Below are 72089 nucleotides of genomic sequence, written 5' to 3' on the forward strand. Positions count from 1 at the left end.
TCCCCCATGTGAAGTAATGTGCTGAGTGATTGCTCACACAGTGCATCGTGTGGTAGTTAATGTTAGAGAAATAGCTGTGGGAACATGGAGGTGCAATTGCTCCTGGTTTTTGCTGCCTGCAAAAATAGCAGGGTCTGAAATGTGATGATCCGGAAGCTGGGCAAAGATGGGACAATCTTCTCTTCCCTTTGAAGACGATGAGGAGGTGGATGGAATTTGACTGAGCTGAGGAGGTAGTCTTCCACATTACCTTGGATGGTGAGAGAAACTGTCAAGTGGCAAGAAACATATGGTATGAAGGTGCACAATATAACCAACCTTTGGGAAGCTAAGGGAGCCAGCATGGTGTAGTGGTTAAGAGTGGTGGTTTGGAGCGGTGGAATCTGGAGAGCCGGATTTGATTCCCCACTCCTCCACATGAGCGGCGGACTCTAATCTGGTGAACTGGGTTGGTTTCCCCACTCCTACAGATGAAGCCATTGAAATGCTGCCAGGAGGCAGCGCCTGCACCCAAGTCCCAAGCTGCGGCGTCCGGTACCGGCATGGATGCCACCTGTGATGGACTAAGTCATCATGGATTAAATGGCCACTTACGCTGGCGTGGGGTCATGCCCCTAAGGAGCTTCACCTCTTCCCTTCAGGATTGCAGCCTTAGTCCTACACCTTGCTTCCTGTTATTTAACCAATGTTTAAAACATGAGAGAACCCATCCACTTATCCTACAACTGCTAAGTTTACTCATTGCCAGCGAAAACAACCTGAGACCACAAAAACACTACTTGCCAAAAGATATTCATAAAAATGAATGCTTATTATGAGGTTTCCTGTCAAACAACATGCTGCCCACCTTAAAGGCTGAACCAAGCAATCATCCAAATCTACAGAAAGCTCATTGGAAAGGAACAAGGCCACTGTTGCAAAGGCTTAGAATAGAGTTGCCAGGTCCCTCTTGGGCGGGAAGTTTTTTGGATGGAGCCTGAGGAGGGTGGGGTTTGGGAAGGGGAAGGACTTCAATGCCATACAGTCCAATTGCCAAAGCAGCCATTTTCTTCAGCTGAACTGATCTCTGTCGGCTGGAGGTCACTTGTAATAGCAGGAGTTCTCCAGCTACTACCTGGAGGTTGGCAATCCTAGCTTGGGACCATGTCGCAGAGGAGCATGTCATTCTCATTTTGGCATATCTAACAAATTCCAGCATGAAGCGGGTGTGGGGACTCATAGAGGGAGAGGCAGCCTATATGAAGCAATTGGGAAAACTGCTTGCCCATGTATCTTAATAATCTAGGCAGTTGAAATTACAAAAAACTTAAGCTGGAAACTCGAGAGGTGCACGACATATTTTTAGGGTTGCCAACCTCCAGGCACCAGCTGGAGATCTCCTGCTATTACAACTGATCCCAGCTGATAGAAATCAGTTCACCTGGAGAAAATGACCGCTTTGGCAATTGAACTCTATGGCCTTGAAGTCCCTCCCCTCCCCAAACCCCGCCATCCTCAGGCTCCGCCCCAAAAACCTCCTGCCGGTGGCGAAGAGAGACCTGGCAACCCTACATATTTTAAAGGTAATTCACAGTGGGTCGCCGTGTTAGTCTGTCTGCAGTGGTAGAAAAGGGCCAGAGTCCAGTAGCACCTTCAAGACTAAGAAGAATATTTTCTGGTAGGGTATGAGCTTTCGTGAGCCACAGCTCACTTCTTCAGATACCATCTGATCTTCTGATACCAGGTATCTGAAGAAGTGAGCTGTGGCTCACGAAAGCTCATACCCTACCAGAAAATATTTGTGTTAGTCTTTAAGGTGCTACTGGACTCTTGCCCTTTTCTAATATTTTAAAGGGGCATTAACATGTACCCCATATGCCTATGTCCCCAGTAGCTACCACAACACTGGCATCCATGGTTTTTTTTTTTTAAATCACAATTTAAAATATTCTTAGGTTTTCTTTTCTCCCATGTGCTTCAGATCTCGCTACGCCTCCGAGGAGTCCCTCTCTGCAACCGTTAATTCCCAGTGGGTCGCCGTGTTGGTCTGTCTGCAGTAGTAGAAAAGGGCAAGAGTCCAGGAGCACCTTAAAGACTAACAAAGATATTTTCTCAGTGGGTCGCCGTGTTTGTCTGCAGTAGTAGAAAAGGGCAAGAGCCCAGTAGCACCTTGAAGACTAACAAAAACATTTTCTGGCAGGGTATGAGCTTTCTCATATCTGCATCTGAAGAAGTGAGCTGTGGCTCACGAAAGCTCATACCCTGCCAGAAAATATTCTTGTTAGTCTTTCAGGTGCTCCTGGACTCTGGCCCTTTTCTACTACTGCAACCGTTAAGTGATCCGAAGTAACGGGCAAGAGGATATCTGGCGGCTTCACCTCCTGATACTGCGCATGCCCACAAGAAACTTGCTGGGTAGTAACGAGCAAGTCCTGGAGGAGGCCATAAAGGGAATCGGGACACCGGGGGGGGGGGGGGCGTCTGGTAAAGAAAAGGACGAAGCCCAGCTACGGCCAATGTCCCCCTTTCCGCGCAAAAACTTACTTTGGCCGCCGGAACCGATCGTCTCCAGCTGCTAGGGAAGCCCGGACCGTTTGGGGGCCGGGATCGGCGACGCTCAGTCCGCAGAGGCCGCTTCCTTCCGTCGTCCCCGGCTCCTTCCTGCTGTCGCCTCGCCTCTGCCCTTCTTTCCCAGCGATGCAGCCCTACACGGTCAATATCAAGCTGTCGGCTCGGACGCTCACTGGGGCGCTCAACCCTCAGAACCGGGGAGCGGCGGACTGGTGAGTGGAGACAGGGCCGCGGGGGGCCGGAGGGCCGCCTACACCCCCCACCCCACCCCGTGGGCACGGGGGCGCGCTTAGGGGGCGAGCCTGCGCGGCAGGCTGGGAGGTGGGCCGGTGTTGTGTGTGTGTGTGTGTGTTGAGTGCCGTCAAGTCGCTTCCGACTCATGGCGACCCTATGAATGAAAGTCCTCCAAAGTGTCCTATCCTTGACAGCCCTGCTCAGATCCTGCAGACTGAAGGCTTCCTTTATTGAGTCAATCCATCTTTTGCTGGGTCTTCCTCTTTTCCTGCTGCCCTCAACTTTTCCTAGCATGACTGTCTTTTCCAGTGACTCTTGTTGCCTCATGACATGACCAAAATACGACAGCCTCAGTTTAGTCATTTTAGCTTCTAGGGTCAGTTCAGGCTTGATTTGATCTATAACCCACTGATTGGTTTTTTTGGCAGTCCACGGTATCCGTAACGGTCTCCTCCAACACCACATTTCAAAGGAATCTATTTTCTTCCTATCACCTTTCTTCACTGTCCAGCTTTCACACCCATACATAGTCATAGGGAATACGATGGCATGAATTAATCTAGTCTTGGTGGCCAGTGACACATCCTTACACTTCAAAATATTTTCTAGCTCCTTTATGTGGCTGCCCTTCCCAGTCTTAATCTCCTTCTGATTTCTTGTTGTGTTGTGTTTGGCGCCGTGCTAATGTGCTGAATGGGAGGTCGAAGGGGAGTGTGGTGTGCTTGACCCAGTGGTGAGGGGACTGTTGTTACACTCCTTGAGGGGGGGGATGTTGGGGAAAGGGGATTCAGCTTTCATTGGGGTGAGGGGAGCTGGCTGGAAGGTGCATTGAAGTGGATAGAAAGCGGGAGGGCAGAAGAAGAAGAGTTGGTTTTTGTACGCCGACTTTCTCTACCACTTAAAGAAGAAACAAACCGGATTACAATCACCTTCCCTTCCTCACAACAGACACCCTGTGAGGCAGGTGAGGCTGAGAGAGCTCTAAGAGAACTGTGACTAGCCCAAGGTCACCCAGCTGGCCTTATGTGTAGGAGTGGGGAATCAAACCCTGTTCTCCAGATTAGAGTGCACCCCTCCAAAGCACCACTCTTAACCGCTACACCGCATTGGCTCTTGTGAAAGAGGGAGGGAAAGAAGACAAGGAGAGTATGGAACATAAGCCATACAGACCAGTATGGGTCAGTCCATCTAGTCCATCGCCCATCTAGGTCAGTCTTGTATTTTGCAAAGTGCCCTGGAATACCCATTGTAGAAGTGTGAGGGCTCAGATCCGTCTATCCATTTTTATCCTGCCCTTACTCCAGGTGGCGCACATGGCCTCCCCATCTCTCGTGAGGTAGTTTAGGCTGAGGGAGTGTGGCTAACCTATTATCACCCATTGGCTTCATAGCAGAGTGGGGATTTGAAGCCATTACAACATACTGGCTTGGCCCAGCCTCTGCTTGATGCCCCTTGGCAGGTGGCATTGAAGTATACCACTTCTGAACATGGAGATATGCTACCTCTTAACTTTCAGCCACAATGGGTAATAGCCAAGAGTCTGTTTCATTCCCTTTAAAAACATCTAAATTAGGGCCATTGCTACATTCTGTGGCATTGAGTTCCACAAGTTAATTAAGCATTGGGTGAAGTACTTTCGTTTTGTCCATTCTGAATCAGTTTCACAAGATGATCTCCAGGTACTGCATTACAGGTGAGGGAGGAAAATTTCTCTTTATCTTCCTGTCTGATGAAGGGAGCTTTGACTCTTGAAAGCGTATACCCCCCAAATCTTGTTCGTCTCCAAGATGCTGCTGGAGACTCGAATCTTGCCGTTCTACTGCAGACTGACAAGGCTACCCCCTGAAACTCTTTTAATCCACTTTCTCCATACACAGACATAATTGTGTGAATGTCTATCATGTCTATCATGCATGCACTTGGGGGTGGGGGGAGTTATCCTCAAAGGGAAGGTGTTTCAACCCCTTAACTATTTTGTTGCCCTTGTTGTGTCTATAGACATGTCTATATTATCCTTTTTGAGGTGGAGCAACCAAAATAGTACATGGTGTTTCAAATGTTGCTGCACTATAGATCTATATAGATAATGCTAAAAAAAATTATGGATTTGAAGGGGTGGCCACCTGTCTGTCTCATCTTGCATAATGGGAATTGTGTGCCACCTCTGATCGTAATGATTTTAAGTTATGTAATTTTATTGTTGATTGTCTATTGATGCTGGTGCGATTATTGTATGGCTTTTAAGTGTTGTTCCCCACGCGGTGGCTGGGGAGGGAGGGCTAGAAATTTGAAAAATAAATAAAGGTACTAGAGGATCATGAAAAGCTATGGCTGGTTTTAAAGGAAATGGGTGTGCCACTACATCTGATCGTTTTGATGCGCAACCTGTACTCTGGACAAGAGGCCTCAGTTAGAACAGAATATGGAGAAACGGAATGGTTTCCAATTGGCAAAGGTGTCAGACAAGGATGTATTTTATCTCCCTATCTCTTCAATCTATATGCAGAACATATAATTAGGAAAGCTGGATTAGATTTAGATGAAGGTGGAGTGAAAATTGGAGGGAGGAACATTAATTTGAGATATGCTGATGACACTACATTATTGGCAGAAAATAGTGAAGATTTGAAACAAATATTGCTGAAAGTTAAAAGAGAAAGTGCCAAAGTAGGACTACAGCTGAACATCAAGAAAACAAAAGTAATGACTACAGGAGAATTACACAACTTTAAGGTTGACAATGAGGAAATTGAAATTGTTCAAGACTTTCCATTCCTTGGCTCCACCATCAACCAAAAGGGAGACTGCAGCCAAGAAATTAGAAGGAGATTGAGACTGGGAAGGACAGCCATGAAGGAGCTAGAAAAGATTTTGAAGTGTAAGGATGTGACTGGCCACCAAGACTAGATTAATTCATGCCATCATATTCCCTATTACTATGTATGGGTGTGAAAGCTGGACAGTGAAGAAAGCTGATAGGAAAAAAATAGATTCCTTTGAAATGTGGTGTTGGAGGAGAGTGTTACGGATTCCATGGACTGCCAAAAAAACAAATCAGTGGGTTATAGATCAAATCAAGCCTGAACTGACCCTAGAAGCTAAAATGACTAAACTGAGGCTGTCGTATTTTGGTCACGTCATGAGACGACAAGAGTCACTGGAAAAGACCGTCATGATAGGAAAAGTTGAGGGCAGCAGGAAAAGAGGAAGACCCAACAAGAGATGGATTGACTCAATAAAGGAAGCCACAGCCTTCAGTTTGCATGATCTGAGCAAGGCTGTCAAAGATAGGACATTTTGGAGGACTTTCATTCATAGGGTCGCCATGAGTCGGAAGCGACTTGACGGCACTTAACACACACACACACACACTAGAGGAGAGGCATATGTCAGTGGCCACATAGAACAAAAGTAGAAGGCTATCCTCACTAGAAGATTGGGGAGGGGACCCTCTTACTAATGGTAAATGTTTTAGTGGGATATTGGTATTAGCTACATAATAACCAAGACTGTGGATCATGATGTTTAATCCTACAATAGTTGTCTTTTTTTACATGGCTTTGTTTTCTTTGTGGATCCCAGCCGCAACAGTTCAGCTAAGTGTCAACTAATATGAAGTACACAATAAACAACAAGTAAAATTATCTTTCTTTTTAGGGGCTGGCAAGGCTTGATTGCATATGGATGCCATTCTCTTGTTCTAGTGATTGATTCCAAGACTGCTCAGACGCTACAGGTTTTGGAAAGACACAAAGCTATTGTTGTAAAGGTAATCATCTTTTTAAAATACCTTTAGGAGGATTGCAAAATCAATATTTTATCACTGAATAAGAAAAAAAATGTATAATCTAAAATGAACGAATGACTAAAGCTAAAATTCAAAACAGTCATTGGAATGGGGCTTCAGGGAGGAAGGATATGATGCAGTGCAGAGAGCTGTACCAAGAAGGGGGGGAATCAGCAGAAATCCCCCCCATACACACACAACACACGCTCCTGGGAGGGGGTCCAGGGGGATTGAAGAAGGGGGAGAGATCTGTGAGTTCATTCCATTTTGGTTCACAGATCTAACCCACGGCTTTACCCCCGGACTCGTCATTTGTAAGAAGATTCTGCGGCTTATTTTTTTAATCACATTCCATATATTTATGATGTTACATTTTTCTGTTTTATTTATATTATAAATCTGTCAATAGTGTAAACTAGCCCATTTCTTTAATGACTTTTTAATGATGTTGTTAGCCAAAAATTATCTAAACTACTAGTTGCTCCAGTTTATGTACACATAACTGTCATTTTATTTCATATCTTTAGGTTAAATGGGCTAAAGAAAATTATCACCACAATGTTGGGTCACCTTATTCTTTGCGCTTAGCCTCAGCTGATGCCTCTGGAAAGATCATTGTTTGGGATGTGGCTACAGGAGCTGCTCGCTGTGAAATCCAAGAGCACACAAAACCCATCCAGGGTAAGAGAACTGCTCTGTTTGCGTGCTGTAGTGGTTAGGAGAGGTGGACTGTAATCTGGAGAGCCGGTTTTCATTCCCTAATCCTCCACATGAGTGGCGGACTCTAATCTGGTGAACTGGGTTTGATTCCCCGCTCCTCCCTATGAAGCCTGCTGGGTGACCCTGGGCTAGTCACAGTTCTCTCAGAACTATCTCAGCCCCACCTGCCTCACAAGGTGTCTGTGGTGGGGAAGGGAAGGCAATTATAAGCCGGTTTGATTCTTCTTAAAAGGTAGAGAAATTCGGCGTATAAAAACCAACTCTTCTTGTTCATCATCTTCATCATTGTGGCAGAACAGTAAATGCACTTCCTACCGAAAAGAAAGAATGATGTCAAGGAATTACTGTTCTTAGGCAGACTCCAGATCTTTGTGTAATTGTCTTTCGTTTATCATATCTGTGCATTGCCGTTTGCTTTTAAGTAAATATTTGTATTCCTTGTGCAGGAGTACCTTACTTGGCATTTGTTTTGAAGTGTTTAGTTGCTGTGTTGTGAGGAGGGAGGGATGAAGAAAGAGAGAGATTTTAAGGACAATATAACATGTATTTCATGCTTGCTGTGGCGAATGAGGCTTTATTTTACGTCTGAAAATAGTTTTAGTCTTTTTGTGAATGTTATTGATGCTTGGAAAGTTTCTTTATGGCATATTTAAAAAAAACCTGAGTTTTTCTTTAAAAGAATTGTTTGATGATGGAAATGTGTATAGAAATAGGGCCTAGGGGTTGCTAAGTTCTTTCATAATAGCAGGACTTATCTTCTCTCCCCGCACTTTTTTTTTTGCTGCCTTTAAAAAAGTTACTTAAAAAAGAACATAAGAAAAGCCATGCTGGATCAGACCAAGGCCCATCAAGGCCAGCAGTCTATTCACACAGTGGCCAACCAGGTGCTTCCAGGAAGCCCACAAACTAGACAACTGCAGCAGCACCATCCTGCCTGTGTTCCATAGCACCTAATATAATAGGTGTGCTTCTCATAATGGAGACAATAGGTATGCATCATGACTAGTATTCATTTTGACTAGTAGCCATGGATAGCCCTCTCCTCCATGAATATGTCCACTCCCCTCTTAAAGCCTTCCAAGTTGGCAGTCATCACCGCATCACGGGGCAGAGAGTTCCACAATTTAGCTATGCGTTGTGTGAAGAAATACTTCCTTTTATCTATTTTGAATCTCTCGCCCTCCAGCTTCAGCATATGATCCCGCGTTCTGGTTTTATGAGAGAGGGAGAAAAGCTGCTCCCTGTCCACTCTCTCCATACCATGCATAATTTTATAGACCTCTATCATATCTCCCCTTAACCTCCTTCTTTCTAGGCTAAACAGCCCTAAGCATTTAAACCTCTCATGGCTTGGATGCTATGGTAAATGTCTACTAGTTGGGTATGTGTGGATTTTTAATGCCCCTCCCCCCAGGAGCAGTGTCTTAGCAATCATTTTAGGCAATAGCAGAAAGAGGGAGGCGAAGAAGTCCTGTTCTGCGGAATGAAATCTCTACTGTTGGTAGAGTTTTCCTACAGGATCCAAGCCCATGGCTCACGCCCACTGTGTCTCTTCAAAGAATCTCCCTGTCTACTGTTTCCTCCCTGGTTGACAATTACAAGTTCTCACAGGTGCCGTCCATAGCTTCGCCTCTTTTATTTTGTTTATATGCATGTTTACCTCCCTCTTCACACAGTCCTTTGTCCCATTTTGATACTACCTTGCCTCGGTCTCATTGCTGAGGCAGCATAAATAAATGTATGTTGCTCAGAGCTTAGTAGGTGCTATTACATCTTAATGAAAGTATTTAATTTAACTTGCCCTGATATTTCTATTTGACTGGATTAGTCCTTTGGGGAAAGGGCTATAGGGTCTGTGGAGCAGGGCCTATGCTTTTTAGTTCTTTTACACATGGCTAACTATATCCGCCCCCTAAGCATGTTAATGGTGAGTTCAAGAGGGGAGCCACTCAGTTGCTAGGTGACGGTTTCAGTTAGAATTACCTCCGTAGCTACTTGTCAGTAGATGGTGGTGCTTGTAAGCTAGCATGTAGTGTGAGAGAGGATTGCTTTGGTGTTACTGTAGCATTTAAGCCTGTACACTTGGTCTCGTTCCACATATGCATGTGTTTGTTTTTCTATTGTGGGGAAAAGAGATTTTTGGTCTTTCTCCTAGGTAGAAAGTTAATAGATATTCCCAAACAACCTTCTGTCTTCCCTTTTGTTCAGCTTTTTGAATGCTCTTTTTATCCGCATCAGTGGAGCATTAGAGGTACACTGAAACATGTACAGACTGACAGGCATGAGCCAGAACAAATAAAGTTGTGCTGGGTTCCCATGTACACAAGCATAGAATTGGATCCTGCCGCGTTTTCTATGGGCACAAGATGGAAAAGGAGTATATAAAAACCTGAAAATGTGGGGGGGGGGGGGCAGTGTGAACAGCGATGCTGCTCCACCAAAAAGGTAGTGCAGCAACATTGTTGCATTAGGGGGCATTCCAGGGCTGAAATGCCCCGGGAACACCTCCTGGGACGCTGGCACGGGAACTTGTGCCGGGAGGATGCCAGCAAGAGGCTGCGCAGGCGTCCGAGGTCTCCGCTGCCGCCGCAGTCCAAAGGGCCGGCGTAAGTGCCCCTACGCCGGCGTCCATGCCAGTTTGCACAGCGCAAGTGACATGAACACTGGAGTAGGGGTCACGCTATCTCCTAAGGCGATTCGGCCCCCAACCTCAGGAATGCACTGTTAGGATATGAAGGAAAAAGCTAAAACCACAGATTATTTAATACTTTAACGTGTCTTGTGTGTAAGACGAACATCCACAAAATTGACAGACTCCAGTTGAAATACAGTGTAAACATTGGCTTTAGGTCAAGTTTGCCAAGTCAGCAGGTCTCTGACTCCTTATTTAAAATATGCTGAAAAACAAGGATGTAAAACTAAGTAAGGTTTCTTGCTTCCTAATGAATGTTGCTTTTTAAAAATTTAAATTCCATGTATTAATTCTTAATTGTATCCCATAGTGGCCCCAAGATAGCCCTTCTAATGCAGTATGAGAGATTCTGTTGATCCTAACACAAAAAAACAGGCCATGGCTTGTTATTAGATAGGATTTCAAGGAGGACAGTTTCTGAGACAGCTTTGGGGCCCATTACTGAAGGGGGGTGAAGCTCCTTAGGAGCTGGTGTGACCCCATGCCGGCGTAGGTGCCACCTTATCACAGAAGGGAAAGCCCATGCTGGCATGGGGGGGCGTTCCTGGGGCATTCCCAGGTGGCCGTTTCGCCCCAAGAACGCCCCCTTGAGTGGTATCAGGGCTGTGTCACCTTTTTCGGTGATGCAGCTTCGCTTTTCACTATGGGGTATTTTCCTCCTTTTTAAAATGGTATACTTTTATATGGTATACTTTTAAAATGGTATACTTTCCCTCCGTGGATTCTCCCCCCTTCAGGAATGGGCTGTAAATGTTTGATCATACTGTGTGTGTTTATGTCAGATGCCGCTTAGGCCTGGGGTGTCAACCTCAATTGTTATGAGGGCCGGATATGACATAAATGTCACTTGGGCCAGATTGAGAAGGGGGGGGAGTTTGCCACGGCTGGCTCATGGGCTGGGTAAGAACTGTCAAGGGGCCGGATCCGGCACTTGGGCCTTATGTTTGACACCCCTGGCCTAGACATTACTTGTATTATTTCATAATATTTGAGTCCAGTGAATTAAATTGTTAAGAAATAAATTACCATAATTTGGTCACAGTTTGATAAACTTTCCATATACTGGCGTACTTTCCCATTGGGAGTAAAATGGTTTGCAGCCATCACAACATCCTGGGGCAAGGAGTTCCATAGTTTAAATATTCGCTGTGTGAAGAAATACATCCTTTTATCAGTTTTGAATATCTCCCTCTCCAGGTTCAGCAGATGACCCAGCATTCTAGTATTATGAAAGAGAGTGAGAAAAACTTCTCCCTATCCACTCTCTCCATACCATGCATAATTTTATAGACCTCTATCATGTCTTCCCTTAACCACCTTCTTTCTAAGCTAAACAGCCATAAGCATTTTAACTGCTCCTCATAGGGCAGTTAGTTGATTTAGCTCCTTCTCCTGTACCTTTAAACTCTCTTGTGGGTTTTTTTCTGAAGAAGCTGTATATCTCCTGCTGTTTTTAGTACTAACCACATCCTCATTAACATTACAGTTGTACATTGGTTTTATTCCTGAAGTAAAATTCACAGCATCTTGGAGAAATGAAATTTCCGACATGTGCTTTTACAAATAATTGATAGTTTGTTTTCAAAGCTGTCTCATAAAATTTTTCATGACCCAGTGTCACCGAAAGGTTTTTCCCCCCTTTCTCTGACTGTGTTGCCTGAAATATCACTGAAGTAATTTGAATTTTGTTTTGATTGCTTCTTATGATGAAGTGGGAGCAATATGGTAAAAGACTAATTTGTAGACACAGTAGTGAATAATATTGTGTAGGCTTAAGGAATGTGATTTTTTTTTTTTAGTCCGTGTATGAATTGCTGCTGGTGTCATTTCATTCAAGTTCTTCCCCGATAGTTTATTTGAATGTGTTGAATGTTTGGGTAGTCCACAATGAAGGTTATCTTGTGTTATCCAAAGTGTGGAAAGATCTAAAGAGTGCCATTTTATTTCTTCAACCTACTCCAAACTTGAAGTAGACATCTGAAGGCCATTATAATTTGAAAGTCTCATCCCCTCCAATAATTATTGCGGAGTTTTCTTTGACAATTAGTGTTAAGTGATAGGAAAACGAAGTGGTGAGGCAAAAGAGAACACCTTAAGTTTCAGGAAGTGGTATATGCTGCAATAAACCACAATTGTTCTCCATTGTTGGTAATCATTGGCTTGGAGCCTGTACAAGTGCCTTTGATGGGCTGTGGTGGAATAGTTTTCTGCAGAAGGGTTTGTAATCCTCCAACAGTTATTTTTTATTATTATTACCAAGTTTTGGGCTGTGTCGTGTTACAATGATTTCCCATGTGGTGGGATGTAACCCAGCAATTTTGATGTGAGAGTCTATTGGCCACTGGTAATGCCTCTTAGACTGCATAGCAGAAGAGCTGAGTGTTTCACTTAGAGATTTAAGAAATGCTGATGGTGTCTTGAGCTCTGAAAACTGCTTAGATCTATCTAGTACATTTTATTCATCCTTCCCCAAGAGCTCAGGCTAGTGTGCATAGCTTTCCTTTCCCTATTTTATCCTCACAATAACTTTGAGATTTAGAGAGAGTGACTAGTCCTTAGGTGACCTAGCAATCATTATGGCAGTATAGGGATTTGAACCCATGCCTCCCAGATCCTAGTTGAACACGTAAAATATTATACCATCCTGATACACCTGGAACCTCTCTGTGTGCTACTTTCATTGCTATGTGCTACTTTCATTGATTATTTACTCGTAAGCTTGTTAGATATACGTATAAATCAGTATGTATTAGAATTGAACGGCTTTATTTGTCTTGAAGTGCTGTCTTACTTCTCAGGAGTGTTTGCCAAGGATAGTTAACCGGATTGAGATCTGATCTAAAGGGCATTGGGGGAGAGCTCCAGGGGCATAAGGAGGCTTCCGAGGCCTTCCCTTTTAACCTCAGCTTCCGGCCCTGTCTGTTAATGTGCTGCTGATACCTGGTTTTTGGAATATTGCAAGAAGCCTCAGTACATATGTGAAAGTGCCTGGGCATGCTCAACAAGCTATTGGGAATCCATTTTATCTAAGTATTATGGCATTTTATGGACATCAGTTTTTTTTTATTTTCAAAATTACCTCACCTCAATACACTCACTGTGAACCAAGTGTGAATACAAATTACACATTTCTCAGCCAAACATGTGGACTTAGTACTTCCTAACTGCTTGCATATGGTGTAGGGTTGCTAACCTTCAGTTGACACCTAGAGATCTCCTTCTATTGCAATGGATCTCCAGCCGACCAAGATCAATTTCCCTGGAGAAAATGGCGGCTTTGGAAGTTGGGCTCTGTGGCATTATACCCTGCTGAGGTCCCTCCCCTCTCCAGACCCTGCCCTCCCCAGGCTCCACTCCCAAAATCTCCAGGTATTTCCCAACCTGGAGATGGCTGCCTAATATTGTGTGCGTGCCAGTTGTACATTACCAGTTGATTATTTACCATTTGTGTGTTGTCAGATATTTCATGAAACCAGGAATGCCACTGTGGTAAACAGCAACCTACCTTTTTATTTACCCACTTTTTCATTTGTTAGCAAGGAGCTGGTTGTCCCCTAGCCCTGCGGGAGTTAGGGCCACATCTAGAAACTTTATTTTCCACATTTTTATCCCATCTTTCCCCAAAGCGCTTGGGGTAGCATATATCATCTTTACCTTCTCCATTTTATCCTCACAACAACCCTGGAAGATGTTAAGCTGAGAGAGAGTGACTGGCCCAAGGTCACCCAGCAGACTTCAGGAGGAAGTGGGGATTTGAGCGTGGGTCTCCCGGATCCTATTCTGACACCCTAACTGCCACCAGCTCTAGAAGTCTCTGTTATTAGCCTCCTGTATGCAGTATGCAGACATACTGAATCAGTCAGTTGTCTTAAGTAAGCCGCAGACTTTAAAAACTGTTTTTTGTTGTTCCTTATTGTTTTGTTTTAATTCTATTTGATTTTCAGTTTTAAAAAACGGTCTAGTTTTTATATAGCCTCTGGTTTCTAGGAGAAAAGTAAAAGAAAGGAATTGCTTAGGAAATGTGGACACTTATTGAAACACTATCTAGCATTGATAAAAGTTGTATCAACGGGTTGGATCCTGTGGTGTATTTCTGCTAATGGAAAGTGGGTGATTTTGTCTGATTCCCCTACCTAATATTCCCCCATAACTAGTATAACCTCCACCCATAAGTAGCATTGCAGTCTGCACTGGAGGGGGAGAAATAAGCAAGCCCCATTCCACTGACAAATCTCATCTATTAGCAGAAATTACTGCTTCAGTGGAACTCGTTGGGTTAGTCTTTTGAAAAGTATTATCTTTCATATTAACTAATTTGTTATCATTTGCATTTGCCCCCAACATTTTGTGACCCTTTTCTTGTCAACACAATAAGCCATTTAAAAGTACTTGGCCAGTGTTTGACTATTCAGTTGACAAGTGGTTTTTTTTTTGTTTTTTGTTTTTACCAATCAAGTGGCCAGCTCTGTGTGGGTTCTCCATGCCCTGCCCAAGTAGCAAGTATCGCAGTGCCTCTCGACTTACAATGCTCCTTGGTAAAGTTTATGCCAGCTATGTTTTCAGCTAGGTTTAGCAGCAATAATGGAGCTGGGCTTTCATGAACTCCTCAGGCCATATATTTAGAGGAGGAAAAAGATGCTACCTGTGAGTTCAGGCAGGGTTTTTGGGGGACAATTGTGTCTCTAGAGAAGAAGTGGTAAAATAAAATATCAATGATTTTTCATATCCCGCAAACCTATTTACATACGATAGAGAATGTCTGTTCTATCCTTTTTTTCTCTTTCTTTCTTTCTTTTCTTTTTTTTTTTTTTGCTATTATTTAAGTCTCTCCCCCCCCCTTATAAATCATGAAATATTTAGCTTGGTGTTTCCAATATGTCACTTACTCTGGTTTTTGTCTTAGAAACCCAGCAGATGAAAGGCATAGTTGTTGCTGTTAGCTTCAAGTCTTGGTCCTTTTTTCTTTTGACAGACATGCAGTGGCTGTGGAGCCAGGATGCCTCTCGGGATCTGCTACTTGCTGTTCACCCTCCAAACTACATTGTGTTGTGGAATGCAGATACAGGCACCAAGCTTTGGAAAAAAAGCTACGCAGAAAACATCCTCTCTTTTTCATTCGATCCCTTTGATCCATCCAATTTAACGTGTAAGTACCATATGGAGAAATCTCACTCTTCTGTCCCACAGGAGCAAACATTAGAGTTGTACAAAAGGTCAGTGTGGTATTTGAACAATTGTTAAAGTCAGAGAATGCAGTGAGAAAAATGAGAGCAAGGACAGCCATTCGCTAACTGGGCTGCTGTGCGAGATTTCAAATATAGAAAAGAATTCAATAGAAAAGAATTAAATAAGACTTGGGGAAATGAGACTGCTGGTCCACATAGTGTGCCTTAAGTGAAGCCCAGTGTTTGAGAGGGCTCATTTGCGGTGCATGCTGCAGACTTTGCCCCACTTGCACAGGTAAGAAAACCTGGAGACTCTGAGAGGACAATGCTTAGAGCACTGTTTCCCTTGCACTGCCACTGCTTTTGGCTGTATTCTACCTCAGAGGAGTTATGGCTAGTTGAAACTCAATGTGATAAGCCAGCGTGAAAGGATAAACTGCTGGGCCAATAGCCTTGCGGCGTATTTAGGACTGGACTCAGCCAAAAAGCTCACCATAGGAGGGGGGAATCAGGCAACACTCCCTTAGATTCTATGGGCTGCTCGCACTGGTGGAGGAGGAGGCAATCTCATCACATTCTCCCATCTAACTGTAGCTTCTTCTTTTTTAATTTTTATTAAATTTAATATTAATACAAAAACAAAAGCTACCATCACAGCAGGAATTTACAAATAACTAGCAAGCAATTGTCATCTGTCTGGTTTTGTACAAACTACTGGGGTGTCTAAATCTTAAACTATGAAAAAAAAATGAATCAAAGAAAATGAAACAGAGAATCTTGTGGAAGAATGCTGGATTCCATTACTCCCCCCCCCCCCCCATGCAGAACAGCAATTATTTCCCAGGCACCCATCAGGTCTTTGGGTGAACTGGCAGACTGCCGGTGGCAGGATGAGGGAAAGGAAGGCTAAGGTCAGGGATATCATTAAATTTATACTAACACATGTAGGACTTAAAGTCAAGGTTTCATCAGAGAAAGAGAAGCCTTGGGGAACAACATGCAGAAAGAAAAAGCACTAAAACTAAAGCACTTGTTTACAGCTGGGAATTACCCATTCTTCAACACTTGTACCTCCTCCAGGCCTTACTGTAGCTTCTTGTATTGTAGTACATTTTGTTCATAAAGGGCACCAGGACCATCAGAGAGGATATGAGGGACAAAAAGGAAGGCTGATGGGAAAAGCAGAGACAGGGAAAAGTCCATTCTGCCAAATTCTGCAAACTTTCCTGCTAAATCCAATCCTTAGTTTTCCTTTTTTTAAATTACAGAATTAATTTTCAAAACATACTTCAGTGACCTGTACTGAATTATAATTATCCATCTGATCTTTTCCCTGAATAATACTTTCACAAGCTTGCTGCCTAGATCAGCATTCTTACCATTGTTGTCAGTTTTACTTCCAAGATTACATTAAAATGAAACCCTGTGATCTGCTTGTTTCTCCTATTTTGCTATAACAGCTTTTTTCTTCTTGTTACAGTGCTTACAAGTGAGGGAATAGTGTTTATATCGGACTTCTCTCCTTCAAAGGCCCCCGCAAGTTCAGGGAAAAAAGTTTACATTTCTAGCCCTCGTTCAAGTCCTGTTCATAACAAGCTGGTGTCTGCCGCAGGGGCTAAAAAGGCCCTGGACAAAGTAAAAATTCTCATCACTAAGGAAAAGCCAAGGTAACTATTAAGAGCATGTTTTCATAGGCCTTGTTGAATGGACATGTATAATTCCCATGTTCACGGAGGCAGGTTGGTGATCAAAATTACTAAGGGCAAAATTTCCTGGTAACTTCTCCTGTGCAAAATCCTTTTTAAAATGAAGAGGTCTTTCTCCCCCCCCTTTTCATTCTGAAGTATCTTTTCAATTTGCAAGTGATTGTGTGAACAAACTCATCAGACTGTATTGTGAATCAGTGCTTAACCCCAGATGTTGGTGCTGATAATTTAATAAGAGCTTTATATTTCAAACCAAAGGCTTGATGGCATCCCAGGTTGTAATCCGTTGCAAAAATGTGATATTTTTTAATGTTAAATGGCTTGAAAAGCCCTGTTTCTTTCTATTTACATTTCAGCGCAGAAACCCTCAAAATTGTCTGAAATGACACTTGCTATGATATCAATATGTGTGCCCCAGTCCCATGGAGTCTAAAAGAGCCCTTCTTACAAATATACTACAGTTCTGTAGCTGCGTTGCCATCTGTATAAGAGGAAAGGCCACAAAATGACCTTGGCTTCATTGTATCTGAACACTAAATGCTATGATGCAAGCAGGAAAAGCTTGTATCTTTGTTTTTTGGAAATGTGCTCAAAAGGGGATGCTTATGGTATATTCCAGTGCTGAATCCGTAACACTGAATGACTGCCTTCAGCTGTCCTACCTGCCTTCCAAAAGAAACTACATGTTGTTACTCTACCCAAGAGAAATATTGATTCTGGACCTGGAAGTAAACCAGACAGTAGGTGTGATAGCAGTCGAAAGAACAGGCGTGCCTTTTCTACAGGTAAGAAATCCATGTTGCAAATTGGTGGTATGTGGGTTTTTTTTAAATTACCTTTAAGTTTTTAATTTGATCTATATTTTTCCAGACATTTTAGAGGAGATTACAGCCTAAATCAAGTCAGTACTGATTAAGCTGGTTTTAGGCTAAAAGGCAAGGTGCTCGGTCGGCTTTCACAACTTGGCCCTTTTGCTCAGCTTCCTTATGGAATTCAGATGTTTCTGTTAATAGAGAGGATGTATACAACAGTTGAGCTTCGACAAAGAAACAGGAAATCAAAGTTTTTAGGCCAAAACATGTGCTCATAAAGAACCTGACCTTGAAGGAGCATTATAGCCAGACGATAGCTATAACCCTGCTAGCGTTTTGTCAAAATAATTTTTGACAATTTGATGTGTACAAGTTGTCGAGGGTCTGGAAATGGGGAATTACAGTTAACTCAGCAAAAGTAAATAGTAAAAACACATATAGTGGTTGCTTACCTTTTTTTTACTCTGTTTTTGGGATGGTTATATCTTTGTGGTTAACTTGAAGTACAAATCAATAAAGAATGTGGAGAAAATTAGACCCTGACATGTCAAACACTATTTAATCCAGCACTCTAAAGCCCGTTGCAAATTCCATCTTATTTTGTGGCATTATAAAAATTGCCAGAGTGGAAACAATCCTGTGGTGAAAGGAACTTTGATTTTATGGTTGTTTAGACTTTTCCTTCAACAATGACATGTGATTTTCTGAGCATCTGCCTCTGCTTGGTTAGGCAGCTAAGCCAAGCCTGAGGGCTTATCTGAGCTTATTTGATCTTATAGAATCATTAATTTTTGTAGTCTAGAGAAATATAAAGATGAACATTACAGCTATTGTAAATGTGTGAAAATAAAGCCTGTGTGCTCATGAGTGTGGATGGATAAACACGAGAACAAATTTATGACAGGAAAAACTGTGGCATTTTAAAAGGTATTAGTCAAAAACATTTTCTATCCATCAGTAAAATATCCTTCATATGGCTTCCCTCAGAAGTTTAAAGCATTAGAAAAATATTGAAACCTTAAATTATTCTGCATATATATTACCACTCTTGAAACTTGTTAATAAATAATCTTAAATAATCCCTGTAAATATTAATGACAGAAATTCATATTTTGAATTTTGTTCATCTCCAATGACATCTCCAATTGTATTCAGTGTAAAGTAACTGTGGGTAAATCCCCAATGGAGCTGCACCATGGTGACCAGAGTAATTTCAGCTTTTACTATCCCAGCCCTCTGTTTTCTTGTGCCATGATCTGTATCCCAGCCAGCAGAAAAGCAGTAGGCGCTATCCTGGTTAGAAAACAAACTCATTCGAGGATACTGTCTCAGAAAGCAGGGACTGTGCTTGGTTTTCTGCGATGATGACTGACATGCAGTGTTCTTAAGCACAACATTCTCACTGTGCACATGTGCCTAGAACTGGTTAGATTTCACCAACTTGAAATTGATTAATCACATATTACTATTGCTGTTCAAAATAAGTTTTTTTTTAAATTGGGGATTAAAAAGCTTTCACAGTAGAATAGTATCAATTATTCACTGTCTTCCTATTGACTATATATACCAAAAATATCTGCCCCCTCATGCTATTATGAGAGGTGTAGAGTGTTGGTTGCCTTTCTCTCTGTCCAGTCACCAGCTTGAGAGTATGAAGTATATAGGCTCCATCCCAACGTCCACGCAGACTATTGCTCAAGCTGCCCTGTGTCATGCTCATACATAATTGGAAAAGCAAAGTAGCAGCTTTGTTCTCCGAAAGCCTAACTCGCTTCTGCGTGACCTTCTTTTGCTTTAAGATGAACCTCCTCACACTCAATCTTTAATCAAGAGCCAAAACAGTTGTATTCAGAGCCGTTTTGAGACAGTTGTAACATTCCTCTGTGGCAGTTCTGAGGATAAGTATACCTGATGGAGGCAGATAGCCGAGGTTGTTGTTAATTTTTCCAAGAAGACATTCCCGACTAGATCACATAACTACAGTAGAAGAAGAAGAGCTGGTTTTTATATGCTGACTTTCCACTTAAAGAAGAATCAAACCAGCTTTCAATCACCTTCCCCTCCCCACAACAGGCACCCTGTGAGGTGGGTGGGGCTGAGAGAGTGTGACTAGCCCAAGGTCTCCCAGCTGGCTTCACGTGAAGGAGTGGGGAAACAAATCCAGTTCACCAGATTAGAATCCGCCACTCGTGAACCACTCGGTTCTTCAGATCAGAGTCCACCTCTCCAAACCACTGCTCTTAACCACAGTGCCACGCTGGCTGTAGTCCTCATTGGACATATGCTGGCAGGCATTTTCATTTAATCCAAAATACCACCATGGTAGCACCAACACTTTACAAAAATAAAGACATGGCTTATTCCCCCTCTTTAGAACCTTGGATAAATGTTCACTGAGATTACTTGTTTCAATATTTAGGTAATCCCATGTTTTCAGCGTGATGGATTGTTCTGCCTACATGAAAATGGTTGTATAACTTTGCGAGTTCGCAGATCAGCCAGTAATATAAGCACTACACCAAGTGAAGATCCAGGTGAGGAGTGCCAGCGTCTAGAAAAACAAACCTTTAATGCTATTTTCAAAATGGAAGTTAAAAATCCCTGTGTTTATGGTTGTTGAAATTTGACTTGTCAGTTTACCATATTGTTTGGGTTAAAGAGTTATGCCCTGCCTTTTGATCAATTGATCTCCAGAGTGGCTTTCAGTATATTAAAATAACAGAAGAAAGATGACTTCACGAGGAACGTGACTCCTGGCTCCGCTCTGAGCAGCACTTGACTGCTCTCCTTATGGGGACTGCAGTTAAAGTCAACATTATAGCATTACTCAATTTTAGAACCTTGACAGTTTGAGCTTATTTGACTGCAGTAAAGATAATCTCGTCACAATAAAATATCTTTAAACTAACTGGCTGGATATGGTAAATCTGATCTGCTAGCGGAGAAGCTTTCCTGTGGTGCAAAGAGCGTTCTGCTGGCAGAGCATGCCTCTTCTGCTGGCTCAAGTCTCCTCGCACCAAAGGAATACTTTGCCACTAGCAAAAAATATTCACAGGCTGTGGTTCCTTGTCAAAGAGATTAGCATGAATTGTTTACAGAAGTCTTGAAAAAGGCTTAATGGGCACAGGTTATAAATGTAATTCACTGATAAATGTGTGTGTGTATTTTTTCGTGAGTCTGTTCAGTTGTCATTTAGTTGCTGTACTGACTTTTATTATGTCTGTTCTTCAGTGCGTGGTGCAGTGTGGCCTAGGTTCCTCTATGTTAAAAAAGCCTACCCTTGCTAGCTCAGCATTATCTACAAATCGTAGCAGTTCATACCTTCTTGTAGTTGTTACAGTGAAAAACAGCAGAACTGGAAAAAGAACTTGGCAGTTTGTGGGTACTTGACGTCGGGTATTTTGATATTCACAGACCCTGATCCCATCCAAGAGCTCATCTATGACTTACGAAGTCAGTGTGATGCTATCAGGGTTACCAAGACTGTTCGCCCATTCAGTATGGTGTGTTGTCCAAGTAATGAAAATTCTGCAGCTCTTGTAGTCAGTGATGGCAGAGTAATGGTATGGGAGTTGAAGTCCGCCATTTCAGGCCGAAGTCTACGTGCTAGGTAACCTTATTAAGTTTACAGTATATTACTTTATGTATTGCTTGTACACAAAGGGAATCTATTTAGTATACCCATGAAAGTAATTGCATTACTGTACCAGGTAGCATTGATAACCAGTCATGGACCATTTGGCATGAACTATGCTACAGCTGTGGTGGCTGAACCTCAGCAAAAGTATTATAACTTAACTATGCTGTATATTAATGTGTATATATCGGGCTGCAACTTGGTTTTTTGTTGCTGCATGAGCCACAATTTGTGTACGACATCTCATTTTTCATAAATGGTGACTTGTATTGATAAGTCCTTTGTATCATCTTCAGGTTTAAGGCTCTCTTAACCCTCAGACAACACTATAATTGCATTTGGGTTATAATTTCCAACCCACCTCAGTGGATAAATGCATTGATTTCTAGGGTTGTTGTTTTTTTTTCTTAATTTGAAGTGCTTTTTGGTTTACAGAAAGAAAACTGTGTGTGGTAACTGGCTGTACTATGGAGACGTTGTTTTGCTAATGTATAGTGTCCTGAAAGGAAAAAAAGTTCTAGATCTACTTTTCCCCAAAAAGGACAACCGTGATAAGGAAATACTTCACAAGTGTTTCTTGTTTACCAAACTTCAGTTGCTAGGTTCTTCTGTGCCCTGGCTCAAGAAGATAGTAGGCTATAGCGATACTAAACCCTGCTGAAAATGCAGTAGAGAATTGATCCATCTTGCCGAGTTATTAAAAAGCTGATATGAGAAAAACCACTCGTTGCATAAATAGGCTGCATCTTATTTTCCTCCTTCAAGTACAACTGTCAACTGAAATAATATTTTGACACTAGCTAAATACCCATTGTTAAGTGCTGTGATGTGCACAGATGGAAAGAACCCTTGTGCATTACTCAGTACTTCTTTGTGCTCTGAACATGAAACAAAGTGAGCCCCCAAGGAATTTCTGTCGGTAGCGAGCGGACCCTCCAGTGTTAGGAGCTGATAGGTTTACCTTTTCTGCAACAGTGACCTCCAGCACAGTATTTTGCAATTCATGCCTAGCAGGAGAAAATATTCATAAATCTGCCCTTGGTCTCAATCAAGTCCTATGTTCTATTGCTTGGTCATGTTATAATGTGACAGAATGTTGTATGCTCAGATTCGATGGTTCTCTTTTTCAGCAATTCAAGTGCATCACCTTTGTATTCACCTGTCTCATTCTGTGGAATTCCTGTAGGACCATCGCAGAAAAAACTTCCAGATTTGTCACTAGATAATATGATAGGTAAGAGTATGTAGGCTAGATATTTACTTGCCACTGAACTGGAAAAAGCATGACTGAATAGCTGATAGATTGTTGGTTTAAAATTGGATGTTGGAAAAAGTTACATTTCCTGTGTACGTTCTGTTTTGCCTGGAGCTGTCCCAAAGTCTCAACCTTGTATTTGCTACCATGCCTAGGAGTCTTGAGGGGGATGCGTGTAGATTCTATTGTCACATTGTCATGGAAAGACCATTTCTTGGTAAGGTTTGAAATCAGGGAATTTCTCACCTCTACAGAATTGAAACAACTGTTTAGATCACTGGTTCCCAACCAGGAGTCCGTGGACCCCCAGGGGTCCGCGAGAACTAAATTATGGTTTGCGAAACAAAGTTATAAACCCATAATAAATTAATATTTTCAATTAAAAGTTCTCTATTATAAAAATATATATTCAAATATTATTCTAAGTTTAATGTTTAACTAACAGTTATGATTAAAGTTTATTTTCAAATTCTCTGAATTTTTATTTTGAACCTTGGGGTCCCTGCACCGAACAAAAAAGTCCTAGTGGTCCCTGGTCAAAAAAAGGTTGGGAACCACTGGTTTAGATTGATCTGCCCTTGGCAAATGACACTTCGAGCCACAGATGCCACTTGATCATCCAAAAATAAGATTGGGTCTAAAGGAAGCATTACATTATGAACCAGTTCCTTATACACTGAGGGTTACCGCACTTGTATTCCCACCAATGTATTAAGAGTTTGAAAACGTTATAAAAAATACTGTTCGCACTTTGTTTGGCCCCTTTAGCTGTGAAGACATCTTCCAACCATTTTTTAGCCGTGGTATCCAAAAACCCTTTTAAAGCGATGTTTTTTATAACATTTTCAAACTCTTAATACATTGCTGGGAATACAAAGTGCGGTCACCCCCACTGTCGAGAGCTGGTAGGAAACCACAGCCCTATTCTGCACCCCAGCAACAGTATTTCTCGCATTCACCGTCCGTTTCATCAACCCCATTACCAGCTGGAGGCACCTGTTCAACGTATCCACCACTGTGCCTGACTCTGTGAAAATGGGAAATACGACTGGGTGTTACTTATTGTGTCAAACATTTCAGGGATTTGAGCTCATTTAAATTCGTGAAGTGTTAAACTCAGGAAATGAGAACAAATGTTTTTGCTAGTCCTTTGAGATGCCATGAGATTCTTGATTGTGTTTGTTTCTTCCAACTAATCTGGTTTCCCCACTGGAATTAGTTACTAAGCAATCATATTACATTATTTCATATGGGATTCAATATCTAATTTCTCTCAATATTGTCTTTCCAAATAAAAAGCTGAGTTATTGCCATGAGATGGAAACTGAAATATTGTGTAAGCTCAGTATTAAATCAACAGGTAATAAAATTGTCTGTTGTGCTTTGTTTGTTTTCCTGAGTAAAAAAAACTATTTAAGCCTTCAGCTCATGCAAACAAATGACACAATCTACCAGTAGCATCTCCTGCACCCTTCCACTGAAGGGTGTGATTCCTCTGACATGTGCAGAATTGATGCTTGTTTAATGATGATAACTCTAGATGAGAAATGTGATGATGTTCCTAGTTTTTATAGTTCATAGTGTTTTGCATTTGGTTGTTATATATTGCCAAATAAAAACGGAGTTTTTTATGTGTCTCTTCTATTTGATAATAAAACAGGTCAAGGCACAGTTTCAAGTGAAGAACAACTGAAAGGTTACTGTCTGCAAGAAGTGCATCTGAAATTCCTGTTAACAGGGCTTCTTTCAGGACTTCCTTTACCTCCGTTTGCTATCCGCATGTGCCCACCACTCACCACAAAAAACATAAAGCAATACCAGCCTCTCCTTGCTGTCGGTAAGCATAACATGTAGTGGATTACCACCCTGCTAAGTACCTACTTAACTCTGGCTCCAAGTGCTAGCCACTGCTGCAAGATCAGACATTGTTTAAATGAGATGTATTCTTCAGCCATGTTCACTGTGTTCTTGCATCAGTCCAAAGTAATTAATGGCTTTAATGACCAATGATTGGCCTAATACATGCTAAGTATGACTTTCCATTTCCTTACTTTTTTTTTTGCTGTAACTTTGATAACAACACATACTGTCAGAGATTGCCAACTTAGGTTTTTTAAGAATCCAACAGGCTTCTTAAGGTTAAACTACTGTAAAGTTTTTAATCTGGATTTCTCATGGCTCAAATTGGATCCTTAGACTACTACCCTTTCTGATCTTATGGGCTATTTTAAAGAAGCACCCACATATGCAGCAATGTTACTAGTCTAATGAAGCATGCTGTTGAGTCAAAACCCTTCCTCTTTAGCTCCCTAATTTGCATTCCTCACATTGAAATTGTGAATGTTGATAATGAATGAATTGTTTTGGGGCTGGACATTGTAATCTCTAGTACTTTTCAAATCCTTGATTAAGTCTTTAAAATTTAAACATTTCAATTACTGCAAAGTTCTGCTGTACAAGCACCAGCCTAACTCTTATAAAATCACTGAGGTTTACCATCAAGTTTTTCCAATAGTGTGGGCTACCAGCTGTAAAATGTGGCTAGTGTCTGGTTCAGCACTGAACTATGTTTAATGCAGGAAAATCTGTCCATCAGATTCAATTAAGTTTGTTTCCCAAGTATGCATTTAAAATGTCATGAGATTCTGTGGATCTTATGAAAGTACTAAAAACTTTTTTGCAGGAACAAGCAATGGCTCTGTCTTGGTGTACAACCTTACCAGTGGGCTCCTACATAAAGAGTTAAGCATTCATTCCTGTGAAGTCAAGTGAGTCTCTTTTAATTGCTGGTGGTTCTTTGGGGAGAAGAAGTTTAAAGTGATTGATGTTCATAAGCAATGCAAGCATTCGGCATCATTGTAAATAGGAAGACTGTTCAGCAGGGTAATCTTCTCTAGCAAACAGAACTGCAGTTCTGTAAAAACAGTGATTCATTGTGAAAATTAGTTTAAACATTGTTTTGCATTATAAATATTTGAAGTAGTAACTAATGGGCCTGTTGATCAAGGTTGAGCAGTACAACCAATTCTTTCTCCAGAACACTGCAGTAGAAAAAGCTCTGCTTAAAGCAGATTACATTCATTTCAATGGGCTTAGACTGGAGTAGCTCCACTTAGGTATGCACTGCTACAGCCCACTCCTGAGTGGAAGGGCTGCGCCAGTGACAAAGGAGGTCCCCCCCCCCACTGAGGCCGAAACCTTCCCCTTCCCTGGAAAACCCATGCAACCACTCCATAGGATTGCACAGGGATACACCACCTCAAAGATGGCTACCTCAAAACGGATCACCACCTCAAAAGGGATATGCCACCTCAAAAGGTGGCGTATCTCCAGGACAGGAGGAGTTCCCAGGCCGAAAGGGCTTAGGAATCTCCTAAAGGAGGCTCCTATTTAAAGGTGACTCCTACCCTGGGCGACGTAAGTTGCACAGGCGCTGATGCAGGGAGCCCAAACACAGACGCAGCCCCTTCCTGGCCTCCTAAGGACTTTTGTCCTTTAGGATCAGGAATGGGCTGCCAGTTATGGTTTTATGACCAAAGAGCACGCAACAAGCCTTTTTTGTGATTCTTCTGCCTAATACTTTTCTTTTAAATGGAAAGCAGCATTGGGATGCTAAAATCAAGCGCCTGGGCTGCTGCGTTCTTTCTTTTCTGCCATTTTGCTTACCCACAAAAAAGTGACAGGGAACCCATCAGTGCTATCCTAAGCAGAGTCCAACATTTCGAATCCCACTGTCTTTACTGAATTCAGCGGAGTGTAACTCTGCTCAGGATGGCATTGCACATCTCCTTTTGCCTCCACAAGTGGGGAAACAGCTTGACAGGGATGCGTAGACCAAGCCAGCCCCTTGGCGTCCTTTCAGCTAGCAAGTGGATAACGGGAACAGGTATATCTTGCAATTTTTTCAAAACACGGTTGTCAGATTTTAATGACATTATGTCCAAGGCTGCAGTTGACAGCTTTCCTTTCAACAGAACGACTAGATGCCACACTTTGTTATTCTTTCAGTCTCGAAACACGGGAAGAGTTCACATCACCAAGAATCCTTTCCCTCCTACCCAGGCATCATGAAAGTCTGAAAGTGGCACATGTGATAGAAGAGAATAAACTGTTATCTGTGCTGTGTGGCAGACCAAATTGGAGGCTGACATCTAATTATGCTAAATACTCCAAAATACTCCTTGTCAAAGATTGGCATACAAATTTATAGTGTTTTTAGCTTACTTCTTGTAATGGCCTTTGGCCCCATACAATACTTGAACCTTACCAAAATACCGTATTTTCCAGCGTATAAGATGACTTTTTAACCCCGGAAAATCTTCTCAAAAGTCGGGGGCCGTCTTATACGCCGGGTGTCGTCTTTCCTCCCCTGCCTCCGCTTCAGCTTCTGCCTTTTTGGGCTTCCCTCCCCTCTAAACCCTCCTATAGCCCCGCCCTCCGCGGGCCGCCGGCTCAGTCCTCCCCTCGCCTTTAGCTGCGTCCTTCTCGAGGGCCTTTACTCTCGCCCCCGTCCCCCTCTTCTTCCTCACTCCCTTCTCCCCTCGCCAACTCCCCCCGAGAGCCACGTCCCGCTGCTTCGGGCTCCCGCCAGAGCCTGGGGCTGGCGTCTCTGGCTGCGGGGCTCCCGCTGCCCAGGGAGGCTCCCTCCCTGCCTCGCCTCCAGGGTTTGGGCCGGCTGGGCCGGCACGCACTCCTCCATGCTGGGAGGTTGGCCCCCGGCCTCCTCCCGTTCCTCCCGCCGGCCCCAAATCTCCAGGAGTTTCCCAACCTGGATCAGGCCGCCCTACCCCCTCATCCCCAGCCGGTGGCCAAGAGGGAACCTGGCAACCCTACACCCCCGTCCTCCTCCGGGGTGGGGGGCTCCCCTACCTGGCTGCGCTGCCCCCCCCCACACGTTTGGGAGTCTGGAGGACTCCCGAGGACACCACCGGTCCCGCGCCCACAGTCCTGCCTCTGCGGCACTGCTTGGCTTCCGGGGAGGGGGGCTCCTGTCCTTGCCCGGCAAGCACCCTCCTCTCCCCTCTCACCTGCCGCAAGAAGCCCCCGTCCGGCTCAGCGGCTGCCCTTCAGGGCACCCCCCACCCCCCTGCATTGCAGGGCACGCCGGCGCCCCCTCTCCCCAGCCGGGATCCAGCCCTCCCCGTCCGGGCTCAGCCCCTCCGGCCACCTTCCCCGCGCGCCAGGCCGGCTACCTGGCGTCTGCTGCTCTCCCGGCACGCTGCCAGCTCGTCCGGCCGCCCCGCCCCTCTTTCTTTCGCCCCGGTAAGTGGGGTTGTTTCCCCGGGGGTTGAGCAGCCCCAGGAGGACCGGGGGTGGCCGCGGGGTTGGGGCGCAGTCCCGAGGGCCGGCCTCAGGCCGCGGACTCGGGACAATCCCAAACTCTATATTTTAACTTTAAAAATGGGGGGTCGTCTTATACGCCCAGTCGTCTTGTACACCGGAAAATACGGTACTAGCAACCACTAATGAGGGTTAGGTAGTCTCGAAAGTCCTGCCGTTGGCTAGATCATATAGAGGAGTTGTATTGAATTAGGGAAAGCATACTGACTTTGTACAATTTCTTTTTCTGTTTTAACTACTACTAGTAGGACTGTAATTATAGTTTGTTGTTCAGCCTTTGTTGTGTTCATATGAACATCAAAACGCATTAAAGTTAAATACTAGTGGTAATATTTTACAAATGTAAATTTAAGAACCTTTTAAAATTCTTTAGCTCATTTAAGTTCAACCAGCACATTTAGTTCTATATGCAAAGCTTTAAACGTGGCTACACTTTCATCTTTTTCCCCTGCTTAATAATTGATACTGTGGCTTCAGCTTGTTCTAGTCTTAAATTCTGTGGCATCCAAGTATTAAGAACATTTGAAGGTTTTCAGTTTTAAATTAAGTTAAATTGGAATCTCCGTGTAACTCTGATCTGTTGGGAGTACCTCAATAGAATATGAACTCACAAAAATATTTTTAAGGAAAGGAAGAAGAATGAGAAAACGAAGGTCTGTATTTCTTAGCTACAAATAATGTAAAAAATGTTTCTAATTTTCTTAATTTCTCTATGCATGAAGTAAATGAAATACATTATATTGGGAGAAACATCCATATGAGTCTTCATACAGTTTTGGAAATTATGGATACTTGGTCAGTTTTTACCTCTTCCATCGTACATGTAGTCAGTTCACCTAAGAGAGCAAGCCTCTGCCTCAACACAGTCTCTCTTGGATACAGAATCAAATGGAGAGAGAAACATGTGGTACATGGGTATAATCAGCAACTATTTTCATTAGCTTACATGGCTTTAAAAGAGTAGATGTATTTCTGGGCAGTAGGTCTGTCAGCCTTAAGTGGCCATGATAGTTTAATGGATTGTTCATGTTCAGAGGAAGTAGACTTATGTATACCAGGTGCTGGATGCAAACAAAGGAAAGCGCTTTAGCTTCAGAGAAATGCTGAAGCAGGTCGAGGAGGCATCTGTTTGGCCACTGTTGGAAATAAGATTGTGGACTAGGTAGACCTTAGTCTGTTGGTCAGTGGAGAAGCTGCTTGGGGGGCTGTGGAGCCAACCTGTCCTGGAGTGGGTTGCACTTCCCCCTGAAGGAGCTTGGATGTGCTACTAGATCTTGGCCGAAGGTTGGAGGTTCAGGACTTGTCTGTGGCACATAACAACTTTTATCAGCTCCAGCTGGTTCACCAGCTACGACCATTCCTTGAAAAGCATGATCTGGCCACACTGATCCATGCTCTGATCACATCTATTAAATTACTGTAATGTGTTCTACATGGGACTTGCCTTTGAAAATTGTTCAGAAGTATCAGTTGGTCCAAAATACCGTGGCCAGGCTACTGCCAGGGCATGGTTAGAGGGATCCTATCACCCATGTGCTGAAAGATCTGCACTGGTCTATTTCCTGGTGCAATTCAAAGTGCTCTTTCTTACCTTTGAGGCCCTAAACAACTTGGGGAGGGGCTGTAGCTCAGTGGAAGAGCCTCTGCTTGGCATGCAGAAGGTCCCAGGTTCAATCCCCGGGACCTCCAGTTAGAAGGACCAGAAAGAGGCGATGTGAAAGACCTCTGCCTGAGATCCTGTAGAGCTGCTGCCAGTCTGAGTAGACAATACTGACCTTGATGGACCAAGGGTCTGGTTCAACATGAGGCAGCTTCATGTGGGGCCAGGGTACCTCAAGGACTGTCTCCTCCCGTAGTATCCTACCCACCAGTTAAGATCTGCTTCTCAAGCCCTGCTCTCTGTGCCTCCACCTTCAGAGGTGAAGTAGGTGGCAACTAGAGACAGGGTATTTTCTGTGGTGGCATCTTGCCTGTGAAACACCCTTCCCCTTGAGGCTCTCCTAGTGCCTGCTTTGCTTTCTTTTAGGTGCCAAGTTAAAACACACCTTTGTACCCAGGCTTTTAATTAGGGGTTTTATCTTATTGGCTTTTTAATTGTCCGGTTCTGTTTTATGGGTAGTTTGTAGGCTAATTATGTCTAATAGTTTTTTTAATGGCTTGTTTTTTATACTGTGGTTTTTAATTGTAAACTGCCTCAAGCAGGACTCTGAAAAGGCAGCATAGAACTATTCTAAATAAATAAACAAATGGTCTAGTACAGATAAGTTCTTATTTGAGGGAAATTTTGTGTCCACCGCAGCATTTCCACACTTAAACACACTGATTATTATTCTTCTCATGCAAGAGAATGGGAAAGCCTGTGGGCACAACCTCAAAACCATTGACTCTCTTACTCTCCAGGGTAAGATTACTTGTCTCCAGAAACAATATGCTTCCATGCTCTTAATGCCTCATTTCCAAATACCACAGGTAGGATTTGCATTCTGAAAGTCCAGTTGGGGCATTCTTTGCATTAAAGCTGGAATTCAGAAGTTCAGAGTTCCGAGACTTCAGATCTCTTTATTCCATAGCTTCATTAAAGGGGGCTATTGTGCGTAAAAATCCATGAGCCTTCCATTTTTAAAGAATAGATTCAGTCTATAAAACTAGTGTAGTGTAACTCTTAATTGTACCCAGTGTATGGTAGCTAGTTTTTATGGCAACGCTTATGAGGAACTGAAATCTTCCATCAGGAGTGCATGCTGTTGAATTCCCGTAAAGCACTCTGATTTAGTGCACTGAAGTAATGCATCCAACCTCTTACTCAATAGCAAAAGGAACGCTTCAGCAGTGCAAGCATTTTTAATAGAAGCATGCCCGTCTATTTAGTTAAGTGACTTACATTCCTAGTGTGTATGTTCAATAAAATACAGGAGGATGGCCTAGAAGTCTTCTTCCTAGGACTTGCTGATGTATTACGTGGCCAACTCGCAAATGGGTGGTAGGCGTCTGAAACGGTTTCCCTGTGTGTTTGGGCATATAAAAACCAATTCTTCTTCTTCTTGTTCTTCTATTACATTGTATGTTCAGTTATAGTGGAAAATAAGTGTCTGTACACCAAACATACTTTGGGATACAAAGCGACTGCCACTTTCACTAGCCTTTTCTCTCTAATGCTGCTATCATGTACTTAGAAAAATATGTAGGCAGAAAATGGTAGCTATTTCACAAAGTACAGATATACTTTCATCAATATGTACTGAATCTCTTTCGGTCCAGTTATGTTGATATTTAAGGGTAATGGATTTACAAAAAAACTAGGAATAGGTTTATGCATTCAATGTTTTTAAAATCACCAAAAGCTATATAGGTCTGTACTTGTATATTCTAGGATTGTTACATTAAAAAATTATGTAAAACTAGCAGTGTTTCTATAAATGACAGTGACGTCATTTTATCCACATATAGGACACACAGCTTTTTGCCTTTTCCCATATAGGTTGTATTTCATCTATGTAGTTGGCTTTTGGACAACATTGAATATAATGGAATATTGTCAATATAATCTATTATATTGTTATAATAATCATCTTTTAACTGTGATTTCCCCTGATGTCTTGTGCTATTGTGGAATCGTTGTGAGGGTCTGTACGCCTTTGCCTTGGGTAAGGCCTTTGCCTTGTATGTTTCCCCCCCCCCCCCCTCCCTGGACTCGTAAAAGCAGTCCAGGCCTCTTGCCTTTCCTTGGTTCAGGCGCGGCGTCTGACAGGCCCCAGGTTGGAATGTCTCTTCCCTCTTCCCACGTCCCTCCCTTGCTCTCACTGACTCCCTTCCACCAGCTATGGCCTTGGTGGGTAGATAGTACTACAAGCTCCCTGAGTTCTTTGATGTTTTGTACCATGCACAATTATCTCGTAGATTCCCATAACATATGTTTGACATCTGCTTCCCTGTAGGGGTTATAATTCTGTCTTTGTGAAACTGTAAGCACTTGCAACTTTACCAGTGTAAGGCCTGTACTACCTGAAGCTTCCAATAAAGTTCCTTGTTTCTGCATGACAGTCTGAGCAAGTGATTTTATGGAGTTTGCACAGGGAGGTTGGGAACCCTCACAATCGTTTACTGCTGGCAGTGCTGTAGACAACTTCAAGTAAATACCCAGAAATTAGTTTCCTTTGACTTAGTAGCACCTCGCATGTCTGAGTTCTGTGCTCTCTTCCTCCCTTTTGGTTTCTTCTCGGCGCCTCAAAGGAAGGTGTTTCAGCTGTTTTCCTCTTAACCACTACATTCTTCCTTAAGAAGAAGAAGAAGAGTTGGTTTTTATATGCTGACTTTCTCTACCACTTAAGGCAGAATCAAATCAGCTTACAATCACCTTCCCTTCCCCTTCCCACATCAGACACCCAGTGAGGTAGATGGGGCTGAGAGAGCTGTGACTAGCCCAAGGTCACCCAGCTGGCTTTGTGTGTAGAAGTGGGGAAACAAATCCAGTTCACCAGATTAGCCTTCGCCTCTCATGTGGAGGAGTGGGGAATCAAACCTGGTTCTCCAAATTAGAGTCCACTGCTCCAAACCACTGCTGTTAACCACTACGTCACATTGGCTTTTAAGTGGTAGAGAAAGTCAGCATATAAAAAAATCAACTCCTCTTCTCTCTTCTTAGCTGATGAAATGTAAAAACTTGGTATACGTTGGTGTTTTGTACTGCTGTCATTATGTTCCTGTGTAGTGCCTTTGTAAAGGGGGTGATCTATATGTGTAGCCCCATACAGGGGAAGAGCCTCAAAGTAGGCGCCTCCCACCCAGTACAGTGCAAATTGAACCATAATACTTTTTCTCACCCTATTAACCTGCAACATTCCCTACAAACTTTAATATCTCACGTAATGTATGTCTATTCTTCTCTGACAGAGGCATTGAGTGGACAAGCCTGAGTGGCTTCCTTTCTTTTGCCACATCAACGCCTAATAATCTGGGGCTAGTAAGAAATGAACTGCAGCTGGTTGATCTCCCTACCGGTAACTATATTATGAAATGTGCCTATTGGCGACCAGATAGATATAAAGTGACATCTGTGAAATATTGCATGCAGAATACTATCTGTTGACTGTTTCCCCTTCAAATGGCAAAATTTGAATAACTGCACAGAGTGCCTCGTATTGCTTTTTAAAAATTGGAATTAAAAACATTCTAGGCAATCATCTCTGCAAACTGACTGAAGAGTCACTTCATGAATAATCTTTCAAGCATAAATGAGAAGAAATTACTATTGTTAGCAAAAGACTGATCACTACTAAAATGTTTACATTTCAACTTTGTCTGAGACATCAAATATACTTGGCACTGGTTTTAAAATTCAGTTAATGGAAGAGTTTCTCAGGCCTTAAGAAATCTTGCCTTCATCCTAAACATTGTAAATTTTACACATCTCATCCCTGTCACTGTGGGATATCCATCTAGCTCCTGCTGCCCCTCTGCCACCCCCTCACTGCTTCCTGCCTGCCCACCTCTGTCTACACACACCATTCCTTCCCATCTGTCACATTTAGAGGGGTGTACAGGGTTCTCCCCCTCCCATTTTATTTTTGCAGCAACCCTTAGAAGTAGCCCAAAGTTACCCACTGAATGGCTGAGTGAAAATTTGAACCTGTCTGGAACCTTAAATTGTTTTTGTCAGATACTCCTCTAATGCGCATAATAAGTTCCCAGGAAAGAGGAACCTGCAGCTTCTCTCTGTCTCTCTGTGTCTCTTTGTGTATATATGTCTCTCTCTTTCTCTCTGTGTGTCTCTGTCTCTTTGATGAATTTGACAATATTCTTCAAAACTAGTAGCAATAGGAAGCTTCCAGTGTAGTGACAAACATGTAGACTTACCAGGAAGGTATTGGATCCACTTATGCCTTCAGAAAATCAGTCTGTTTCTCTGCGGTCAGTTTCCTAGGACTTTCCTAGGAATAGCTTGCATGATCAAGGCACGTTAGAGATTTTCAGTCATGAGTACTTCTTGTTCAGCTGTAGTCATCCTAAACAGCTTGAGTTAGCACGGCAATGGAGAAACTTTCTTTTTAATGAAAAGGGTGCTTGAAAATTCCAGTAAAATGCAATGGGACATTGGAGGTGATGTCCTTGTGGGAGTTTGAGTTGGGCGGGCTGAAGCAGAGCCAAAATGCTAGTAATGCCTAACATTGGGCACTGGATTCTAAATTTACAGGCTAGAATAGAGAAGATGGAAATGTGGTGTTACCAGTATCATTTAAGAAGCAGAGTATTGTACATGTCAGTTACAGCGGCTTTGCTTGTGTGGGTTACGCCTTTTGTGTCTCCCTTGTGCATTAGGGAGAAGCATAGCATTCCGTGGAGATCGAGGCACTGATGAACCAGCCATTGAAATGATAAAAGTCTCTCACTTGAAGTAAGTCGATTATCCTGGAGAAAGTTGAATTATGTTAACAGCTTTGAGGCAGATAAGAATAATCCAGCACACAGAGAACAGAATCAAGAGAGTGGAATAAACGTTATTGAAAGTGTTGGTTTGGCATTCAGGTATTCTGTGAAGGCAGCACTTATGCATAAGGACAAGAGTTATCCCAATAATACTGCGTCCCATCTTCCTTCTCTTCTTTTACTCCTGGGGGTAGTATTGCTTCAGAAATTACCTTTGGCTGCTTCTCGTACTAGGAGACTACCTGGTATCAAGGCTCATTCAGGGCTGTCACTGCACACTATAGCAGATTCAGCAACCTCTTCCCATTCACCTAGGGCTACAAGGCAAAAGCAAGGTTAATATTTCTAGAAATTTTAAAGCCCGTGTCAGTATACTTTTCTAGTTCAAAAAAGATAACATTTTAGTGCAGTATTTTATTTATTAATACAATGACAATATTTATTTAGTGCAAGATGTTATCGTTTCTAAACTTGCTTTAATAATCTGAGAACGCAAAATGCATTGCATATAAGCTTATCCGTTCACAGCATTGTTACTTTATTAAATTTAAAAGGTCTCTCTCTCTCGCTTGCTCATTCTTTATTTTCAGGCAGTATTTGGCAGTTGTGTTTAAAGACAAACCTTTGGAACTATGGGATATTAGGACGTGTACGCTTCTGAGAGAAATGTCCAAAAACTTTCCTACAATCACGGCTTTGGTAAACATTGTTTGTTATGTTTTTCTTCCACAGAACTTAAGGCAGTGTATTAAAAATTCCAGACACCAACCAGACCCAGTCCTATGGGGTGTCAGGTGCCCCCCAATTCTACCTTATTGCCAGAAATACTGTTGAAACCTTACATAGGTTGAAATGTAGCTGTTTGCTTCTGGCTGTTCTTTCAGTGTTGAAACCTTTCACGTATTCTTCCTTTTAATATAGACAAGCCAGTAAAGAAAGGGAGAGGAGCCTGATTCAATTGTTGTATACCCTTCCATAAGAAACGTTTTGCTTCTGCAAGTAACTCTGACTGAAGTTGAAAAATAACCCTAAAAAATGAAAAGTTATGAATTATGTCATTTGTATAGACTTGAAAGGTTATATGTTCTCTTCTCCCAGGAATGGTCGCCTTCGCATAACCTGAAGAGCTTACGAAAGAAGCAGCTCGCAGCCCGTGAAGCTATCGCCCGGCAAACTGTATCTGATACTACTGAACTGAGCACTTTAGAATCTTCTGTAATCAGGTATCCGAGCTGTTCGAATGAGAAATCACAGCACTTTTCAGTAGAGTGCTGCCTTGCCAAAGGTTATGCTTAATAGCTTTGTGGGTTTTTCAGACGAGTTGAAATGAAATATTCATCCAAGCTGGGATTTTCGAATTCTTTTTGCTGCCTGAGAGAAGCATAACGTAACAGACCAAGCATGGGCCAGAATCAGACTCCCAGTATTACTGACATATGTAAATTTAAGGCAGGGAACATCAGGGAACACGTGAGTGCACGTGTTGAGGAAGAACCGCACTGCATGGATAAGTAAGCCAGTGAATATTAAGTCAAAAATCCACAAGACCTTTTTAGTGATCAGTTGCTCAGAATACTATTCCTGTGTGCCCAGCATGCAGGGAAATGGATGAATGGATTGCACAGTCCTTGAGCACGAGTATGGGGAAAATTTCCAGGAAATTTAGCTGTGGATCCACGCAGATTTGGGGGGCTTTATTGAGGTGGAGGGAAGGGAACAAAAACCTCCGTGCCTTTTGCATCAACAGAGCTGGTCCCTGCAGAAGAGGAGACAAAGCAGGTGAAATGATCTTCTCTTCTGCAAGCACTGGCTCCATTGATACAAAAGTCAGCGAGATTTTTGTCAGTTTCCCCCCTCCCCATTTCAGCCCCCCTGAAACCACTTGGCTGTTAGTCCACATGGATCCTAAAGGTAAAGGTCCCCTGTGCAAGCACCGGGTCATTCCTGACCCATGGGGTGATGTCACATCCTGATGTTTACTAGGCAGACTTTGTTTTACGGGGTGGTTTGCCAGTGCCTTCCCCAGTCATCTTCCCTTTACCCCCAGCAAGCTGGGTACTCATTTTACCGACCTTGGAGGGATGGAAGGCTGAGTCTACCTTGAGCCGGCTACCTGAAACCGACTTCCATCGGGATCGAACTCAGCTTTTGACTGCAGTACTGCAGCTTAACACTCTGCTCCACGGGGCTCCTACATGGATCCTACAACCCTAGAAATCAACTGCTGTTGACAGAGAATGAGCAGGACGGATCTGTGTCCTGACAGAATGCAGGTCCCTGACAGATTGCAGCCCTATTGCGGTTGACATGCTTGTAGTCTGCTCTAAACAAAAACTAAATTCTGCGCTGAGAACCTCAAAATCTAGCTTTGCAAAACCTAATGCAAAATCAGTTTGCATGAATTATTTCATTGGGGATTTGCAGAATTTGGAACATTTTTAAAGACTGGTTGCATATGAGATGCAGAAAGGGAAGCAGAACAGATGACACATTTATTCTCCTAAACATTGATTCTGTTTGATGTTCCCTGACATTTTGTTGGCAGACCCTCACCTGAATCCAGCAACTCTGCTTTCCTGCCAAGGCTTTCCTGTCCATTTTAAAATGGGGATGATTTATGTACCCATCCATTGACTGTTCCTGATGTTGAAATGTGCATGAAAGTCCTTGTGCACAGGAATTCCATGAGCATGTTGGGATTTCTGGAGAACTTCAATGCAGGCGAAATGAGCATGCACTTTCTAGATTTTCCCTGTAAACATATGTATAAGAAGCTTATTTGTAAAAAGTATTATATTCTTCAGATACTAAACCGATATGTGATCTCATTCAATATGGCATGGCATGAATGGCAATGTACAGCTGTGGCCAGCTGTGGTAAAGCTTTGGGGTAGCTTCTTTGCCTCCTAATCCATATCTTTAAGCAAGTCTGTTTTGTTGTTGAGGGCCTCATGTTCAGCCTATTGAGACAATAATTCTTTCTCAACTTATTTATGTAAATATGTCTGAATCTGAACTATAAATAAACAAAATCATTGGGTTTTTCCCCCCTAGCTTATTACAGGAGGCTGAGAGCAAATCTGAATTGAGCCAGAACATTTCTGCTCGAGAGCACTTTGTGTTTACCGATACTGATGGACAAGTTTATCACTTGACGGTAGAGGGGAATTCTGTCAAAGACAGTGCAAAAATTCCTCCTGATGTGAGTTCATTGCTGAATTTCTATTTAATCTTATTCCATTGACAGTTAGAAATGGATTTAGCTTTCATAATAGATATTTATGAAAAAGAACTTTATGGGGAAAATCTATTCAGCAACACACAAGCTGAAATGTGGACCTTGTTTTGAAGAACAGGGTATTCAGAAATAACCACATATTTATGCTTTATATACCATAAGAACAAAAAACAAGTACAGCATTTTGACAATAACGTACAGTGTGAAATTCCTTTTAACAACTTGCCATAACATAAGAGACCAACGTTGTTGGTGTAATCCCACCATTCCTCTGTCCATGTAATAACCACAGACATGGAAGTCCATATCCACCATAAAGGAACTATTTATATGTATGAATGGAGCATTTCCGTACATGTGTGGTGATTTGGACTATGTCAGTGGTCTGTGACAGCAGAAATCTAAAGTTCAGCCCACTTGCTGTGTACTCCTGCACTACCTAGTGCGTGAGACAGGATGCTGGACTAGATGGACCACTGGTCTGATCCAGCAGGGCTCCTCCTATGTTTTATGCAATTGCTCTGGAGTTGATGAGGGTTCCCGTGTGTGCTGTTTTATTTGCCTTCTGTGTACAGAAGCATGCCCAGGTGTGCTGTTGTCTTGAAGTTAGTTATATAAGCAAAATGCTGACATCCTGTGGCCATGTAACTTCATTGTTGTTGTTGTTGTTGTTTTCATCATTCTGAATCGCATCTCTTGATTGCACATTTGAACCATTTCCACCAACTTTACCAGTTCTGATGGTGCAGACCTTGAAATATCCGTGGCTTGGACATTCCATGCATGCTGGACGACCCCTGCCTTTGGAGCATGCTTCCTGTTCAGTTAGCACCTCCATTTGTGCCAAGGGTTCATTTGAAAACCATCGATCTTGCAGAAACGGAAGTGCTAGTGGAAGGAGAAGGATGCTCCCTGCTTAGTGCACGCAGAGTTCATCCCACCCAGTTCACATGAATTGAAATCTTTTCAAACAGAACAAAAAGTTTTTTACAAACATTTTAACATAAGAGCATTCAAAACATTTCGTGAAGCCGTCATTTAAGTATTATTTCACTGGTAAAGAGTTTGATCTTAGGAACTTTATGTATCTTCTAAATTTCTGGGGACACACATGAAGTTACTGTTGCAGTAGTACAGCAAGGGAAACTTCCTCTGGACATTTACATCCTCAGTAATTATTGTTTGGCTTCCAAATGCCAACACATTAGAAAGTCTTCATTTGGCTCTTTTCATTCCTTAAAAGTTAAAGCATCTTTAAGTTGAGGCTTATTCACTTGGTGTTATCCCTCTCCCTTTCAATAGGCCAGCAATCAAGATATTTCAAAAGCCCTTCTGTTTTCAGAAGGGTGTATGTTTTCAGAGATAATGGCAGCTTTCACAAAGAGCGGCCATTGTTCAAGGATCTAGCCTCTGATGGCTTTAGCAAATATCCTACAGCAGATATTATGTGCTGCAGAGATAAGGAAAAGAATAGCTACAAAATAACTGTTATATATTGTGGACCTTTTCCTTGGTTTAATATTCTCTGTTGCTGTGTATATGAATGCAGGCTTTAGAAATGTTGGGAAGGTTCCAGTCATCTTTTCTTGTGATTGCTGTTGCTGAATGGAGAGGTTTACTGAACTGATAAATATGTTGGCTTTTTAAATACTGTATAGAGAAGGTGGTATGTGCATACGCAGGCACATGTGAAATGAGGGCATTTAAGTCCTGCCGTGATTAAATCATTCACGTATTTGCTGGATTGGAAGCCCGCTGTGCAAGTCTACTTTTGCATTCTGTACAGTCTACAGTGCTAAAAGTTACTGGTGGTTAGCGGCATGAGAGTCAGATCATGTGCGTGCAGTGATTCATTTGGTTAGCCTGGTTTTGTATCCCAGATACAGTATAAATTATCCAGTTATCAGTTTCTCTAACCTTGACCTCTGTTCTCTGTGACAAATGCGCTTGTACTGGTTCCTAGTAACGTGTTCTGCCTCTTATTTGACAATTGAGCTTTATCACTTTGGAGATTTCAAATTTTGAATTATTTTAAAATGGGGCAACTTCATGAAATTGAAGTCTCTGTTGGTGGAAGAATCTTCTCACAGCAGAAAAGGAGGGACATTTTTTTGCTGATTTCTCCCCCCTCCTCCACTTCAGCACCTAAGGTATGCCCAAGGGTCCACCAGACTCCAGGGGTAGGGCTCCAGATGGAAGAACAGGATAGAGTGGGAAGTTCTCTTCCATGAGTGCTGTACCTCTTATGCTAGATAGGATTCACCCCAATGCATAGGGCAATTTGTGTGACCCTGCGCTGTTAAGCAAAGTAAATAAAATTCTGGCCTCAAATCTGTATTAATATGACTTTTATTTCCTGTACTACTGATCAAAGAAATTGTCTTGTTAAAATCCAGGTTTACAGATAGTGTTCCAAATGTTTGGCATATTGCCTTAAATGACTATTTATTGTATAGGTATTTAGAAATGACTATTTATGAATGGTATTGTTTGGTATAATTTCTGCTTTTGAAAATTTTGTAGGGCAGTATGGGAAGCATTACTTGCATTGCATGGAAAGGAGATACCTTGGTTCTCGGAGATGTTGATGGGAATGTGAACTTCTGGGATCTAAAAGCCAGAGTATCTAGGTAGGCATTAGCATATAACAACTGGAGGATGCACAAGGACCGGGGGGGTGGGTAAGAATCTCATTTCCTCTTTCCCTTCCTAGAAAGCCCCATAACCTGTCCTCTTTTTCCTCTTCCTTCTCTGCCCACATACCTTTATGGGCCCCCTTGTCTTCACCTTTCCCTCCTTCCCTCCCCCTGGAACTTCTACCTAGGAAAACTATAGCCCAAATTGCACAGTGCTGGCCACTGGGCCAGGCCCAGTTTTGCAGTGGGGAACCTGCACGGCCTTGAGGGGGGGCACCTCATCTCCCCCACCTGAATCCCCTTCTCCACACTGTTTCCTCATTCCCTTCTCCTGGAAAACCCCCACACCCTCACTTTTCCTCTTTCCCATTCACCAACCAACCTACTTTTTATTTGCCCCCTATCTTCAGCTGTATTTATTTCCTTCATTTATACAGCTCACCTTTCTTCACAATGGGGACCCAAAACAGCTTGTCTCATTTCCCTCTCCTCATTTCTATCCTCATAACAACCTGTGAGGTAGGTTGGGGTAAGAGTGAGTGACTGGCCCAAGGTCACCCAGTGAGTTTCCACAACAAAGAGGGAGTTTGTATCTGTGTCTCCCAGATCCTAGCCTGAAACACTAACCACTACATAACGGTGGGTTTTGTGGTGGCTGCTGTTGAACAAGCAGCTGGGCCTGGATAAATCATGGAAGTTGTGTGGTTGCTGCCAGACTTGGTCCCAGTGAGTCTTTTCTCAAAGGCCAAAACAGGCCTGGAAAGGACCCTTCCCTCTCTCCCTGCCTTTTACTGTTAGAAACCAAGAATTGAATGCTGGCAAAGGCAAATTTTTCTTAAATCTATTGCTTTGGGTGGGGGGGTAATCCCCCAGTGTATTTTGGTTTTATATTTCAGATTTTTCTGTAAACCTGGAGCTTCTCTCTGGTTTGCAGAAAGATCCGTTTTGTCTGTTCATGGTTCCAGTCTCTGGGTTTAATTATTTGGTCACATTAAGAATTAGATACATTGATTCTAGCATGAAATAATTCAAATAAATATAAATGTTGCTCAGGCCTCGGCATTTCTTTATGTGAAGTTACATCTGTGGTGTTTGTGCAGTTTTTAACTATAAGTAGAACCAAGATGAAATGCTGCATGGTACAAGTTCAGATGTTCTGGCATGTCTGAAAATGGGTAGCATTTCAAACAAAGTAGCTTATCATGCAAGACAGACACTCTCCAGTTAACACAAATGTGGCTTAATTTTGTGGATTGTATTTGAAAACACTTTAATTTGCTGCCCAAGCACATGTGATTCTGAGGTAGATAATGAGACTATGTCCTATTTTAAAGGTAGAATATGAGACCGTCCTATTTTAAAAACAAACACTTCCATATACTTGAACATATAATAAGCCAGCATAATTCCAAGGCCTTTGGTAATGCTGTACTGATTTTTGTGATGAGGTAAAAATTCACCATGTCGTATATAATCAAAATAAGACTAAAGGTAGGCAGCAGAAGAGATGGAGGTACTAACATAACTATTTTTATTCCTCAGACTCCCCCCCCCCCATAGACTTCCATTTAGACAGTATTTGAATTCTGTGAATTTGTGCAAAATCAAAAAGTAAACGGTTGAAAGCGTTACTTATTATTTTCGTCCTTACATTTATCTTCCAGAGGCATCCCCACACACCGGGGCTGGGTGAGAAAGATACGCTTTGCCCCTGGAAAAGGAAACCAAAAACTGATAGCCATGTACAATGATGGTGCTGAAGTCTGGGATACAAAGGAGGTAGTCAGCAACTACGTTTTCCTTTTCTCAGTTTGTTTTGAAGAGAAGTGTAAAAGCAAGGAGGTTCATGTACCTAATTGGGATTTATCAGTATGCCTTTAATTGTCACAAAAGACTTTATGTCTTTCTGGGCTCTTTCAAACTGCTGTCAGCTTGCTTTCATGTATTTCAGCCAATTAAATTTTGCCAAACTCTATTTCTTTTTTAATTATGAATTCAGAACAAAGGCACAGAGGCTCTCTTGGAAGTTTTAAATGCTGTTGAATTTCCCTTGTTTTTCAGTACTTGGTCTTTGCTTAATGAATGCTGTGCCATTGTCAAATTATCTGAATATCAGTCTTGTCATCCTCCTCTAAATGAGAACCGGGCTCAGACACCTCCCGTGGTTTATATAATGGCCATCACTTATTGAATGTAGTAGAGAAATGTGACATGCACATTTAATCTCTTGTCCTCAACCTTTCATAAAAGAAAGGGATCACCAAAAATTATTAAATAGTGAATCTGTGTGATTTTTAAAAAATAATGTTTTCTGAACAAAGTATCAGTCTATGGCAGGGGTTCTTAAACTTTTTCCATTCACAACCCCTTTTCGGCCAAACACTTTTTACGCAACCCCGGGTACATAGGTATATAAAATGGGTATACAAATCAAACATTTAATGATAATAAATCAAAAAGGAATTTATTTTAAAACAATTCTTTGGTATACATATAATTTTACCATTTATTAAAGATGGTAAAATTTGCATACTGAGATGGATGTGCTTGTTTCGCGACCCCCACATTCAGTTACGCGACCCCACATGTGTCGCGAGTCACGACCCACAGTTTAAGAAGCTTTGGTCTATGGCACTTATATCTTGCCTTTCCTCCAGGGAGCTCAAAATAACCATGCCAATGCCCAAGATAAAGATTGACAATCGGGAAAAAAGAGAAATAATATATAAAAGGATTTGGGTGGTCTCATGATTCTGGAGACCTTCACTGCACTTGTGAAACATCGGAGTCCAAATATTACCAAAAGGCTTTTAAATGTAAATGCTAACTTTTGTAAGATGAGCTTCTCCATCTCCCTCTCCCTACTCCGAGAATTATAGAAGCAAATTATTTCAGAAAAGCTGTATTAAGCCCTTTAGTAAGTTAGTTCATAAATGCAGAGAAAGATTTATTGCTTGTGAAAGCCTTTCTAAAGGTACAGTATGATGTATGTTTCAGGTCCAGATGGTTAGCAGTTTAAGAAGTGGAAGAAATGTCAACTTCCGAATACTCGATGTTGACTGGTGTACCTCTGACAAAGTAATCCTAGCATCAGATGATGGATGCATCAGAGTGCTAGAGATGACAATGAAATCAGCCTGTTTTAGAATGGATGAGCAAGAACTGTCAGGTATGAAAGAAAGCTCTCAGTTTTCTCTAAGACTGCAGTATGTGGCATTTTAAATGGTAGATGCGGGAAAGCTCAGACTAACGAGAAGATGAGATGGCATTTTATTTGAACCGAGAACCACGTTTTATACTGCAGACATAATGCTGTAAGTGGTTTCATAAGGGTTTCTCAACCTAATGAGATGAGATTCAGTAGCCAGAAAAGCTCCACCAAACACAGAGTAAAGTTTGATAACCTTAACTATGCATTTGGTAGTGCCGATGGAGCAATCTACACAGCCTGTCCGAAGCAAATGCAAAAAAATTAAGGTCAACCGGTGATTAAAGTAATGTTAAATCATGACAGCTGTTCCCAACAAAAATCGCTGTGCAGGAGCAGAAGGCACTTCCATTTCTCCCCCTTCCCCACTTCAGTTCTTTGTATCACATTGAATGCCACATCAGTGTGTGCGTGCGAGAGGTTTGCAGTGGAACAAGGAGACTAGGAAAGCCCCAGTATGCCAGCAAAGTGTCTTCCACTAATAGGTAAGCATCTTTGCACTTGTGTTTCCATGTTTCTGATAGTTGAAAAGTCCTCTAGTACGCCATGGCTGTCGGTTTTCTTAATGTATGCCTTTGTGGCTTCTGTGCAGTCCCACATGGGTACTGTGCTTGCGCAGGCCAGCCACGGAGACGACTCGTCAGCTTTCTAGAAGAGTTCAGCTCCTCCGGAGCGCTCCCTCTCCCACTAAAGGATATTTAATTTATAATAGTGATGCAGAAGAAAGTAGAGATTGATTGTTTATTTGGGAATCACATTATCCATCTTTTGCAAGTTAGTCAATGCAGCCTCACTTATGAACTAAAGAGTTTCCTGCCAGATGTTGGCTGCTGCCCAACTTGGAGGTTGCCTATCAGAATTCTAACCAGGGTTGACCCTACTTAGCTTCTGAGATCTGACGAGGTCAGGCTAGCTGGGGCTATCCAGGTCAGGGAGTTTCTATATATCTCTATATTAAAGCTGCATCTCTACTTCTAAAGCATGTAGTTCAACATATCGTGCTGCCCGAATTAAGCCTGGTGCTCTCTGCTATTCTGTTTGATTTTCGATGTGCAGGAAGTATAAACAACATCTAGTATTCCTTACCAATGTACATTTTGACTTATAGTTTCAGTTTTTCTATTGCATTTTTCCTTTTGAAATTTATCTCTTTCAGTAATTGTGCCTTCTGAATACTTAAGTATAATAGCTTGCATTTATCTCTGCATTTTGATAAATGATTCCTCTAGTGCTGCCATGCGTTGACTGTCTTCCTTTTATCTCCAGTGCTCAAATGTGATTAATGCACTAGAATCAGGGTAGCAAAATTATATTATTCCAGCAACGAAAACAAAACAAAACGCCCTTACAGTGAACTCCGATGCACATAGATGTAGCCCATCTCAAATCCATTTTGTACTTGGCATACACATGGTTGGAAAGGATCAAGCTGGTCTGATCAAAGTCTGGCCTTGCAGATCAGCCTGTGAAAGTTGGCCTGCCGTGAGCCCCAAGCAGAAATCATAGTTGCTGCCAAGAGATAGCTATAGGCCAAATATTTCCAGAGGAGCCAAACCTGTACAGAGAGGCACAAACAAAATACAAAAGCTTCTCAAGGTCTCAGAGCATTCTGCACACCACATCATAGGCACTTATCAAAACTCTCCCACTTAATACTCTCAAATTTAAATTGTATTATGATCTATTATATGCCATCCTTTTACCCAGATTGGTCCCTGCATCCATCCTATCGCATCAGAACATCCCCTTCTATGGGTACAGTTAAAGCGCAAAGCACTGGGACCAGTTTAGAATCTTCCAGTCTGTTGTTCTCACCAGTCTGATTCATGCAGTAAATGTTCTAGACAAGAAAAGATTGAAGGGAGACAAATCACTCAATCAACAAGTAACTTGATTACCCTAACAAAATACCAATTAGAAACTAAGAGATCAGAAGGATAATCAAGGCAGAGATCAATAATATCATGAAACCAATAAAACAAACTAAAAATAGCAAACTGTGTTCCTCCCCCAAGACTAGCCTAGAGCAGTCCAGCCTGGTGATAGGACGAAAAATGGGATGGAGGGAAAAAATGGGATGGAGCTTCAGTAAGAAAAAAAGGATTCCCTGACTAGGTTGCTGTGGAGAAAGACCAGCTGGCTAGAGGGCAGACCAATCCTCAACAGGGAAGGAGAAGCTAAGAGAAGGGTGCTTAGGGTAAAAATACAAAAGGGTGCCTAGGTTAAAATGGAGAAGGGAAGCAGAATGGGAAAGAATGAGTCATACTCTGCCTGTCTTGAAGAGGCAAGCGTCTGGTGTAGTAGTAGTAGGAGATGACTGGATGAGATCAAAACCCACTCACTGAACATTCTCCAAAGCAAATTGTGTCACGATCTGTTCCATGCCATCCACCGTCTTGCCATTAGTTCTGGCAGTTGTCGATGTACAAGAGAGAAATGGAGGGATGGAAGAACTTCATGCAATCATTTGCTGGAGACAGAAGCTATTCCTGATCCTTCTACGGGATAGGCATCAGACTTGACATTGTAATCTGTCTTCCTAATTTATCCACTCGAACCAAGTCAGGCCCCTTTTTGAAAAGAGGCACAATTTCCTTGTCTTGATTAGAAGCAGCTAGGTTGTATTACTGAGTCCCAGGTGGGATGAGAGAGGATCTGATAGCAAGTGCTTCATGGCACGCCTGTCTGTAAAACCGCAAATCATACTGGATTATGCCTCAACTTTAAAAAGAAATGATTTCTGTAAATGTGATAAAATCATCTGTGCTAACTCCTCTCACAACAGAAGAATCTCAGTGGGTGCAATCCACCTAGCTCCCCTTCCACAATCGCTATCAATACATTGACTATCAATAAGACAAACACAGTTTTAATGCCTAGAGTTATGGTCTGCTATCAGTAAAAAAAAAATCACAATGGCTATGTAAGGTATAAAACCAGTATATGTCTCAAAGAGATATGAACTAGAGAGATATTTTCTGTGTTCTGTGAATGAAGCTCCATATATCCCCTAAACTAGATGGGGATACCCTGAGTTTGGTAATTCACAAAACTGCAATGGCTCGGTAATCTTAGAGACATAGATCTAAGGTTTCATGAGCCCACTTCAGCAGACATTTGACATTTGCAACTGATGTTTTGTGGGGAGTTTTAAATCATTTTCATGTTTATATTTATTTATTTATTTATATTTCAAACTTCTGGCACACCCTTCCCAGGAAAACCAGGCTCAGGGCAAGTTACAACATTAAAATAATACATAATCGTAATAATATAAAAATCTTTAGAACTATAAATCGGCAGACTTAAAACACACCTAACAAAAGATGGCGCTGAAACCAGCTCGCCAATAAGGCAGGCACAGACCCGCCCCCTAATGCATACAAAAAGAAGGGGGAAAGGTGGGGAGGCTATTACTAGAGGGTCATTCTTTGTAACTCTTGTCCCCGTTAGTTCTCACTTCTGTCTCTTCTGTTTATAATAATGAGCTGGGAAGTAGGAGAAGCCTTAGGTAAGCCACTGTCTCTTAGTCTTGCATCAGGCGCGTAATAGTGCACTATTGTGCAGCTCTTGTCATGAACTTGCAATCAAAATAAACCTTAGCAAATTCTACATGCTGGTGTGTGGTAAGTGGCATAGGTCCCAAGAAGTCTTACAGTGCAATCATAAGCAGAGTTGCAGCCGGTGTAGCTCTGTTAATCTCCTTTGGCTCTTTTGTCATATTCCTTGTGGATTGACCCTGATGTTTTTTTTTCTCCCTTCCACCTTTCTCCTTTTTCATTCTAGAACCTGTTTGGTGCCCGTACCTTCTTGTTCCAAGAGCTTCCTTAGCTTTAAAAGCATTCTTGCTGCACCAACCTTGGAATAATAAATATTCTCTGGACATTTCTCACATGTAAGATATTCTGTTCAGGCGTCCAGTTTTATAAAATGGAAATGCGCATACTAAAGCAATAAAGGTATACTGATGTCTCAAGAGATTTGGGACTCAGTCCCAAAGCGGTTTTATTTCACACAGTTAGAAATAGTTATAAGTCATCATCTAGTGTGGCTAATGCTGTGTAGAGAATATTTTTTCTTTTGGTTCACATATTGCATTTATTTTATGCGATTCTTGATCCAGCTAGCTCACAAAATGCAGGACATAATTGAGTGCCCGCTGGTTCCTGTAAAAGTTCTCTAATACTTGTACAGCATTTTGTCTACCTGCACATGGCTTTTCCACCTATGTGGAACAATAGTGATGTGCTGGCACAGAGACACACTCCTTTGTGCACAGGGTGCTTAAGTCTTTTCATTCACTTCAGGAAAAAGCAGGTCCAAAGGCACGTATATGCAGAACTCTGGATCTGGAACAGTATGTCCATACGTTTAGTTCAACTTGCCTGGGTTGCAGTTTGTAGCGTGAACATGACACCATGTATTTATAAACAGAAAGCACATTGTGTGTGTGTGTAAAGTGCCATCAAGTCGCAGCCGACTTATGGCGACCCCAGCAAGGGGCTTTCAAGGCAAGTGAGAAGCAGAGGTGGTTTGCCATTGCCTTTCTCTGCAGACCCTTCCTTGGAGGACTCCCTTCCAAGAACCAACCCTGCTTAGCTTCCAAGATCTGACGAGATTGGGCTATACTATGATGCCTCTCCTCCCGAAAGCACGTCAGTGGTATTTAAATTTAGCTTTCCTATATAGTCCTTTGTACATTTTGAAATTGCAATAAAGCTCAGACATTCAAACAGGAGTCTTTTAAAACCTGCACTAGCTACCTGCCTAGCTATACCCCGGAATGTGTCGCCATGGATATTCATGGATACAGATATATTTAAATGCCTTTTGGATTGGGGTGAGGTAGAAGGCCCAGATGGGCTTATTGTGGACCTTTGCAGTATCAGGGATTTCTTGGTGGTCATTTCCCCCATTTCCATGAATGGAGCTAACATTGCTTTGAAAGGGGAAACTTTTACATGTTTGGAATGTGTGTGGAAGGGATGCCTATAGGCATGCCTATTGGATTATTGGTACCCCTCAGAAGGCCCACACGGTCCTGAGCTGACATGGGGGTACATGGAGTTGTACAAATGTACTTACTGTCCAATTAAGCTTTATTATTTTATTGTAAACGACCTTACCATGACAAACCCAAGCCCTCTTCTCACTATCTGGGAGGTGATTCTTCTGTACCCCCATTTTATTTTATTTTTTTGAGCATTGCAGAGTATGTGGTAAACTTTAAGAGCAGAGCTGGGTTGTTTAATTTCAGGATGCCTAGACCTGTCTATTAAACCTAATGTTTGCTTTGCAGAAATTATCCAGAGAATGAAAACATTGAAAATCTGCTGCAAGAACAATTGTACTCATTGCCCAAGTAAGCACTTTTTTTGGTAAAAGACCCTAACACAACCTGCCTAAAACACAAAATTATTTTCAAATGCGACTCTTTTCCTGTTAAATCAATAGTTTAGAATTAAACATAGAGGCAGTGATCTTAAATATTGTATTTGCCGGCTGACCTAGTTAGATCGATAATTTTGTATGTGTATAGTAAGAAAGAATGTTTAACTTGGAACTGGAACAATGGCTCTCAGTCTCGCAGTTTTATATTTCATTTTTCTGTTAGTTCTCTTCCTAGCAGTCAAGGTAATGTGGCAGCCAGATCATTGTTAAGTATTCCCATAGCTGACAGGCTTGATAGACTGTAACATAAATCACCTATTGACATGAATTTCATGTAGTTAAATATGAATTATTTTCTGCCTCGATTTAGCACATTTTAAGTTTGTGCAAGCTATTTCCCCTTTCAAATCTGCAATATCTACATGTCCTTGAATATGCTGCCTAGCAAATTGCCAACAATGCCTGGCTTTCTTTTCCTAGTGACATCAAGGAACTTTTGGTTGATCCAGAGTTCACCCTCTTGCAGCGATGTCTCCTGGTTGCAAGGTAACAAGAAAGCTTGTTGAAGTCAAATGTGCCATCCCTACCTTGCAAATACTTGTCACATGGTCTGAAGCCTGAGCATCTAACCATTTTTCTTTAAAAACACTGGATTAGATTAGCCTTAGAATAAGTTCATTTAGTGACTTTGTGAAAAAAATTAGCTCTAGTTTATGAACATATTTCTGTAGGGAGAGAGTGTGTGTGTGTCTGACCATAGTTGTATTTTGTAGAACAAGGGTCTCCAGCCAGTCAGTCACAAGATACCAGTAGCTTGCTGGCTCCCCAGGAGCCCTGTCCAATCCCAGAAAAGTATATTGCCATGGGAAAAAAACTGAAAACATCCTCAGACTTTTTCATACTATACATTTTGAGTGAGCAAAGCCTTGTCTTGTCTTGTCTTAAGAATTTTCCTCATTACAAAAGAGAAAATACTTCACATAAGGTTTTTTCTCAGCGCTTCTCAAAATTTTGCATTTTTTCCATTGGAAAAATTAAGAAAAAACACACACACAGAAAAACTTGAGTTTTTGAAGTTGGTTTGCTAACTGTGACTGACTTTGACTATACTGTAGTTAGCTACAGGTGCTAATGTAACATTATACAGTGGTTAACATTGGTACTCATGTATGTGGGGATTCATGTAACAGAAGGAAAGTGGATCAAATTATGGCCCAGTCCCATTTCTAAGAGATGGTACCATTATGTCTGCCTTGGGCCTGTTTCTCTTACTTCCTACTTTTTATGAACAGCCTCTTCTGTCACCTATATCTGTAGAATCTGCAGTGCCAGTGAGGGTCTGTTATTAAAGGGGGATGGTCTACCCTGTCTGCGTAAGTGCAAGGGCCTGAGAGGGGAAATGGTCATAGCTCTCTAGAGATTTTAAAAGAGACATGAAGGGTAGTGACGTGTGACAGCCTGACCTACTTGTAACCCTGAACCTGAGAGAGAGAGGTTGTGGAGGGTGGTAGAAACGCTGTGTGAGTGGAGAAGCGGGGAACTTTCTGTATTCGTTTTTTGGAAGAAACAGGGTTCCGGCAAGGCTGTACTACTCACTGTTTCTATGCAACGTCCTGCTTACAATGCAGGACAGCTTAATAACTAACCTACATTTAGCGGTGTTTGCAGTGTTGTTGTTTTAAAACGCATAATCGTTCCTCATTGATTTAGACTTTTGCTTTCCCAGACTGTACGGGGATGAATCCGAACTGCATTTCTGGACTGTTGCTGCCCATTATTTGCATGCTTTTTCCCAGGAGAAAACATTAATGGCAAAAGCAGAAGACCTTTTTTCTCAAGAAAAATGGAGCAGTCCATTAGATATCTGTTATGATACACTCTGTGAAAACTCATATTTCCAGGTACTACTACACGTTTTCAATAAACGCTTTGCTTTTACATAACCCTTCCTGCTCTCATTTGAGCCTTTCACATTGCGGAATATGCATCATTTTATTACTCATCGCAATAGTTAAGTTTATTGTGACATTGCCTGCTTTGTTAGGCAGTGGAATGCAGCTCTGTTGATTTCCTGGAAATTCTGTTTCTGAATGTGGTGGGGATAGGGTTTATTCTTAATTGTAGCCTCCTGCCAGATCACAGCAGTTTTACTCAAAACAGTAAGTTGAATCATTATCCTGACAATCTCCAAAGTAAATTTAAAAGGATTGGAGAAACAAGGAGTTACTCCAAAAGTCTTTCAATATATACAAAATTGTTCCTTTTCCATATCTTTAGTGTAAGGGAGGTCCCGCAGCTTCCCATGTCATAATCCAAAAGATTTAAAGTGCTGCAACATCAATCACTTGAGTTCCTTAGATACATGTGGTACTTCTGCTTAGCCATTTCTTGATGGTTACTATTCTAAGAACATAAGAAAAGCCCTGCTGGATCAGACCATTGGTCCATCTAGACCAGCATCCTGTCTCACATACTGGCAAACCAGTTTCTCTGCCCGCATATTGCCTGCCAGCACTGCTATTCAGAGGTATACTGCCTCTGAATGTGGAGGTTCCCTTTAATCACCTAGTAACTACTGATAGATCTATCTGTCTACTTCCCCTTTAAAGCCATCTATGCTTGTGGCCATCACTACACCCTCTACCTGTATCCCCAGGCCAGGCCTTTATAACTTGTCCCCTTGGCTCATGCAGTGTTCTCCATACTTGACTTGCTGATTCTCACCTTCTCACCTTAACCCGTTACTGTTTGCCATAATTCTCTCACCAGTACTTTTCAACTGCTAGCCATCTCTCAGCTCCCTTAATATGCTCTCACTTCTTTAGTATTCATTGAAACCTTTCCGCTTTTAAGCATTTTCTTAGCCCTGCAGAATTTACTAATCACCAGCATATCTTGACATTTGAAAGTGATGTGGTAGTGTTGCTGCATATTGACTTTACAGCATAAAATATATGGGATTACTGGTCTCTGAAATTACCAAGGGCAGCCTTTGTACCCAGCAGCAGGTCTCATAATTGTTATGAATAATCATTGTCAATTTTTCATAACTGTTTAAATATGATCATTTCCAGAAATTCCAGCTTGACAGAGTCAATCTTCAAGAAGTTAAAAGATCAAATTATGATCACACCAGGAAGTGCACCGACCAGTTACTTCTGTTGGGACAGGTCTGTGTGGCCTGTTTAGGCCTTTTATGGTCACATCTGTTCAATTATGGATAACAAACCTGGCTTAGCAAAGCAAAGGGGGGGGGGGTAAAATGACATTGACATTAGACACTGACACTAGACAAAGGGTGATTTGTTTTTCTTTCCTTTTTTAAGCCTCTTAAACTAGTCTGGGGTAGGTTTTCTTGACGGACCGGATGACTTGAAAACATTGTAATGTTGCTTTCTTCCTTCTTAGACTGACAGAGCTGTGCAGCTACTTTTGGAGACAAATGCTGAGAACCCCTATTACTACTGTGATTCACTCAAGGCATGTCTAGTCACAACAGTCACTTCCTCAGGTCCTTCCCAAAGTACCATAAAATTGGTAGCGACGAACATGATTGCAAATGGAAAGCTGGCAGGTGAGAGGTTAATTCTCTTCCTGGATCTCATAAGCAAGAAACGGTGGGTGACTGTGGCAGGTTTTCTTGAATGCAAGTCACCCTGAGCTCAGAGTAGCCCGTCCTAGACACACAAATATAGATGGATAGCAGCAAACAATGCTGAGAAAAATTATCTACTTGCCCTGTCCACTTAAGACTAGGTTCTAAGCCCTCCTTTTAGAAAATAACATACCTTGACGAGTGAAATTGATTGTAACTTTATTTTTTTTAAACCCTTTTTATTCCTTTTGGGCCCTCAGCATGTAGTGTACAGTAAACAGGAGAGTAAATTGAGTTAGTATTGGGCTGAAATCTTCCATTGTCTCTGCAGAGTGTGGTGTGCTCAATCATTCGGTTTCTATTTATGAGTTTCATGCCTGTGTGATGCATCCATTCCTTGTGTGTGGAAAGCCTAATGTGTTCAGGACCAAATTTTAAGAAATATTTCCATTCCTTTTATTAACAGGCACATCTATACAGCTGATAGGCTTTTAGACAATATGAAGTTAAATAAAACAAAAATATAAAAATACAGCAGTTAAAATAAAATGCAGAACCAAACTCCCAAGCTTAAGCATTAGTGGAGACTCCAACTGTACACTAACTAGCAGATTAACAGCCAAGCTAAAATTATAAGACATTCTCAAATGGAGTAGGACTAGTGTTCCACAGTAATAATCAACCTGGATTTACATAACTGTCTCGAAGCCATAGGGCCACAGATATATGGCAGCTGGGGAGGACAGTAAGGAAGAGGAGTAAGCCAAGATGCTCACAACTTCATTTATAGACCAGAAAAGACAAAAATGTTCGATCGTTTCTGGAGTCACAGTCACAAGGGGTATTCACTCAGGATATTGGAGAATCTTCGGAATAGTTCTGCAGTTGGCAAAGCGTTGAATTTTAAGTACTTTTACGTTGCAAAGTTATGGCAGGATAAAGCTGGTATAGGAGACTGCCCTTTGCCGCGCATACATAAAAATAAACATATGGCCATTAAAGCAGAGAGAAAATCTTGAAGAATTACTTACAGAACCCAGTGCTGTAACTAAATGTGTCCTCTTTAGAAAGTTTCAATGATCCATTGGTCTCTTTGCAATGTATTGCAAAGTTTGCTGTGCAGAAAACATAACCACTTGGATATGTGCTGAGCAAAAGATTTCCAGTCAGGAGACATTAGTCTTTGCACTTCAGAGATAGCTGCAGTCAGGGTTTCTCTCCTCTCCCTAAGTGGCGAGGGAGACTCTGACTCCTTGTATTTAAATTGCAACTAATTAAGCTTAGCTGATTTCTTTTTCAGAGGGTGTTCAGTTGCTGTGTTTAATAGATAAAGCCGCTGATGCCTGTCGTTACCTGCAAACCTACGGTGAATGGAATCGAGCGGCGTGGCTTGCAAAAGTAGGCAATGTTCTCCGTTAGATTTACAGTCTTATACATAAGCTAATTTTTGTTAATATAGGATCACTTGCGTACGCCAGGTAAGCTAGGAAGATAATAGATGGAATGTTCATAGTTCATTGATGGTAGTAGGCAAAAGTTCAAAACCGCTGAATGTTTAATGTGGGGTGAGAAAAGACAATTATAAGTTCCTCCTGCATGTACTGCCGCATGCAGTTTGAAACATTGGTGACAAACTTCATATTAAAAGGGATATTTGGAAGAAGATTGTGCAGTTCCTGAAAATAGGGTGAAATTAGTGGGAAGAAGTCTGTAAACCAGCATCCTTGACTTCATTGGATTTTTGCTTACACACACCTCGCTCTGTGGGCCAGCCACTTGTCTCTGGGTGAAACACTATCTGCATTCCATAGCAGCTCCTCTGCCTATCCACCACATGCAGTGTGGGAGGAGCAGTGGTACCTACCCTGTCCACAGAACGGAGATGGCTCTGGTTGCCCTCACAGATGATGTCCGTCGACAGCTGGACCGAGGCGAGTCGTGGCTGCTGATATTGTTAGATCTTTTGGCAGCCTTCGACATGGTCGACCATAACAATTCTACCGCCTCATCGCTGATGCTGGAATACAGGGCACAACACTTCAATGGCCAGCATTCCTTCCTCCAGGGTCAGGAACAGAGGGTGGTGCTTGGGGAAGAGATATCGCAGTGGCAACCTTTGGTGTGTGGGGTCCCGCAGGGGTGCGATTCTCTCCCCTATGTTATTTGACATCCATATGTGTCCCCTTGCCCAGCTTGTATGGAGTTTCGGGCTGGGTTGTCATCAATATGCTGACTGTCGGCACCCAGCTTTACCTGTTGATGGACAGCCATCCGGACTCCGCACACACTGATCAGGTGCCTGGACGCCGTGACTGGATGGTTATGACTTAGCTGACTGAAATTGAACCTATCAAAGACTGAAGTCCTGTGGCTCGGTCGGGGTGGCCAGGATAGAGGGCCGGATATAAATCAAATAAATTAATAATTATTGTGCCTTACTGCCTGCATTGGATGATCTGATTCAGATTCGAAAACACAATCCGATATTTCCCACCTTTCATAGGTTCGCCTGAACCCAGAGGAATGTGCTGATGTTTTGAAGCGTTGGGTCGACCACCTTTGTTCTCCACAAATCAATCAGAAATCCAAGGCCATCCTTGTTCTCCTTTCTCTAGGTTGCTTCATAAGAGTGACAGAGATGCTGCACAGGTAAACTGAAGCTTTTTTGTTTTTGTTGTTCCGCCTTTTACGTACTTGGTTACAAATACTAGCTGTTTCTCTGTAGAGACTCAGAGCTGCTTATAGTAATCACAGTTTTGAAGCAAGCAGCGAGGAAATACAGTAATGAAAGGAGAGAAGCAGCAAGGAGAATTATGCAGCAGTAATATTTCTACATTCTTTTAAAAATTAAAATGCCTCCTTGTGTTTTAACAATTTTTGCTGTAAAAGAAAGTTGCTACTATTTCTGCTGCTGTGACACTTCTGGCATTACTTGTGAAGGGAGCCAGGGTCTATACTTGTTCTGTACATTCTTGCTCAGAACAGAGAGGCTGAACCCTTTGGCCCTTTTAAAGCTTGGCATCAAAGACCTCACTGAGTGATCTGAATTTCTGTGGCAAATGTGTCAAGGAGCCTTGCTAGATAGTGACAGGAAGCACTTTAAGCTGCCTTTACATCCCGTTTGTTCTCTTCTTCAACAGCATGAGGTATTTTGACCGGGCTGCATTATTTGTTGAAGCCTGCCTTCAGTATGGTACCATTGACATTAATGAAGATGCAAATATCCTTTTGTGAAAGTGTGCACCAAGTCTCAGTCCCTTTCTCTATTAAAAGGGGAGCCAGCAGCAGTTAGGATGCTTACAGTGAGGGGAAAAAGTATTTGATCCCCTGCTGAATTTGCCCGTTTGCCCTCTGACGAAGAAATGACCACTGTATGTAACAAGCTGAGATTAGAAGCACCTGCTGTAAGGGAGAGGTCTTACCTGTAATTCCAGCTCATTACGGTACCTATACAAAAGACATCTGTCGACAGAAGCAATCAATCCATCAGATTCCAAACTAGCCACCATGACCAAGGCCAAAGAGCTGTCCAAGGATGTCAGGGACAAGATTGTAGACCTGCACAAGGCTGGACTGGGCTACAAGACTATTGCCAAGCAGCTTGGTGAGAAGGTGACAACAGTTGGTGCGATAATTCGCAAATGGAAGAAACACAAAATAACTGTCAACCTCCCTCGGTCTGAGGCTTCATGCAGGATCTCATCTCGTGGAGTTGCATGAGAACGGTGATGAAGCAGCCCAGAACTACACGGGGGGAACCTGTCAGTGATCTCAGGGCAGCTGGGACCATAGTCACCATGAAAACAGTTGGTAACACACTATGCCGTGAAGGACTGAGATCTTGCAGAGCCCGCAAGGTCTCCTTGCTCAAGACAGCACATGTACAGGCCTGTCTGCAGTTTGCCAATGCACATCTGAATGACCCAGAGGAGAACTGGGTGAAAGTGTTGTGGTCAGATGAGACCAAAATCGAGCTCTTTGGCATCAACTCAACTCGCCGTGTTTGGAGGAGGAGTAATGCTGCCTATGACCCCAAGAACACCATCCCCACCGTCAAACATGGAGGGGGACATATTATGCTTTGGGGGTGTTTTTCTGCTAAGGGGACAGGACACCTTCACCGGATCGAAGGGACGATGGACGGGACCATGTATCATCAAATCTTGGGTGAGCACCTCCTTCCCTCAGCCAGGGCATTGAAAATGGGTCGAGGATGGGTATTCCAGCATGACAATGACCCAAAACACACGGCCAAGGCAACAAAGGAGTGGCTCAAGAAGAATCACATTAAGGTCCTGGAGTGGCTTAGCCAGTCTCCAGACCTTAATCCCATCGAAAATCTGTGGAGGGAGCTGAAGGTTCGAGTAGCTACACATCAGCCTCGAAATCTTACTGACTTGGAGAGGATCTGCAAAGAGGAGTGGGACAAAATACCTCCTGAGATGTGTGCAAACCTGGTGGCCACCTACAAGAAACGTCTGACCTCTGTAATTGCCAACAAGGGTTTTGCCACCAAGTACTAAGTCATCTTCTGCAAAGGGATCAAATACTTATTTCACTCATTATAATGCACATCAATCTCTGACTTTTGTCTTCTGGGTTTCTGGGGGTTTCCCTGTTGTTATTCTATCTCACAGCTACAATAGACCTACCATTAAAATTATGGACTGGTCATTTCTTCGTCAGAGGGCAAACGGGCAAATTCAGCAGAGGATCAAATACTTTTTTCCCTCACTGTATGTGTTAGGACCATACTTAGCTATTCAGGCTAAGTGGAAAGGAAGAAAGAAAATGTGCGTTCTTAAGAAGAGGGTGACACTTTCAGAGGCAGTTAATTGAATCAGGGCACGGGAGATTCTACCTATACTTTTCATGTTACAAAAACCGTGTGCACTCATATGTATTTATTTAGTAGTTTACAAAGTTTATATCCCACCTTGCTACCCAGTCAGGTTCACCAGATGACTAACAATGAAAAGGGATAATGTTATAAAACACATCATAAAAACAATTAAAACCAAAAGTAAACTACACTTATAAAAACAGAGACAGCAATTAAAATGTAGAGCAGGAAGGATGGATCACCGAGGGAATGCCGAACAAACAACAGCAAGTCTTGGCCCACTGATAGAAGAGTGGTGTAAGTGGAATGATGAACATCCTGGAGGGGAGGGAGTTTCATAATTTTGGTGTCAGGACCGAGAAGGCCCTCTGTCGAGTTGCCACCCACCTAACCTCAGAAGCAGGACCTTAGAAGATGAGTGTAGTGGTCAGGTAGGTTCGTATGGGAGTAGGTAGTCCTTAAAATATGCTGGACCCAAATCATATAGAGCTTTAAAGGTTTAGTTGGGTTCCGAAGCAAACTGGAAGCCAGTGTAGATGGACCAAAACTGGAGTAATATAGTCACTATGACTCGGTCTTCTTGGGTAATGCCAGCTTTAATTATCACTACCTACAAACTTTCCTTGGTTGAATCTATTGTGGGAGAGAGGTGATAGAGATCTAGTATTTGTTGTCTCCATTAATTCAGTTATATATTTCTTAATCCTTATTTTACAAAAACTAATCCATGCAGTATTTGCCGATTATGCCAGAAGTTTGAAGACTCTGGGCTTTTTGCAGGCTGCAACTTTGTTTGCCTCAAAAGCAGGGGCAGCTGGCAAAGATTTGCTGAATGAACTCCAACAGCTTAAAGAAGAAGGACTTACAGAGTGACAACCCTATATGAACCACTAAAGATTGAGATTTTCTATCAGACTGAATGATCAATGCACTAACTCTTTATAGATGATAAAGGGGGATTTCTTCAGTGAAACAAAATGTTCTTGGGCACAATAGAAGTTATAAATACAGAATGTCATGTGTGAAGACTTTTCTTTCACAGTAGATGGAGATAACTTGGTTAATGTTAAGCAAACGTTTATATTTTACTTCAACCAAAAGTTCAGGTTGGAAGGGCAAACAAAATGCACATCTGTAAGATGTTTCAGGAAATTTGTGAAAAATCATGTAACTAGGGCCTCCGGCAGCTGTACTTCGTGAAGTGAGAGGTGTGGCCCAAAATCCCTAGCAAATGATGCAGTTGATGGTAAGACAAAACGTTCAGATGGCACAAAGACATGCATCCAACGTTCTCTGCAACACTGGAAAATGGGACTATGACAGAGAGACTTATTTTGAATAACAAAATGGTCAGAAAATATTTGGCACTTGAGAGGCTTTTTGAAATATAACATAAAAATGGCCTTATTTGTCTCTTTTTTGTCGGATTTAAAAGTCAGGTTAGCAAATCTTTATTACAGGAATGTAGATTGAAACGGAATAACAGAATTGAGAAGTTTGAGATGGTTAAGCTCAAGTGATATATTGTATTTCCAAATGTATCCAGGTGGTTCACGTGCAAGTGTTAAACCTTTATTTTCTACTCAGAGTGATTTCTCTTGGCAGTCTCTGGTTTGTTTCTTAAACTTAAGCTTCTTTTACACTTTCTTGAAACTTAAGCTTCTTTCTTTTTCAGAGTGGTTCTTGAGTGGTAGAACATTAACACACTTCCTCAGTTTCTCTCTCAACCTGGTCTGGGATCACTCAAATCACAAGAGATATTTCCCATTAAACTCTTAGGATTGACTCTATAAATCTTAGAGCTATTTTCCCTAGATAACTGGTTATGGATCCTGTCCCGATCCAAACCCCCAAATATGTTCCTTTTTACTCCTTGAGAAATCCTCCACCAGACAGCTTACAGCTCACACAGCCGTTTCCCAGCTCTGTTAACTTTTCTCTCAGTCAACTTCTCTCTCAGTCAACTGTCAATTTCTTAACTGTCAAGAGTTCTAACTGCCATTCTCAGAATTCTATTCGAACTCCCCGTCAATCATGGAGGTTCTATGACCGGGATAACTCTTTTAGAGTCACAGGAACAGAGCTTAGGATTTAATACTCATTCATAGTCTCCCCTTAAAATGTTGCTGCCCTTTGCAGCCATTTTAGATTGTGTGTTTATTTGGTATTAGAGTTGACATATAGCTTTACTCAAAGCTATACAAATAGCAAGAAAACAAAACTGTTTCTCTGGATTTTTTTTTTCTTTTTTGGTCCAAACACCCAAATGCTGAAAGTTCCTGGAAAATATGCATCCTCTGGGCTACCCCACATGGGAAACCTAAGAGAAGTTGCTAAATGTTGGGAGCAAGGGAGCTGTGCAGTCCATGAGCTTGTCTTACCACGTGTGGGGAGCTCTCAGTCTGACTAAGGTAAACCATACCTGGAGCAACTTGATATTCACTTTGTAAGCTCTTCCAACTCATACACCCTTCTTTGGATTAAAGATATGATGATGAGCAAATGCATATATCGTCTTGATTTAAACTCTTCCTTTATTATCCTGTTCAGTTTCCATTCTTTGCATTCCATGTTTTTGCAGTATTTTCTGTGTGTCTCCCTAGAAGCAGAAATTCTGTGTTCTCAAGCACTTGTAAATGAGTAGTTTTGTTCACTGGATTAAGCTATTGATCAGTTAATAGTGTGATAGGTTGCTGAGGAACAAATGTGTCTGTATCTAAATCACAGCAACTGCAAACTGGTCTGTCACTCTTAACATAACGTGGTACTTTGGAGCAACAAGGAAATAAGAACTGTACCAACGGGAGAAGAGCAAAGTGAGCCCTTGCAAGTGCTCATGAGACAAAAAAAAGCTCTTTTGCTTGCGTTTTCAAAGGCTGCTCTGGGAGCTGGATAATCGATTCTCAGCGAAGTGTAATGTGCATTGGACTGTGAACTCATTTAGCTGTCTTTGAAAATCTCTTCAGGCTTTGTACCATATGGGTTGGTTCGTAGGATCAGTACACTAGGCAATCTTTTGATATGTCCCCTGTCATTTAATCAGCAGGGTGCGATTTCAAGAGCTCGAGGGATCAGAGCCTGAGAATAGTCTTATCGTCATCTTGCTGATTTCCTGAAATGCACTCTTTGGTGCTTTAAAGTTTCTTGTGGGTAATGACTGCTGAATGAATGTATCACCTTCCATTTCAAGTGATAGTTGCTAATATGGTGGCCTAAGTAAAACAGCAGACCTAGCGCTTATTGCTTCAGCACTAAAGGTAATTAGAAACATGCTGAAATCATCCTAGGCAATTACATATTTATTAGATAGGGCTGCTCAGAACTCTCTTATACTATACCTACAAGACCTGTTCCATGGCTTTGGATAGAAATAGGAGGTCTGTACATACACATTGTTCTGTGCGTACAGGTCTGATGCCTCAACTGATGAGCATGTACCCGAATTAGTAAAACTGCCATATCAGCAAGCACCTTTGCATCAGTTTGGAATAAGATAGCTCTGTAGAAGAATATGTTGTACTTTTTGTTCACTGTAGAATTCCCCCGCTTCTTGTGTTTTTTCTAGTGGACCAAGCTTTCTGCCTCGGAAACATGGACTGAAAATACAAATGTGAAGTGTGAAGTAATCTTGCACATGGAATCTGGTTGAGCCTTAGTAGTTAATACTGCTTATTTTAGTATTCATGTAACCCCGATTTGAAGGACTTGACCATTTTTAAATGTCTTTCAAAAGCCCGTCGCAAGTTTCGTGGTCTTTCCCCCTTCTTTCTCTTTGTCTATCTTTCAGCCTCTTAAACTGTCTGTCCCTTTTCTGCCATTTTTCTCACTCCACCCAAAAGGCATGCATCTTCTTTGGAAAGCTTACCGCTGCTTTTCTCAAATTATATGATGCATAGTTTCTGAAAGATACACAGCAGTTTCCCCCATGTGACAACAAATGTGTGAGCATGTTTCTTCTTTTAATTTCACTAGGATAGCACCTTCAAATGGGGGAAAATAAAATAGTAATTTTCATGACATAATGATCTGGATATGAATGGAAGATATTGTTTATACAAAGTAGAGTTTTAATTGGAATGCCTTTGAAGTTTTTCTCAACGCACATTACACATCAAGATGGGTATTTTTTCCACTGTTTTCTAATGCCTGATTTACTGAGACAGGGAATTTGTGGCTGCTTTTGAACCACAATTCCCTAGCAAGATGTTTGAGGAAGCTGAGGGTCATTGGCAACCATGGAGACATAATGCATATTTAGGTCCTTGTCAAAGACTATATAAATTTAGCATTGAACAACTGTCAATAAAACTGGCCTTCATACTTGTAATAAAGTATAGGCTAAGCAAATGTTGGTTTATATTACTATCGTATATACCCATGTATAAACCGACCCGCGTATAAGCCGAGGTGCCTAATTTCTCCCCAAAAATGGGGAAAAATTAGGCACCCGCGTATAAGCCAAGGGTCGGCTTATAACCCCTCCCCCCCCGCAGGCTTACCTGACAGGGCTCTCCAGCGGCGAGGGTCTGGCGGCGGCGCGGCCCGGGGGGGGGGGGGCTGGGCAGCCTTCCTGCAGCTGCAGGAGGCTGCCCCAGGCCGCTCCCGGCGGGAGGAAGCGGCGGCGAGGCCCAGGGGGACCCGGAGCAGCCTTCCTGCGGCTGCAGGAGGCTGCCCAAGGCCCCTCCCGCCCGAAAAAATGGCGGCGGGGAGGCCTTGGGCAGCCATCCTGCGGCTGCAGGAGGCTTCCCATGGCCCCTCCCGCCCGAAAAAAATGGGGGCGGGAAGGGCCGGGGCAGCCTTCCTGCGGCTGCAGGAGGCTGCCCAAGGCCCCTCCCGCCCGAAAAAAATGGTGGCGGGGGCGGGGGGGCCTTGGGCAGCCATCCTGCGGCTGCAGGAGGCTTTTCATGGCCCCTCCCGCCCGGTAAAAATAGCGGCGGGGGCGGGAAGGGCAGGGGCAGCCTTCCTGCAGCTGTAGGAGGCTGCCCAAGGCCCCTCCCGCCCAAAAAAAATGGCGGCGGGGGCAGGGGGGCCCGGGGCAGCCATCCTGCGGCTGCAGGAGGCTGCCCCAGGCCGCTCCCGGCGGCAGGAAGCGGCACGGGCCCGGCGGCGACGGCGGTAAGTTTCCCCCCTCCCTCCTCCCTCCCCCCGTATTGACCCGCGTATAAGCCGAGGCTGGCTTTTTCAGCCCATTTTTGGGGCTGAAAAACTCGGCTTATACGCGAGTATATACGGTAACATTATTTACGTTACTCAATCATTATATTGAGTATAGAGTATTAGTTCTCAATAGGTTTCAGCAGTTCTCTTATGATAGTTGCAGACTGATGGTAGCAGTCTTCATTAATACAACTGTTCAGGATGTGTTGCCAGGTTTTAATCTCTTATTTTGGAAGTTACTGATGTTGATGGAAGATTTACTGGTTGCATTTCTGTGTATGTTTTAGAGTCCAGACTGAGAACTAGGTCTTGCTTAGTGCAGTGGGATTTATTTGTCAAATAAATATGTGTAGAATTACAGTCTTAAGAGTAGAATCTGTATATTTTGCACAACATGGAAGTGATTTCCATTGATCTGTTGTACAAAGATGAGTCAATCATTATAAAATGCTTTTTTAATTAAATCACACAGGTTATTAAAATCAGCTTTAAAACGGTTAAATTTGTTGTGATTTAATTCCACACATACTGTATCTGCATGATTTTAAAATGTTCAATTTAATATCAATTTAGCATGAATAGACTTCAGTGCCACTGACAGCAATTACATTTTTAATTCTGAATTGATTATCTGTAAAGGGTTAGTGTGGATTCTGCGCAGCATAGTGATTTTGATTGACTACCATGGAAAAGTTCAGGATTAAATAGTTTTGATTTCATGTTAGATTCATTGCATCATGGCATAAGTACGTTTATATCAGGCTATATGCTTTTGCTTATAAGCCCTCTTTAATTATTGGCTAACTTTCTGTGCCCTGGTCTACATAGCCCAGACTAGTCTGATCTCAGAAGCTAAGCTGGGTCAGCCCTGGTTAGTATTTGGATTGGGAGACCACCAAGTCTAGGGTCAAGACTCCGAGGCCGACAATGGCAAACCACCTCTGAAAGTTTCTTACCTTCAAAACCTCACGGGGTCGCCATAAGCTAGCTGTGACTTGACGGCCAAAAAAAGAAAAAAGAAAGCCACTTTCTGTAGTGCCATGAAATGAGAATTTGTATCGACAAAGTCAGTTTGGGGGAAAGCTCCTGGTGTCTTGGTACAGAAGAAACTGTTTATGAAGGTTGTGCAATTTAGAGCTGGAGAGCTGAGAGGAAAGAGGCATCGTCAAACTGGCAAACTAGGGCATAGGGGTAGCTATCTGTGAGAAGGAGAAAATTAGACTATGCAGCAGGGGTCTGAAAGAAATTTAAAGTGGAAGAAGAAAGGAGGAGGACCCAGTAAGAGTAAGAAGCTGAATAACAATTTAGGGCAGGGAACAGGAAGAGGCCTCATAATACAAGCTGAGCTGGAATAGGATAAAGATAGTAGGGTCTTATATAAGCAGGCAAGGAATTGACAAAGGTACTTTGAAGGACTGATGATGGAAGGAAAATGTGCTGAATGAAGGACTGATGACGGAAGGAAAATGGCCTAAATGTGAACTATCTGGGTAAAGGTCTCAGGTCATTCTGATTCCTGTTAGTAGTGGTTAAAAACAACTGACTGTACTAGATAGCTGTTTCTTGAAGTAGTGTGTCAAGATTATGTTAAACTGGCTTCTAATATGATTTATTTTAAAGTCTTACGTGTATAAAGGGGAGAGAAAAGATTCACTCTTTTCTTTTTCTTTTTTTACTTTGTGCAAGAAACCAGTACATTATTCTGGCATTGTAAACAAGAGATTATCGTCTCTGGTCTTATAGTCCACTCTCTTAGACTATTCCTTCTCTCTAACAGTTCTAAACTGATCTATGTCATATCCCTTTTAATTTCACATAAAGTATGCCACAATGAGTAAACCAAGTGATAAGTTATCAATTTGAAGCCAAAAATACTGGCAACACATGAGAACAATTATCTGTCCAATAACAGTGTTGCTATTGTTTAACTTAACTTAAAAATCTTTAATGGCATAAGTAGTATTACAATTGTTACGGAAGGTTCATAAAATATGCAGTCATTAAGATAAAAACATAGGCCAGTAAATTGCAATAATAAAAATTACAAACATTGGACTTTTTGAACTTTCATCACATCCACTAGAAAATTGGCAACCTCTACAGTAACCTCCGGATCGGAATCATTCAATAAAAATTGATGTTTTACTTGGGAAGGTAGGTGATATTTGGAAAGAAGCCAATTTTTTAACCATTTCCCACGGGGTGTTTCGTAAAGAGGGCAGACAAACAGAATATGATCAATTGAGTCCAGGGAATAGGTATCACAGGGACAAATCCTTTCCTGGATTGGTATTTGTTGATACCTTCCATATAGCATCCTTGAAGGAAAGGCATTAACCCTAGCGAGAGAGAAGGCTCTGCGGAGGGGTGCGATGTCATGTGTTGTTATTGTTTTGAGGGTCTGGGTATAAACAAGATGATTGCCAAACAGGCACACAATAAAAAAAATTAATAGGGTATTTTAGAAACTGCCAGAGTAATTCATTGATGCAGGAAAGAATGGTAGTTTAAGCAAGAATTAAATTTCTTAAGAAAGCATTCTTGGGAGAGATGTCAAATGCTGTATTTCCCAGGTGAGAGAACAAATAATTGAAGAAACTCAGTTGAAAGCCTGTATGAACCAGCAGTTCATTAAACAGAAAGCAAGAAGAAGAAAAGCAGTTGAAGACTCTACATGCGTTCACACAAAATGGAAATACCTGAAAAGCGTAGTAAAATATACCCCAAATATAAAATCAATAAGAAATGTTCAAGAAATCAATTGTGTTGTGTGACTAGACAAAAAGTGGTAGATACATGCTGGACTGACCTAACCTCGATAGTCCAGGCTAGCTTGGTCTTGGCTGATCTCAGAAGCTTAGCAGGGTCAGTATTTGGATGGGAGACCACCAAGGAATACCACAATCATGAACGTCTCTTGCCTTGAGAACCTGATGGGGTATAAAAGACATATATACTTCTCTCTATTGTCGAAGGCTTTCATGGTCAGAGTTCATTGGTTCTTGTAGGTTATCCGGGCTGTGTGACCGTGGTCTTGGTATTTTCTTTCCTGACGTTTCGCCAGCAGCTGTGGCAGGCATCTTCAGAGGAGTAACACTGAAGGCACCGTCCTTCAGTGTTACTCCTCTGAAGATGCCTGCCACAGCTGCTGGCGAAACGTCAGGAAAGAAAATACCAAGACCACGGTCACACAGCCCGGATAACCTACAAGAACCAGTAGATGTAATATCTTTGATGCATTATTGTAATCCCTTATTTCCCCCCTATCCCTTTTATGTTCACACCTTTATTCTCTTGAAAATTAAAAAACGTTGCTTTGAAAACCCGATGGGGTCACCATAAGTCAGCTGTGATGTGACAACCCCCCCAAAAAAGAAACTAAAAGTTTAAACACACACACACACCCCTTCACTTACCCTCAGATATTGACCATGCAGTTCCCACACCCTTCTCGTTTGACCTTTTGAACATCCAACAGCCCTTTCAGTGATAGCAGATCTGTGCTATACATCTAAAACACGAATGTTTTCTGTAAAGAACAATGGATTTTCTTCTGGGTTAAAGATCCCAGTCCTTTCAGAGATCCATAATTTCTGTGGCTGCCTGTGTGGAGGAGTCAGTAGAACCAGTTTTTAATGTGGATATGTCCTAAGAACCCATTTTCCCCTCACGTCCATCACAGCAGTGACTACTTTGAAATCTCTTATCTTTTGCTGCCCCTGGTGATAATTCAGCAGTAATGCTGGAAGAAAAATCCTATTAGCAATTCAATTATCCAGCAGCTACTGGTAAACTAAGCCATTCAACAGTGCCCTGGCAGAGTGCAAGGTGAGGCTTTTCTGTATTAAATTTCTTTACACACAAAAAGCATATGCTGCAAGAATGCGTGAATATTCTCCTGCAGATTGTTTTACCTGCAAGAAAAAGAGCATTATCATGGAATGAAAGAGGTATTGCTTGAAAGTGCACTGGTTACAGGTTAAATCATCCATTTCAATTAAATCTTTGTCAAAAGTAAACCATATCAGCTAAGCCAGAATAACATTCTTTACTTTATTACCAATCTTAGTAAGAACAAAGTAGTATGATGGGATGAACAAAGGCAGGAGAGCCTAAAATCTGACAAGAATCCAGTATCAATAGAAAGCACTGACCTTTTTCAATGTAGTCTATCACAAAGTGGTCTGATTAAATCATGCTGTTGTGTTAGGCTATGGAAAGGTTGTATGAAATGGAAGAACCAGAAATTAAATAGCAAAATGCTGGGAACAGGGTAGCCTGGTGAATTATTGAACCTCATAGAATAATGTGACAGCACTGTATGAAATCTTACAAATGGAAGCTCCAGTCTAGTTAGCAGATTTATTGAGAAAATCAAATCGTCAGGAACATTTGTGTGTGGTACTCTACTGGAAATGAAAAAAGTCACATCCCATTTACTGTCCTGACAGAGTATCATTAGAAGCTTTAATGATTTTCCCCAAAAAAATTTGGATAAAACAAATCAAACTAATAGTCTAGAAGAAGAAAGTCTTCTTGCAATATGCCTGAGACCTAAGCTGTTGACAAGCCATAATTTGGGACTGTGGGACAAATCAAGTCCTGAAGGAGGATGAGGTTTGGGAGGCCTTGATGCATCTTTCAATTTAGTGACTACCACAGAATCTATTATTTTGGAGATGTTCACCATTATTTCAACAGTGAACAAGCTGTAAAGATCATATTAGTCATTTCATTTGTGGCCTACCACCCAAGAATTCACCCAATATTTCAATTATTATGGCTACTTCCTGCCAAACAGGGGAGCCCAGCTGCAGCTTAGTAGCTGCAGAAAGGAGGGGGTCAAAGAAAGGCAGCCTTCAAGCTCCCAGTATAAAAAAAATCCATGTTCTTAGTTATTCTAAGGACACTGGCCAAAGAAGGAGAAAGTCTTACTACCTTGCATCCTGCTGGTAAGTCACACCCAAAGCCATAAAGTTGGGAAGACTACAGTGATAGAATGAAAACTCTTCTTTGGGGACAGGAAGAGTCAGTTGGGTCACAGTCAGGTGGAAGCGGGAAAGACAGGTTATTTAAACTCAGGACACAGGGAAGCTCTCTTACAGCCCATTCCTGCGGAATGGGCAGAAAGGAGTGGAGGTGGCATGACCCCACCACCAGCGTAAGTGCCCCCTTATTACAGAATAAGAGGCACGCTGGCGGCAGGGGCAGTTCCGCCTCTCCATGACCTAAATCCCAGAAGAAAAATGTGGTGGTGGCAACATGGGGGGTGTTCCCAGGGGCGGAGCCGACTATAGTTAGCTTCCTAAGCCCCTCCAGCCCAGGAACGCCGCCTCCAGCAACAGCATTGCTGTGCCAGGTTTTTCTTGGCGCAGCATTGCCGTTTTCAATGGGGCTATTTTCCCCATTTTTGCTTTTTCATTTTTTAAAAGGCCTTTTTGAGTCTTGCAGCGGCAGGGAAACCTCTTTCGAGGCACCGCAGCAGTGTCTCAGCCACACCGTCCCTGGCCACTGCAAGGCTCAGGAAAGCTGTTACTCATTCATTCTGCTCTTAGGAGCACAAGCCATGATGAACTGAGTTTTTACCTAGGGACTCCATCTTGTCCACTCAGAAGGGAAAATGGAGGGACTACCAAACTATGATAACTAAGCTAACAATGAACTTAAACTACTGTATCGTCAAGTAAAGCTAGGTAAAGGTCTCCCTGTGCAAGCACCAGGTCATTCCTGACCCATGGGGTGACGTCACATCCCGAAGTTTTCTAGGCAGACTTTTGTTTACGGGGTGGTTTGCCAGTGCCTTCCCCAGTCATCTTCCCTTAACCCCCAGCAAGCTGGGTACTCATTTTACCGACCTCGGAAGGATGGAGGGCTGAGTCGACCTTGAGCCGGCTACCTGAAACCAACTTCCGTCAGGATCGAACTCAGGTCGTGAGCAGAGCTTGGGACTGCAGTACTGCAGCTTACCACTCTGCGCCACGGGGCTCTTTTTCAAGTAAAGCTAGCCTAATTAAACATCATTTAGGAAATACCTAGTATAAGGAAAGAGAACTGCATGTTTTTCACCTTTTCTTGGTTCCCTTGCTCAGCTCAGAAGATTGAACAGAACATGTGTATTCTTTTATTGATTTATTAAACTTCCTCATATTTTGAATAATTTAAGTCTGATCTCTGGAACCATGCCATACCTACTCGGTCTTGCTGTCTGAAGTATGATAACAGGGAGGGGCAGTGGGTCAGCTTGCCATCCATGGAGCATGATAGCTCAATAGAAAACCCCCTGTAGTCGCTGGGTTAGCTCTCCTTTTTAAAACTTTCCTGTCAGCTTTTAACCAGTCAGATTGTGGAGAGAAGCAGTGCAGGGAGAGGCCAGGGAGGATTCCTCACTCCTAACTGCCCATCTCCAGTTCTGCTTTGAAAAGGCTTCTTCTCACCCCAGCCTCTTTAGCTGCAGACTCAGCTCTCCCTTGAAAAACTTTCCCCTTGGCGTCTTACCTGCCAGACTGTGAAGAGAAGCAGTGTTGGAGGTAGCAGAAGATCTCCTGCCATTACAACTGATCTCCAGCCAATAGAGATCAGTTCCCCTGGAGAAAATGGCTGCTTTGGCAATTGGACTCTATGGCATTGAAGTCCCTCCCCAAACCCCGCCCTCCTCAGGCTTTGCCCCAAAAACCTCCCGCCAATGGCGAAGAGGGACCTGGCAACCCTTGTTGGAGGTGTGTGGGGAGACTCTTCAGAAGAGGAAATAGAGGGAGTAGGTGGACAGACAAGAGGAGGGGCAGATTGACAAAGAAGGGGGGGAAAAGGGAAAGAGTCGGGGTCGGTTGACAGAAAAAGGGAAGGGGAGAAGGGGGGAAATAGGGGGTAGGAAATGGGAAGCAAATAGGAAGGTAAGAAGAGGAAAAGAAGCAAAGGGGGGAAGGGATGCACCCTCTCCGCAAGTTTCTTGCTGGTCCTCGCTTGTTTTTGTCTATTAACGTCCTTAAGTAAAACCATATTTTAAGTGAAAAGAAGGGGATAGAGACTGGAAGGAATTCCTTATATAGGCATCCAAGCCACAGTATGTTACGTTTTGTAATTTTGGAATCAATATCCTAAAGGCATGGCAGCTTTGTGTCTCCTGAACTTAACAGCCTAGAGATAATTCTGTAGATAGGGCAAGGTGTTCTTACATGTCGGTGAATGACTTTGTTCTGTCTATTGGAACAGTGGGAGGTTATTTATAAAACAAGGAATTTGGCAATGTATCTGAGAGGAAAGTTGAGTCATTTCTTGGAATGCTCAATATGTTTCCAGTTTTTAAGTAAAATGATTTCAATTACAGGTATCAGTATCCCTAGATATATATAATGGGGGGGGCAGCGTCTATTTACTGGGCTATGATAAAGAAATTATTATGGAGCCCATCAGGCCAGCCAAACTTTTCCATTAGAAGTAATACATTCATAGCTTTTTCTAACACTGAAAAATCCTTTGTTGCATCCCCCCCCCAAAAAAACTCTAATGTTCAAAACATTCAAAACTTGGTGCTGCAGAAATTTGTGATCCCCCTCCCCCTTTAAAAATTTGCAGTCAAGATACAGCAGGAAAGATAGCTGGACAAATTTAGGACACAGGTGTAAGGGGGGGGGAAGGAAAAGTGTAGAACTACCAGGGCTATGATAATATAAATCACACACATAATCTTTATCCCAATCAACATTTAAAAACGATCACCACCTATTCTTAGTGCCATTTATAATTGTAAAATGTTACATTTCACTACCATGTTACAGTCCAATGAATGATAATTGAGTTTTAAAAACATCATGGCTCCTATCCAGCTTTATGCTGGCTTTGGGGAACTGTTCGGCAGCTCGAGCTGTGGGCGCTGGTGCAGCCTTGCCAGCAGCGTTATCCTGGCACAAGAGCTTGTGCTGGCGTCAAAAAGGGCATTCCCAGAGGGCATTCCTAAGCCCTTTAGGCCCAGGAACACCCCCTTTTTGCAGGCACCAAGTTTCGCCTGCAAAGCGGCAGGTGTAGCCCCGTGGAACTCAATGGAGAGTTTCACAGGGTTTTCTCTAAAATCACATTTTCAGCTTGCCGCACCTGGCAGCCAGCTGCTCAGGAGGCTGTGCAGCTGCACCGTCCCCAGCTGTGGCAGAACACCACCCTCCAGGATTGTGCAGAAAGGGACTTAAAGATAAAAACCAGCACTTTGCATTTTGCCCAGAAACAGATGGGTAACCAGTACAGATTTTACAGCACAGGGGTGATAAGATCCCTGCAACCAATTCCTGGCAGCAACTAGGCTGCCACGTTTCCCCCCACTGAAGTTTCTGAATCATTTTCCAAGGCAGTCCACGTACAGCACATTACAGTAATCTAACTTGGATGTGATCAGAGCATGGATCACTGGGGCCAGGAATTAATTTTACTGTTGCAATTTTGGGTTTTAAGTTGTTTAGCTGTGCTAAATGAAGAATTAAAATAAAAGGGTTTCTTTGAGAGAGTTTTTATCACTCCCTCTTCTGAGACTTCAGGATAGACGGGGGCAAGCCCTCATAATAGCCTAAAAGGACTTTAACTAGACAAGAAGGCATTAAGTTTACATAGGGTGGCCTTCACAATTCCTTGAGGGCAGTATTTAACTCCTTTTTTTGCTTGTGAAAGTCTACAAAGCTTTATATATGTTGACAATACTGTATTATCAAGAACAATGATCTGTAAGGTTATATCTGTTTGGAGTTAAAAATGCAAGCCTGAACTAAACAGTGTCAACGGAAAAAAACGAGAGTGCACATGATGAGAAGCAAGTTTCTTCCCAAAAGGGGCAGGGGTGGCTTTGCCCCCCTCCCCCTTCGACAACTGGAGGCACCATACTTTGGTGGAGGGGAAAGAGGAAAATCTGCCTGGTGCAAGGCAGCCAGAAGACTGCTTAAAGCTGTTCCCTCACAGTTTGGCATACTTTGCTGCTACAGTACTCCCCACCCTTCCCTTCCTGTGGCAACAATGTGGAATAAACCAGTAGTCAGTGTAGTGTAGTGGTCAAGAGCGGTGGTTTGGAGCGGTGGACTCTGATCTGGAGAACCGAGTTTGATCCCCCACTCCTCCACATGAGCTGTGGAGGCTAGTCTGGTGAACTGGATTTGTTTCCTCACTCTTCCAAATGAAGCCAGCTGGGCGACCTTGGGCTAGTCTCAGCTCTGAAAGAGCTTTCTCAGTCCCACCCACTTCACAGGGTGTCTGTTGTGGGAGGCGATTGTAAGCCGGTTTGATTCTTCCTTAAGTGGTAGAGAAAGTTGGCATATAAAAACCAACTCTTCTTCTTCCTCTTCTTCTTAGCTTTGGGGCCAAGCAGAAAATGTTTGGGCCCTATCTGTTTCACCGGGATAAGAGGCCTTTTATCACCTGCTTCACAGTTCTTGTTGTGGGGCTGGGTGTTACAAATAAGTCTGATCCTGAGAGGGTTGGTGAGGCCCTCAGTGGGGTTGACAGGATTTGTGTGGCTGAGGTGTTTGTTGCTTAATGAGATTGGCAAGCACCTGAGGCATTCGAGGGGGGGGGCATCCAAACCAATCGCTGATGGCTGCACTGATGGAGATTCCCTGACTTTTGCTTCCTGCCATCACTTGGCACCCAGCAGGAGGGGGGGGGGAAATCACTGTTGGGCAACAATGTGACATCCCTTCCAGTAAAAAACCAACCATGACGTAAGTCT

General features: G+C 42.4%; 1 protein-coding gene across 1 annotated transcript; it reads left to right on the forward strand.

The window, feature by feature from the left end:
* The first annotated feature begins 2653 nt into the window (after positions 1-2653).
* Positions 2654-58183, forward strand: WDR11 (WD repeat domain 11). The gene is made up of 29 exons (XM_056850110.1): positions 2654-2762; positions 6442-6553; positions 7099-7252; positions 14956-15129; positions 16629-16815; positions 17474-17639; positions 20086-20200; positions 21081-21276; positions 22434-22537; positions 24219-24395; positions 25242-25326; positions 32789-32895; positions 34214-34289; positions 34912-35020; positions 35420-35544; positions 37376-37523; positions 40083-40189; positions 41860-41974; positions 43193-43364; positions 47190-47298; positions 48703-48765; positions 49275-49340; positions 50521-50695; positions 51869-51964; positions 52203-52368; positions 53690-53787; positions 54893-55038; positions 55530-55609; positions 57948-58183. The coding sequence occupies exons 1-29, from the start codon at positions 2677-2679 to the stop codon at positions 58103-58105; spliced, it is 3672 nt and encodes a 1223-aa protein (XP_056706088.1). The 5' UTR covers positions 2654-2676; the 3' UTR covers positions 58106-58183.
* Positions 58184-72089: the final 13906 nt, after the last annotated feature.

This window comes from Euleptes europaea, chromosome 5, assembly GCF_029931775.1.
Source record: "Euleptes europaea isolate rEulEur1 chromosome 5, rEulEur1.hap1, whole genome shotgun sequence".
In the NCBI taxonomy this organism is placed as follows: Eukaryota; Metazoa; Chordata; class Lepidosauria; order Squamata; family Sphaerodactylidae; genus Euleptes; species Euleptes europaea.

Excerpts from the sequence above, each read along its gene's own strand:
- WDR11 (XM_056850110.1), top strand. The coding sequence starts at position 2,677 with ATGCAGCCCTACACGGTCAATATCAAGCTGTCGGCTCGGACGCTCACT. Across the intron at positions 32,896-34,213 it reads GCTGGTTGATCTCCCTACCG|GGAGAAGCATAGCATTCCGT; the intron begins GTAACTATATTA and ends CTTGTGCATTAG. Across the intron at positions 43,365-47,189 it reads GGATGAGCAAGAACTGTCAG|AACCTGTTTGGTGCCCGTAC; the intron begins GTATGAAAGAAA and ends TTTTCATTCTAG.